Genomic DNA, 58,535 nt, shown 5'->3' with positions numbered 1-58,535 from the left:
ATTTTTTTTTTTTTTTTTTTTTTTTTTTTTTGAGACGGGGTCTTGCTCTGTCGCCCGAGCTGGAGTGCAGTGACTAGATCTCAGCTCACTGCAAGCTCCGCCTCCCGGGTTTACGCCATTCTCCTGCCTCAGCCTCTGGAATAGCTGGGACTACAGGCGCCCGCCACCTCGCCCGGCTAGTTTTTTGTATTTTTAGTAGAGACGGGGTTTCACCGTGTTAGCCAGGATGGTCTCGATCTCCTGACCTCGTGATCCGCCCGTCTCGGCCTCCCAAAGTGCTGGGATTACAGGCTTGAGCCACCGCGCCCGGCAGAATTTTTTTTTTAAAAAAACCTTTGTTTCTGTCTGTCTGTCTCTCTCTTTCTCTGCACATAAATAACCCCTAAGTTTTCACACAGAAGACATCCATTCTTTCAGCATTGGTATGGTTGAAGCTAGCCTCAGAGCTATAAACTCTGAAGATGTCTCAAATGACTCCTTAATGGAATAAAGTGTTTCTCATGTTAAAAGTATGCAAATGGAACTTAATCAAGTGAAGGAAGACTCTGTAATTCAGTAAATAAAGCTGAGAATATTACTGTGGTCACCCTGAACTCATTTGCATACAAGCTTATCTTGTTTTTAAAGCAGAAGGAAAAAAAAGAGGAGGAAGAAAAAAACATCCCAGCGTTCACCACACGTTCTCAAAATAAAAATCTCATAAGGCGAAACCGTTAACAAAGCAAAAACTGCTTAGTATGGATGAATCCAAAATATATTGAAATTATTTTCTAAAATGCAGACAGCAAGCATAGAACCTGCCTCAGGTCCTCTTATGGAGAAAATTGCACAATCAAACTTTTTGTCATTCATGTCTGTTGTGTTAGGTCAGGGCTGATTCTTTTTTTATTTTTATTTTTTATTTTTTTTGAGACAGACTCTCGCTCTGTCGCCCAGGCTGGAGTGCAGTGGCGCCTTCTCGGCTCACTGCAAGTTCCGCCTCCCATGTTCACGCCATTCTCCTGCCTCAGTCTCCTGAGTAGCTGGGACTACAGTCGTCCGCCACCATGCCTGGCTAGTTTTTTGTATTTTTAGTAAAGACAGGGTTTCCCTGTGTTAGCCAGGATGGTCTCCATCTCCTGACCTCGTGATCCGCCCACCTCAGCCTCCCAAAGTGTTGCGATTACAGGCGTGAGCCACCGTGCCGGGCCTAAAGATTTATTTTATAAGTATCTTTAGGTGTTGCCATTTTATTTGGTTAGGCTGTCTAGTTCTGGGGATGTTGTCGAGGCTTTTCTGAGATTTTACTCAAGGGCAAAATAGAGCAGGTGTCCTATGATTAGTTACTGTGCCCTTCACCCCACCACTGCCCTAACCCCGAAAAAAAAGATTCTAAAATAAAATATAAGAGAAGGGCTGGGCGTGGTGGCTCACGCCTATAATCCCAGCACTTTGGGAGGCTGAGACGGGCGGATCACTAGGTCAGCAGATTGAGACCATCCTGGCTAACACGGTGAAACCCTGTCTCTACTAAAAGTACAAATAATTGGCCGGGCGCGGTGGCTCACGCCTGTAATCCCAGCACTTTGGGAGGCCGAGGCTGGCGGATCACAAGCTCAGTAGATGGAGACCACGGTGAAACCCCGTCTCTACTAAAAATACAAAAAATTAGCCGGGCGTGGTGGCGGGCGCCTGTAGTCCCAGCTACTCAGGAGGCTGAGGCAGGAGAATGGCGGGAACCCGGGAGGCGGAGCTTGCAGTGAGCCGAGATCCGGCCACTGCACTCCAGCCTGGGCGACAGAGCGAGACTCCGTCTCAAAAAAAAAAAATACAAAAAATTAGCCGGGCGAGGTGGCGGGGGCCTGTAGTCCCAGCTACTCGGGAGGCTGAGGCAGGAGAACGGTGTGAACCCGGGAGGTGGAGGTTGCAGTGAGCCGAGATCGTGCCACTGCACTCCAGCCTGGGCGACAGAGCGAGACTCTGTCTCCAAAAAAAAAAAAAAAAAAAAAAATTGACATATGTATCTTTTATGAAGTTAAAACGTAATTCTGATATCAAAAGGTACACAGAGAAGTCAGTCTTTCTCCCACCCACTGTGGTTCCCCTGACTGTCGAGTCCTCTTCCCCTTGCAGGGTCATTCCTAGGACCAGAGTAAAGATTATTTATTTATTTATTTATTTATTTATTTATTTATTTATTTATTTACATGTGAGACAGAGTTTCGCTCTTGTTGCCCAGGCTGGAGTGCATTAACGTGATCTCGGCTTACTGCAACCTCTGCCTCGGAGGTTCAAGCGATTCTCCTGCCTCAGCCTCCTTAGTAGCTGGAATTATAGGCACCAGCCACCACATTCGGCTAAGTTTTTTTGGTAGTTGTAATAGAGACCCTGTTTCACGATTTGGCCAGGCTGGTCTTGAACTCCTGACCTCAAGTGATCCCCCTGCCTTGGCCTCCCAAAGTGCTGGGATCACAGGCATGAGCCACCGCGTCCAGCCCGTAGTTACTTATTTTTATTTGTATAAAAATGCAAAGATGGCCGGGCGCGGTGGCTCAAGCCTGTAATCCTAGCACTTTGCATGCCGAGGAGGGTGAATCACCTGAGGTTAGGAGTTCGAGACCAGCTTGACCAATATGGTGAAACTACGTCTCTACTAAAAATACAAAATTTAGCTGGACTTGATGGTGCGCTCCTGTGGTCCCACCTACTTGGGAGGCTGAGGCAGGAGAATTGCTTGAACCCAGGAAGCAGATGTTGCAGTAAGCCAAGATTGCACCACTGCACTCCAACCCGGGCGACAGAGGGAGATGCCGCCAAAAAAAAAAAACAAAAAAAGAAAATAGTGAAGATTAGCTGGGCGTGGTGGCATAAAAAAAATTTTAAAAAAGCTTTACATTATTATTATTATTAAAATTATTATCAACCATTAGAGACAGAGTTTTGCTCTGTTGCCCCAGGCTGGAGTGCAGCAGCATGATCATGGCTCACTGCAGCCTCTAACTCTTGGTCTCAAGTGATCCTCCCAACTCAGTCTCCCAGGTAGCTGGGACCACAGGCACATGCCACCATGCCCTGATAATGTTTTGTAGTTTTAGTAGAGACATGGTTCTGCCATGTTACCCAGTCTGGTCATCCTTCAGCCTTGGCCTCCCAGTATGCTGGGATTCCAGGTGTGAGCCATTATGCCTGGTCTTACATTATTTTTGACACCTAAAAGAAATGATCATTGTAAAGTATCAGATAAAGAGTAGGGGTCAATTAAGTACTATGCCATTTTAATTTTTTTATTAATACATAAGAGTTGTATATATTTTGAAGATACATATGGCCATTTTTTTCTTTTTTATCATCCAGACCAAAATGTCACATATGGCCATTTTTTTTTAAAGCTTCAAGAAGGCAGCAAAATTGGAACAGTGGTTATTTCTGCATGTTATGTGTTGGGTTTATGGGTGCAATTTTCAAATTTTCTTTTTCTTTTTTTTTGAGACAGAGTCTCGCTCTGTCGCCCAGGCTGGAGTGCAGTGGTGGGATTTCGGCTCACGGCGAGCTCCGTGCCCTGGGTTCACACCATTCTCCTGCCTCAGCCTCCCAAGTAGCTGGGTCTACAGGTGCCCGCCACCACGCCCAGCTAATTTTTTGTTTTTAGTAGAGATGGGGTTTCACCGTGTTAGCCAGGATGGTCTTGATTTCCTGATCTCATGATCCACCCGCCTCAGCCTCCCAAAGTGCTGGGATACAGGCGTGAGACACCGCGCCTGGCCAATTTTCAAATTTTCTATAATGATATGTAGGGCTTTCTTTTTCTTTCTTTCTTTCTTTCTTTTTTTTTTTTTTTTTTTTTGCGACAGGGTGTTGCTTTGCTGCCCAAGCTGGAGTGCAGTGGCACAGTCATGGCTCATTGCAGCCTCGAAATCCTGGCCTCGAGCAATCCTCCTTCCTCAGTCTTCCAAAGAGCTGGGATTACAGATGTCAGCCACCACACCCAGCCAAGTAAGGCTTTCTAATCATAAAAATAAAAAAGTATTCTTTAAGAATTATACATTGCCGCCCGGTGTGGTGGCTGATGCCTATAATCCCAGCATTTTGGGAGGCTGAGGCAGGCAGATCACCTGAGGTCAGGAGTTCGAGACCAGCCTGGCCAACATGGTGAAACCCCCGTCTCTACTAAAAGTACGAAAATTATCTGGGCTTGGTGGCAGGTACCTATAATCCCAGCTACTCTGGAGGCTGAGGCAGGGGAATTGCTTGACTCTAGGAGGCAGAGGTTGCAGGGAGCTGAGTGAGATCACACCATTGCACTCCAGCTTGGGCAACAGGGCAAGACTCAGTCTCAAAAAAAAAAAAAAAAAAAAAATTAGGTGGGCCTGTTGGCTCACGCCTGTAATCCCAGCACTTTAGGAGGCCCAGGGCAGGCAGATCACGAGGTCAGGAGTTCAAGACCAGCCTGGCCAAGATGGTAAAACCCCATCTCTACTAAAAATACAAAAATTATCCAGGCGTGGTAGTGGGCACCTGTAATCCCAGCCACTCGGGAAGCTGAGGCAGAAAATTGCTTGAACCCAGGAGGTGGAGATTGCAATGAGCTGAGATTGTGCCACTGCACTCCAGCCTGGGTGACAGAGTGAGACTCCATCTCAAAAAAAAAAAAAAAAAAAAAAAAAAAAGAATTATACATTGCATATTAGAGCGTGTCCGCTAATCTTTCCTAAGTGACCTTGTAAAATGTGAGGACTCTTGTATTTGAAATATGGCAGATACACAGACCTAATAGCAATTTTCTTCGAGTTTAGTGAAAAGTTAACCTGAATCATTCTGATTCATTTATGGTGGCTTCTACTATATGCTATTTACATTTGCTCAACACACATGTATAGTTGAACCATAGATATCATCTGAGCACCTATCCTCACATTTGGAAGACGGTGCTTTTTGTTTTGTTTGCTTTTTCTTTCTTTTTTTTTTTTTTCAATTTTTTTGGTTTTTCTATTTTTTTTTGATGAAGATAGTCCTTTTTAACACTGCGAGGGACGTTCTGTATGAGATCAATAAATACTAATTAAATTTGAAGATTGAAGATAGGATTAGCTTTTCAAAGGGTTGATCTTGGGACTTACAATAAGTCTGAGAATGGATTATAGATACTCCACCCTAATAATGCTATAAATACCTCTGATGGTGGTTTCTAGGCTTGATCAGCTTAATGATTCATTTTACTTGCAGTGATCTTTTTCAGTTGTGTGCCTGTGTGTGCTTTTAAAAGGACAAAAATAAGTTTGGAGAAAAAAAATTTTAATTGCTTTCAAATGTTCCAATAAATTCAAACCCATATACTCTTGCTCAAGAATTTCCTTGCTAGGTTATTACATACTTTGCCAAATCTCTCTAGCTCTCTCCTATTTTCTTAATCTTAGGAACTATGGAAGATTTTAAGTGTTGCTGGCTGGTCAGAAAATGTAAATGTTTTCAAGCAACTTAATTAAATGTCATAAGAGAGAGTTTTTAAAAATCAGATATCCACTCATAAAAACAGCTAAAAGTTTAAGAATCAGCAAAAACCATCTTACGTCCCCGAAGAGAAAGAGTATATGTATTTTTCACATTCTTATTTAAATAACCATCTGTTATCTGCAAATGTAGTTCCTACTGAGAACATCCAATAAATGGCCGGTCTGTGACTAAGGAAATACTCCAACTAACGATTCACTGATAGGCAAAGAAATATCAACAAGGCCAGGAGGCCTCATTGGTCGCTATCTAACAGACCCGGTAACCTAACAGCAGCAGTACCAGCTAGATGGCAAAGGAGCAGTGGTTGTGCCCAAACCATTACAAGTTTGCTAGGATTATTTCAGTCCATCTAGCAACTCACTCCAGGTGGGCAGCGTTTAGGCTGGATTCTATGCAAACAGAACACAATAGGATACACTGGCAATGAGGGGTGCCCTTGTGTTATAGATAACAGAAGCTTTGAATTCTTATACCCTAAAATTGTAGTGTTTCTGTAATGGATCTACAGTGCTTTGCTGCATACCTTGAAAACCAAGACAGACATAAAATCTTTAAAAGCTTAGAAAAGCAAAAAGGAAAAAAGGCTATAATTTTTTCTTTTTTTTGAGTCTTGCTCTGTCACCCAGGCTGGAGTGCAAGGTGATCCTCCCGCCTCTGCCTCCCAAAGTGCTGGGATTACAGATGTGAGCCACCTCGCGGCTACATTTCTTTAAAACCTCTGAAGTTAAAAGTAAATAACTGTTACAATGGTTACATCCAATATTTACAAGTAGAACGTGTTTCCTGAGAATTTGCCCTCTCATTTCAGGTTGCAGTAGTGCTGCCACCATGTTTTCACACGTGATCAAATATATCCTATTAGAAAACCATGTAATCTTGTTTGGAAATCTTCCTCAGGCTTTGGCACCCTGTAGGAGTTCTGCCAGAGAACTTTAATCCAAATCATAAATTTAAGTCATAGGTACTAAAAAAGAAACTCTGGTCCAGGACTTTGAATCTTTTGACTTTTAATAATCAAGAAAGCTGTATTTTCTTTCGTTTAAAAAATAGAGATGACTGGTGGTGGTGGGGGCTGGCAGGGGTTGGGGTGGGGGGGATGTGTGGCTCACGCCTGTAATCCCAGCAATTTGGGAGTTTTAGGTGGGCCGATCACTTGAGGTCAGGAGTTCGAGAACAGCCTGGCCAACATGGCGAAACCTCATATCTATTAAAAATACAAAAATTAGTCGAGCGTGGTGGTGCATACCTGTAGTCCCAGCTACCTGGGAGGCTGACACATGAAAATTGCTTGAACCTGGGACAGGGAGGTTGCAGTGAGCCGAGATCATGCCACTGCACTGCAGCCTGGGTAACAGAGTGAGATTCTGTCTTTAAAAAAAAGAAAAGAAAGATTAAAAATAGAGACAGGGGGTCTCACTATGTTGCTCAGGCTGGTCTCAAACACCTGGGCTCAAGTGATCCTCCCACCTTGGCCTCCCAAAGTGAAAGCTGTCCTTTCAAGTTGATCAGGTGTTCACCTACTCTGCCTCCAGCTGTGATTTCAGTATATATGGGCATCCATAAAGTCTGGAAACAAAGAAACTATGTCATTACAAACATCCTTAATTTGTAAAAATTAGAATACATATAATAGAATAGAGTATAATAGAATAAAGTAGGATAGGCCGGGCGCGGTGGCTCAAGCCTGTAATCCCAGCACTTTGGGAGGCCGAGACAGGCGGATCACGAGGTCAGGAGATCGAGACCATCCTGGCTAAAACGGTGAAACCCCGTCTCTACTAAAAAAACACAAAAAAAACTAGCCGGGCGTGGTGGCGGGCGCCTGTAGTCCCAGCTACTCGGGAGGCTGAGGCAGGAGAATGGCGTAAACCCGGGAGGCGGAGCTTGCAGTGAGCTGAGATCCGGCCACTGCACTCCAGCCCGGGCAACAGAGCGAGACTCCAGTCTCAAAAAAAAAAAAAAAAAAAAAAAAAAAAGAATAAAGTAGGATAAAACAAAACAGAGTAAAATGAAATAAATAACACTATGTCTCTAGACTTTATGAAAATCTTTTACATGAACTTGAGGATGTACTGAGCCAGTGGAGTGGCTGGATGAAATGGGAACTCCTACGAAGATTAATTCAAGATGGATTAGAGACTTAAATGTTAGACCTAATACCATAAAAACCCTAGAAGAAAATCTAGGTAGTACCATTCAGGACATAGGCATGGGCAAGGACTTCATGTCTAAAACACCAAAAGCAACGGCAGCAAAAGCCAAAATTGACAAATGGGATCTCATTAAACTAAAGAGCTTCTGCACAGCAAAAGAAACTACCATCAGAGTGAACAGGCAACCTACAGAATGGGAGAAAATTTTTGCAATCTACTCATCTGACAAAGGGCTCATTTCCAGAATCTACAAAGAACTCAAACAAATATACAAGAAAAAAACAAACAACCCCATCCAAAAGTGGGGAAAGGATATGAACAGACATTTCTCAAAAGAAGACATTCATACAGCCAACAGACACATGAAAAAATGCTCATCATCACTCGCCATCAGAGAAATGCAAATCAAAACCACAATGAGATACCATCTCACACCAGTTAGAATGGCAATCATTAAAAAATCAGGAAACAACAGGTGTTGGAGAGGATGTGGAGAAATAGGAACACTTTTACACTGTTGGTGGGATTGTAAACTAGTTCAACCATTATGGAAAACAGTATGGCAATTCCTCAAAGATCTAGAACTAGATGTACTATATGACCCAGCCATCCCACTACTGGGTATATACCCAAAGGATTATAAATTATTCTACTACAAAGACACATGCACACGTATGTTTATTGCGGCACTATTCACAATAGCAAAGACTTGGAATCAACCCAAATGTCCATCAGTGACAGACTGGATTAAGAAAATGTGGCACATATACACCATGGAATACTATGCAGCCATAAAAAAGGATGAGTTTGCGTCCTTTGTAGGGACATGGATGCAGCTGGAAACCATCATTCTTAGCAAACTATCACAAGAAGAGAAAACCAAACACCGCATGTTCTCACTCATAGGTGGGAACTGAACAATGAGCTCACTTGGACTCAGGAAGGGGAACATCACACAATGGGGCCTATCATGGGGAGGGGGGAGGGATTGCATTGGGGAGTTATACCTGATATAAATGATGAATTGATGGGTGCTGACGAGTTGATGGGTGCAGCACACCAACATGGCACATGTATACATATGTAACAAACCTGCACGTTATGCACATGTACCCTAGAACTTAAAGTATAATAAAAAAAAAAAAAAAAAAAGAAATGGGAACTCCACTGCAGGAAGTGGTGCTTTTCTGATGCTGCTAATTAAGGAATGTGGAACCCTTCTTTCTGAGTCAGCTTGGCAGTATGTAGAATTCTGTCCCACTCAGTGCTTACATGATTATTGCATGAAACTTTAGAAATAAACCAGAGTGTCTTGCCACTTAACACTTAAGAGGCAAGAGGTGGTGTGTGTGTGTGTGTTTTTAAATGGTTCCTAATCTTTAAAATGGTTAGTTGCAGCTGGCCTCTTTATCAGTTGATCATATTTACAGCAGTCTCAGATGGCATAGCGCCCTCCCAAAAGATTTGGACCATTTAGGAGCTCACATTTTAAGGTACACAGGCTTATCATAGCATTCTGAGGATTCACTAGAATTACACGGCAAGAAAAACTTTTCTGTGGGACTGTTTACTATTCTTATTTTTAATTTATTTTTGGTAAAATAAATGTTAATTTATTTCAAAGATAATACCAGTATATTATGAAAAATAGAGAAAAATAGAAAGTAGAAAAAGGGTAATACATACTCCATTATTGAAAAACAACCATCAAAAAATATTTAAATGTAACCCGTCATAAGATTAAGGGTAAAAAAAGAAAAAAGGAAACAATTTTAATAAAAATTTTGAAATGTATGCAAAAGTAGAGAGAACAATAAAAACAGTGTAATGAGTAACCCCCATACCTGATGCCCAGTTCTAGTTTTAAGATGTTAACCGCATTTGGTTCAATTCTCATGTTTTTTTATTTGCTAAAGTATTATAAATTCTCATATATCATGTCATTCTTTTTTTTTTTTTTTTTTTTTTTTTTTGAGGCGGAGTCTTGCTCTGTCGCTCGGACTGGAGTGCAGTGGCCGGATTTCAGCTCACTGCAAGCTCTGCCTCCCGGGTTTATGCCATTCTCCTGCCTCAGCCTCCGGAGTAGCTGGGACTACAGGCGCCCGCCACCTCGCCCGGCTAGTTTTTGTATTTTTGGTAGAGACGGGGTTTCACCGTGTTAGCCAGGATGGTCTCGATCTCCTGACCTCGTGATCCGCCCGTCTCGGCCTCCCAAAGTGCTGGGATTACAGGCTTGAGCCACCGCGCCCGGCCCATGTCATTCTTATATATGCTTCGGTATACATCTTTATATATATGTATACATATTCTGTAATAATCCATGCCATTATCGCAGCTAATGAAATTTTTTTTTGTCTTCATATAATAGTCAGTCTGTACTAACATTTTTCTGATAAAATCAATTTTAGTATTTTTATGTATATTATATTCTTTTTTCATTACCAATAGAAAAAATTAGAGTTCATTAAAAATACAACTTTGCATCTCGGTTTCTTCATTTGCTATTATAAATATTTCCCAATGGCCTATTTTTCAAAACGTTCTAATTTTAAAATGACTGTGTGTAATCGTGTGGGGATACATAACTTGGGTGACTAACCGCTCCTTTATTTGTGTGCCTCCACACATATATGGAGAGTGAACATGTATTGCTCTCTCCCTCGTAGTAAATCTTGTTACCACGAAGATCTTTGTTCCTAACACCTTTTCCTACATTAGGGCTGTTTCCTTAGGATTGATTCCAGGAGTGTTATTGCTGCATCCAAATGTATGAACATTTGTAAGGCCCTTGACTTGTCTCATTGAGTTGTTTACAAAAGGGCTGTACCAATTTACACTTCCACTTACAAAGGATGAGAGAGCCTCTATTAAAATGTTTAAAGGCCGGGTTTTTCAGAGCTCTTATAAATCATTGGCTCTAAGAGGCTGACTTAGGTTTGTCATATGGTCATAGTCATCTCAAAATAAAATAAATACGCATTTTCTATAGCTATAAAAACATGGCATGCGCAGACTGCCAAACAACCACAAAGTAACTTTGATTAAAGGAGGAAACTGGTCTACTCGTTGAAAATGTGGTAATGAGATAGTTTCCACCCAGCCGGGAAGCGCGGCCCCGAGGGGGAGGGGAGCCTGCATTTCTTCCTGCCTCTACCCATCCTGAAGAAGGTAGAAAGGAACAGGTCAGCGTTCTCTTCGTTTACTTTGTAATTTTTTTTAAAGCTGAATATTTAATTTGTTTCCATATGCCTGAGTTGATGATGCCAAAATACGGTTGAAAACTAGCAGAAAACTTCTCGTGGCAGGGGTTTCCTGTAAACAAACCCCATAGTACTGGGTAAGAGAGGATTAGGGCAGAGCCATTTTAGCTGCAACTCCAAATTCTATTTTGTTTCCTTGGGGACATGCTGTTTTTATTTGTGGGCTTCAAATAAAACTGCTGCAGAAACTGTTTATTTCTGTTCAGAGCATTCTTATTTTCTTTAAGGAATATATCATATCAGTTACAAATCTTTGTAGAAAATTCAGCTGTATTGGTTTGGAGAAGTTTATGTGTCAGTTTTGTGTTTTTTTTGAGTCAAGAAAAAAGGAAAAACTCACTACTGTTATGTTTATATGAGGGCAAAAAAAAAAAAAAAAGAGAGAAGGAAGTTGATAATACTTAGCATGACGGTCTTTAAAATTCAGCATCTGAATTTTTAATTCCTCCCTCCTCTCCTTTTTTAAGAAACAGTACAGGAAAGATGGTCTTATTATCCTTGTTCGCATTTCACTGTTTTCACCCCACTCAACCAGGACGAAGTCTTTCCTCAAAGCAAGTGGGAACAAAACATAATCTCTTAAAATATTTTTAAGAGAACATGCTGACTTGGTCTTTGTTAAAAAAAAAAAAATCAACAAAATGTGCTAACCACAATAAAAAAAAAAGTTGTTAAAGGAGTCAAAGGGATTAGCCCTCATTGAAGGGCCTTATGAGAACAGGCAGCCTTCCGGGGCGAATCCTGGCTAACGTCATTTTGGCGGACGTTTATTGCGTGATCGCCATGTACCAGGCACCGTTTTAAGGCTTCATGGTGATGAGGGCATTTAACCCTCGGGACCGCCCATTCTGCAGGTGAGGCTGGGAAGAAGGTGAGGCCAAGGCCCTGGTCTCCCAGCGGCTGAGGGCGGCGCAGGATTTGAATCCCGGCGGTCTCTGGAGTCTGGGTTCTGAGAAAACCCGCTGTGTGAGTGCTGGGGGACCGCGTTAAGCCCTCCGCTAGAAGCGGTGAAGCAGCTTTGGGCCAACTCAGTTCCGAGCGCCAGTGTAGACGCGTGGCTTCAGGTTGTCCAGTAAGCCGGTCGGGGTGTGGCTCTGATCCTAATCTCATCTCCGGTCTTCCCCAGTCTCAGGGCCCCGTGGGAGGGTGTGGTTGAGGAGGACACACCTACCTGGAGCTCGTCGGTTTCACCTCCCTCTCTGCGGTGGGGTCGTCCGCACCTTCCCTCTGTTTCTTCCTAGGCCTGGCTCGACCTCCACTTTGGAGAAGATGCCCCAGGAACACTGAAGGGCAGGTCGTCTTCCACCTTCTATGAGGATTGCCCAACTTAAGGTATACTCTTCAAAGAATTCCACTTGCTTTGTCTACACTGGGCGATCTAGCTGATGATTGAGCGACTCAAGTTCTGGAGGAGACGGATCCGGGTTCAGACCTGATCTCTCCCTTCCCTACTCTGAACACCCTCCGGTATAAGAGCCCTGGCAGGTCCCTACGCGGGTGAAGGACGCGTCTGTGGGTGTCCGCCCCGGTGTGCAGAGCAGGCATGTTCTGCGGCCGCGGGCGATGGTCGTGATCATAATAGCGTGACTTAATTGAGCGCAGTGTGCCACCCCCCACTTCGCCCACCCTGCGCCCGTTACCACGAGTGAGGTCTTGCTTATTCCTCCCAAATTAACTTGTCAGCGAGTACTATTTTTAAATTTTTATTTTTATATTTTAATTAACTAATTAATGCATTTACTGAGACGGAGTCTTGCTCTGTCGCCCAGGCTGGAGTGCAGTGGCGCCATCTCAGTTCACTGCAACCTCCACTTCCTGGGTTCACGCCATTCTGCTACCTCAGCCTCCTGAGTAGCTGGGATTACAGGCGCAGGCCACGAGGCCAGGCTGTATTTTTAGTAGAGACAGGGTTTCTCCTGACCTCAGGTGATCCACCCTGTCTGCCTTGGCCTTCCAAAGTGCTGGGATTACAGGCGTGAGCCACTGCACCCGGCTATTTTATTTTATTTTATTTATTTTTTTTTGAGGCGGAGTCTCGCTCTGTCGCCCGGGCTGGAGTGCAGTGGCCGGATCTCAGCTCACTGCAAGCTCCACCTCCCGGGTTTACGCCATTCTCCTGCCTCAGCCTCCAGAGTAGCTGGGACTACAGGCGTCCGCCACCTCGCCCGGCTAGTTTTTGTATTTTTAGTAGAGACAGGGTTTCACCGTGTTAGCCAGGATAGTCTCGATCTTCTGACCTCGTGATCCGCCCGTCTCGGCCTCCCAAAGTGCTGGGATTACAGGCTTGAGCCACTGCGCCCGGCCGGCTATTTTATTTTATTTTATTTTTTTAAGATGGAGTCTCAAATATAAAAAAATAATTTTTGTATTTTTAGTAGAGACAGGGTTTCACCATGTTGGCCAGGCTGGTCTCAAACTCCTGACCTCAAGTGATCCGCTCACCTTGGCCTCCCAAAGTGCTGGGATTACAGGTGTGAGCCATCGCACCTGGCCTATTAGTTTTTGTTTTTATTTTGTAAATAAATTGAGATAGGGGTCTCACTATGTTGCCAGGGTTGGTCTTGAACTCCTGTACTCAAGCAGTCCTCCTGCCTCGGGCTCCCAAAGTGCTAGGATTACAGGCTTCAGCCACCATGCCTGGCTAAATTTTGTGTTTTTTGTAGAGATGGCGAAGGGGGTGTCTCGCTATGCTGCCCAGGTTGGTCTTGAACTCCTGAGCTCAAGCTACCTGCCCACCTCAGCCTCCCAAAGTGCTGGAATTACAAACGGGACCCACCGCACCCGGCCATTAGGGTGTGCTATTATCCCCATCTGTAAAATGGGGAAAATGGAGTCAAAGAGAGTTCAGAGGAAGCCCCAAAGCGGCACATCTGGGAAATCGAGTTTTGGTTTGAACCCAGAGAGCCATTTTCAAGAGCTCAGCCCTGCCCTGCTGTGGGGGTCACCGCTCCTAGGTGCTACTTTCTACTCTGGGAGACTTGGATTCCAACTCTGCGGGGGGATCTCGAAATGGAGTATGGTGTGCTTGCCCCAGAGTCAATGCCCAATCAGTGATCGTTATTATTATTCTGTTTTCCTAAGGCCAAGGTCAACCACTTAGGACAGAAAAGAATGGTATGAGTCAGCATGGCTTTTGGCACTGGATCTGGGCTAGAACCCCACTTTGTTCTAGTTGTAGATCTTCAAGTAAGAGAATTAAGTCAGAAAGTTAACCTCAGGCCCCAGTTTCCTCATCTGCAAATGGATTTAAGCATGAAAGTTATCAGGAGAACTAAGTAACACCATAATATAAATCAGCTTTGGAGCTGAGAGTGGCACATAGGGGGGCGGCAATAAATTGTTTTGTTTTTTCCCTTTTATTATTATTACTATTTTGAGGCAGAGCCTCTGTTGCCCAGGCTGGAGTGAAGTGGCTCAATCTCTGCCTACTGCAACTTCCGCCTCCGGGGTTCAAGCGATTCTTCTGCCTCAGTCTCCCAAGTAGCTGGGATTACAGACGTGTACCACCATGCCCGGCTAATTTTTATATTTTTAGTAGAGACAGGGTTTCACCATGTTGGCCAGGCTAGTCTGGAATTCCTGACCTCATGTGATCCTCCTGCCTTGGCCTCCCAAAGTGCTGGCCTCCCACCGAGCCTGGCCTGTTTTTCCCCTTCTTATCCCTCTTCTTCTCCTCCCCATTCTTCTTATTTTATTTATTTTTTCGAGAGTGTCGGCCAGGCTGGAGTGCAGTGGCCCAACACTGCTCGCTGCAGCCTCGACCTCTTGGGCTCAAATTATCTTCCTGTCTCAGCCTCCTGAGTAGCACGTGCCACCAAGCCCGGCTAATTTTTATGTTATGTTATGTTATGTTATTTTAGACAGAGTTTCAGTCGTTTTGCCCAGGCTGGAGTGCAGTGGCGTGATCTCGGCTCACTGCAACCTCTGCCTTCCGGGTTCAAGTGATTCTCCTGCCTCAGCCTCCCAAAGTGCTGGGATTACAAGCATGAGTCAGCCACTGCGCTCAGCCCTCTTCTTACTATTATTATTATTATTACTTTTATGGTTGTAAAAGTAACCTGAAATAGAGATACATTTAAATATCTGAGTGATTTTGGCAAAGGAGAGAGACCCTGCACCCTGTGTTACTGTTTTAGGAGCGCTCTTGACTGTGTCAAACCCGTTTAATACGCCACTTACTAACTGAGCCAGGTCATTTTGCTCAGATTATTCAGAGCTCTCAGGCCCATTCAGAATGAAATCCAAAATCTTTACCATGGCCAGAAAGATCCGTGCAATCAAAATGCACCATCCCCATCCTAATTTCCTGGCTTGTCTCCACACCAACCACAATGCCATGCTGGCCTCCTTGCTGTTCTTTGAAACACTGGGCGCACTTTGCTTCAAGGACTTCGCTTGCCTGTCCCTGAGCCTGGAATGCTCTTCCCCTAGAACCTGTGGCTCCCACTGTCACCCCCTTCAGATCTTTATTTAGATATGTCTATGATGAAGCCTTTCAGGGCCAATCTATTTAACATTTCCCTCACCATCCCTCCACTCTGTAGCCCCTTTGCCCCTTGTATTTCTCTCCATAGTACTTATTATAATATCTAACACACTGTAATATCAAATATTAACTCCATGAGGATAGCCATTTTGATCTGTTTGGTTTCCTGTGGCATCTCCAGCACCTAGAACAATGCCTGGTACATAGTAGGTGCTTACTATGTACATGTCACATGAGAGAGTAAAAAAAAATGAGTGTATTAAAGAATGCAGGAGCCGAGCGAGGTGTGTCATGCCTGTAATCCTAGCACTTTGGGAGGCTGAGGCGGGTGGATAGGCTGAGGTCAGCCTGGCCAACATAGTGAAACCCCATCTCTACTAAAAATACAAAAAATCAGCTGGGTGTGGTGGCAGGCGCCTGTAATCCTAGCTACTAGGGAGGCTAAGGCAGGAGAATCACTTGAACCCGGGAGGCAGACATTGCAGTGAGCTGAGATCGCAACATTGCACTCCAGCCTGGGCAACAAGAGCGAAACGCCGTCTCAAAAAAAAAAAAAAAAAAAAAAATCCAGGGAGGACAGGCGCAGTGGCTCACACCTGTAATCAATTCCAGCACTTTGGGAGGCCAAGGCGGGCAGATCACTTGAGGTCAGGAGTTGGAGACCAACACGGTGAAACCTCGTCTCTACTAAACATTTAAAAATCAGCCAGGGGTGGTGCATGCTTGTAATCCCAGCTACTCAGGAGGCTCAAGCAGGAGAATCGCTTGAACTCCAAAGGTTTCAGTGAGCTGAGATCACGCCACTGCACTCCAGCCTGGGTGACAGAGTGAGACTTTGTCTCAAAAAAAAAAGAGAAAAGAAAATCCAAGGAGCACAGAACAGCTAAGTACTGGGACAGCTAAATATTGATTGGAGCACTTACTGTGTGTTGACCATTCCACAACATGGAGGAAACCGGTCTTCCCTTGGAAAAACCTCCATCCACCCTATAAGAGAAGTAACATACCCAGGGCTAGGCATAATGCAGACAGTGTCATAAAGGAGGCATTGAACAAAGGAGAGAGTAACTGAAGGAGGTGGCATTTGGAGTGACCTTGAAGCTGATTAGGGTGGTTACAGGTTGATGTTTATATATATGGCATATATGTTGGGGGATTGGGTGGCAGGGGAGGGGTGTAGGCAGTTGGAATAGAGCAAAGAGAGGAGTAAGTATAGAATGGTTTATCAAATGTTTATCCAAAAGCAGGATATGGAACTAGTAAACATTTTATTCCTAATTTTTTGTTCTGCACAGTAATTAACACAGTGTTTTTTTTGTTTATTTTTTTCTTTGAGAGGGAGTCTCTCTCTGTTGTCCAGTGGCGTGATCTTGGCTCACTGCAACCTCCATCTGCCGGGTTCAAGTGATTATCATGCCTCAGCCTCCCAAGTCGCTGGGATTACAGACGTACGCCACTACGCCCAGCTAATTTTTGTTTTTGTTTTTTTTTTTTTTTTGAGGCGGAGTCTTGCTCTGTCGCCCGGACTGGAGTGCAGTGGCCGGATCTCAGCTCACTGCAAGCTCCGCCTCCCGGGTTTATGCCATTCTCCTGCCTCAGCCTCCCGAGTAGCTGAGACTACAGGTGCCCGCCACCTCGCCCAGCTAGTTTTTGTATTTTTAGTAGAGACGGGGTTTCACCGTGTTAGCCAGGATGGTCTCGATCTCCTGACCTCGTGATCCGCCCATCTCGGCCTCCCAAAGTGCTGGGATTACAGGCTTGAGCCACCGTGCCCGGCCAATTTTTGTATTTTTATTAGAAACGGGGTTTCACCATGTTGGCCAGGCTGGTCTTGTTTTTTTTTTTTTTTTTTTGAGACTGGAGTCTCGCTCTGTTGCCCGGGCTGGAGTGCAGTGGCCGGATCTCAGCTCACTGCAAGCTCCGCCTCCAGGGTTTACGCCATTCTCCTGCCTCAGCCTGCCGAGTAGCTGGGACTACAGGCGCCCACCACCACGCCCGGCTAGTTTTTGTATTTTTTTAGTAGAGACGGGGTTTCACCGTTTTAGCCAGGATGGTCTCGATCTCCTGACCTCGTGATCCACCCGTCTCGGCCTCCCAAAGTGCTGGGATTACAGGCTTGAGCCACCGCGCCCGGCCGGCCAGGCTGGTCTTAAACGTCTGACCTCAGGTGATCAAACCACCGCCACCTCCCAAAGTGCTGAGATTACAGGCGTGAGTCACTGCACCTGGCCTGTTGTCTATATTATATATACATATTTTTCTGAGACGGGAGTCTTGCTCTGTCACCCAGGCTAGAGTGCAGTGACACGATCTTGGCTCACCGCAACTTCTGCCTCCCGGGTTCAAGCGATTCTCCTGCCTCAGTCTCCTCAGTAGCTGGGATTACAGGTGCCTGCCACCGCGCCCAGCTAATTTTTTTTGTATTTTTAGAGGAGACGGGGTTCACCATGTTGGCGATGGCTGGTCTTGAACTCCTGACCTCGTGATCCGCCCACCTTGGCCTCCCAAAGTGCTGGGATTACCGGCATGAGCCACCGCACCCGGCCTGTTGTCTATATTCTAAAATTTGGATATGGAATATTTTATGTGGCCATTTTCTTTTGATGAACATGTAGGTTGATTCTAGCCTTTCACTATTGTAAACGGTGCTGCATCCTTGTGTATGCTTTCTGCACAAGTGATATTTCTCTAGGATAGATACTGTAATTATATGCTTGCCTATTTTTTTTTGTGCTTTAATTTATTTAATGTCTATGTTTCCTGTTAAAATATAAGCTCCATGAGGGAAGGAATCCAATTTGTTTTGTGCCTCACTCTTGAATTACCATCTAGCCAAGTGCTTGGGAGAAAGGAGTGGTCAATAAATCTATATTGAGTGAATCAGGCTGAAAGATTGGCTGGGACCGTGGTGTGGTTTTTCCATCCCAAGAGAGGGAGCTTGACTTATTTTGGAAAAGTAAAATTTTTTTTGGAGAATTTCACACAAAGCAGTAGCAGGATGGTTATTAGTGGAATTTAGGAAAAAGCATTCTGGACTAGAAAGAAGGCAGGTACAGGAGAAGCGATTATGAGATTATTACACAGGCCAGAAGGAAACAAAGAAATATGAGTGGTGAGAATAGAAAGGAAAGGGTACATTTCAGAGAGATTAGAAGGATAGGATTTGTGAGATTTACTAACTAGCTATGAGGTGTGAAATAAAGAGGGCAGAGAAGGAAAGTTGATATCTAGCATAGAACATTTTAATTTTACAAACATTTATTCTCTCCCAGCTCCATGGAAAAAGCACTCGCTAATTGCTGTTGGCATATTAATTTGTATTACCTTTTCTTCCCCACTTTTTTTTTTTTTTGAGACAGGGTCTGTGGCCCACGCTGGAGTACAGTGATAACATCTCGGCTCACTGTAGTCGTGACCTCCCCGGGATCAAGAGATCCTTCCACCTCAGCCTCCTGAGTAGCTGGGACCACGGGTGCCAGCCACCATGCCCAGCTAATTTTTCATAGAGACAGGGTTTCGCCATATTGCCCAGGCTGATCTTGAACTCTCGGGTTCAGGCGAACGCCTTGGCCTCCCAAAGTGCTGGGATTATAGGCATGAGCCACTGTGCCCGGCTTCCTTTTCAAAAGAGATTTCAGCTGGGCATGGTGGCTTACGCATGTAATCCCTGCGCTTTGGGAGGCCGAGGCAGGTGGATCACCTGAGGTTAGGAGTTCCAGACCAGCCTGGCCAACATAGCGAAACCGTTTCTACTGAAAATACAAAAAGATTAGCCGGGCGTATTGGCGGGTGCGGTAATCCCAGCTACTCAGGAGGCTGAGGCAGAATTGCTTGAACCCGGGAGGTGGAGGCTGTAGTGAGCCAAGATTGCGCCATTGCACTCCAGCCTAGGCAATACGAGCAAAACTCTGTCTCAAAAAAAAAAAAAAAAAAAAAAAAAAAGATTTATAGTCTGTTACAGTGTGGTGAGGAAGAGGGTCCTGCACACAGGTATACCAAGAACTCAAGGGAGTGACACAGGTGGGAGGAAACTAGCCCTCAGGCAACCAAGTGAAACACTGTATTGCTGTTCCAGAATGTGGGGAGGGGAGGACAGTGGGTGAGGATGCTTCAGCCTTGCCCCAGAGCCACACATGACTGATTGGTAAACATCCTGGAAATAGGGGGTCGAGAAATATGCATCAGTGTCAATTTTTAGAATTGAGGAAATTTAGGTTGGTGTTAAAGGGGGAGTCTGACCTTGGGTTCCGTTGGTGCATTGGCTTCACTGTAGTCGGGAAAGTAGGGAAACAAATTATTAGCTGTGTGACCTCAAGCAGGTTACTTAATGATCCTGAGCCTTAGTTTTCACTTTTCTCTTTTTTTTTTTTTTTTTGAGATAGGGTGTCACTCTCTCGCCCAGGCTGCAGTGCAGTGGCGTGATCTCAGCTCACTGCACCTCCACCTCCCTTCGTATTTTTTTAGTAGAGACAGGGTTTCACCATGTTGGTCAGGCTGGTCTGAACTGCTGACCTCGTGATCCACCCACCTTAGCCTCCCAAAGTGCTGGGATTACAGGTGTGAGCCACCGCAGCCAGCAGGACTCCAACTTCTTACAGTTTGTCATGTCCTCTTTGTTAAACCAGGATGGGGTCTTTAGGAGATACTAGTATCTCTTGGGAAAGAAATACTTAGTTGACGTTCCATGGTTCCTTTGGTTTTATTTCCGTTTCATTTAGTGGCTTCCCAGTGCTCTTGGAATAAAACCCAGAGTCTTAGCATGGTCCACCAGATCTTGCCAGCCGTATTCTCAGGACTTTTGTTTTGTTTTGTTGTTTTTTGTTTCATCGTTGTTTTTTGAGACAGGATCTTACTCTGTTGCCCAGGCTAAAGTACAGTGGCACAATCTTGGCTTATTGCAGCCTCTGTCTCCCTAGCTCAAGTGATCCTCCTGCCTCATTCTCCTGAGTAGCTGGGAGTATAGGCACACAACGGCTAATTTTTAATTTTTTTGTAGATATGGGAGTCTCGCTATGTTGCCCAGGCTGGTCTCAAACACCTGGACTCAAGCACTATTCCCATCTCGCACTCCCAAAGTGCTAGAATTACGAATTACAGACGTGAGCCATCTCACAAGCCATCTCGCCCAGCCGGGGACTTTGTTTTTATTCTAAGATGCATGAGGGCTGTGTTATCGGGAATTTTGTTTTTATTCTAAGACGCATGAGGGCCATGACATAACCAGACGGCGGCTTTTGAAAAGGTCAGTTGCGGCCACTTAGAATGGGACAGCCTACATTTCTGCCCTGTAAACACAGGGACCTTGCATACAGAGACAAATCAGCAGCTGGAAATGTGTTTTGGGAGTTGAGGGGAGAGTTCCGGGTGGGAAATATATACATTTAGGAGCTTTCCAAATATTGATGGCATGTTGAACCTTCGGACTGGATAAAATCACATGAATAAGAAAGTGTTGCTAGCATTGGGGATGTCAGCATCTGGAAGTCAAGGAGAAGAGTCTAAAAAGCAGGAGCCACGGGGTCTGGGAGGGAGCAGCCAGAGAGGACTAATGGAGATCAGGAGAGCACGGGGATCCAGCTGCAAGGCAGGAAAGAGCTCTATCAGGTGTTGCAGATGTGGCAAATACCAGGGAACAGAGAACTGGTCACTGATATCCTGCTGCAAACGAGAGTCAAATCTCCGGTCTTCACATGGGGCTGCCTTGATTTCTTGCTCCTCTGTCCCTACCCTGTCTTCATTCCATGGCCCCCAGACACGCTGGCTGCCCTCCAGTTCTTTCTCCAAGCTTGGCTGTCTTCCTCTCTGGTCTTTCTCCCCTTCTGTTCCCTCTGAGTGAATGGAACCCTCCTCTCCATCCTGGTATGATTTGCCACCTGACTTCCTGGAGGGTCTCTGCTCCTCAGGGAGCCTCAATTTAAAACAGCAGGCTTTCCCCCTCTCCTATGACCCAGTCCCAGTAGGTTGCAAATATAACTACCGGTGTGTTGTCTGCTTCCCTCCAGAAGATAAGCCCCAAGGGACAAGGAGTTCATTTGTTTTGCTTACTGCTCTATCTCCCATGCCTAGAACAGTGCCGGGGCCCCCAAAACTCTAGGCTCACAAGCTCTGTAGTGTGTCTCATTTCATTCTCCAGAGTCTTGAAGAAATGTGACTATTACTTATATAAGTAACACAATTATTTTAATTGTCTTGTTCATCATCTTCATCATTTCCCTTTTATAGATAAGGAAACTGAAACCCAAGAGAGATTAAATAATATTCTAGGGCTATGCAGCTCTCCAGAGGTAGCATCTGAGTATCTGAGCCCAAGTTATTGGAGAGAAAATGTTCATAACCAGGACACTATGTCAGAGCCTCCCCCTCTCCTCCCCCTCCCAGAGAACTAGGGAGTTTAAACCACTCTCAGAAAGAACAGAAGCCAAATTCCTGAAGAGAGTGAGAAAGGGGGTGCTAGGCTAGGGGAACCCCAGGGCTGAAGGCTCTAGGTCAGAGAGAAGGCTGGAGTTTAGATGCCTAAGTGAAGGGCTTGCCAGGACTTGAGGCTGGAGTTAGGCAGGGGCCAGATCTGCAGGGCTGGTGGGGCAAGCTGTGGAGTTTTTCTTCCCGCAAGGCAATAGGAAGCCATTAAGGGGTAGTGCACTTATTTGATATGCATGGTAAAACACTTGGGTCTTTCTGGGTAAAAATCTTGGATTATACGTAGAGAAAGCATTAAGGGAAACCTAGAAAGGAGGAAATTTGGAGAAACCTGTACATACAGTACTGTGTGTGTCTGGAGGAGAACATGTGATGGAACTGACACCCTTTTTTCCCTTGCATTTGGGCCCCCATGCTCTCCTGAGGTCCCTTAGACCTCACCGCCTGCTCCTGGTCAGTCCCTTTGCTGTCTCTTCTCCTTGACTTCCAGGCGCCGAACCACCCGAGGGCCCAATACTAGCACGTCTTTTGGGCAATTTTATCCAGTCTGATGACTCAACATGCCATCCGTATTTGGAAAGCTCCTAAATGTGCATAATTCTCACCAGGAACTTGCCCTTCCCAACACATTTCCAACAGCAGACTCCATGTTCACGTGCATGGCACCTGCCAGTGGTACCTTGGTGTAGGCTTTTGTTAAAGATAAATGGACACAATTGAGACATATGAGGGTTTGCTGACAGATGCAAGGTCTGTGTAGGGTGGAGTAGGGTGGAGATTAAATATCCTGATTAGATTTTAAGATTTTGGCTGGAGATTATAATGAGGATTGAATTTCAATTAATGTTAGTTACCTTCTTCCCCTCCGTCCCTCATTCCAAAGCTACCTGTTTGGAATATCTGATGAATGCAGAAAACTTTAAAGAGGTGTTCCCAGTGTTGTGTTTTGTGTGCAATTTTTAAGGGAGTTTACATTAACATTTTGAGTGAAGGTAATTTCAGAAAAGCGTCCAGAATATTAGGAGTCATGAGTTGTGTTTGCAGTGGGGGAGGGCACTCATCGAACGCACCAATGGGACAAATCCAGTTAAAAAATGCTGTCAACCTTATCAAGATTGACTAATCCAATCAAGTTGGGAGGGTACTAAAACCTTTATTTAAATTGAGTCTTATTCTTGACCCCTCCCTTTTTGGTGTGCTTATAAAAACCAGCAATCACATCTCTTCCAGTATTGTTCAGAGCCAGGTAGACTGAAGTCCTGTCCTAGCGAGTTATCAGGTTCCAGACCCTGCCTTCTCTTCTGAAAGGTAAGTTCTGCTATATATATATATATATATTTTAAATTGTATATTATTGTGATACTTTATAGAGGAGTGACTTGCATGGGATCAAGAAACTTAACAGAAAAGAGAGCAATGTGTTGCTCCTTCGAGCTGTTTGTTATTCCTACTTACTTTAGTGCATTCAGTCTTGTTCAAAGGGCTGTCCCTGTTTCCTTCTCAAATGTCCTTTGTAGTTTGCAGATGCTGGCAGGTTTGCCTAACTTTTTCATGTTCTTTTCCTGCTAACTCCTCGCTGCAGTTTTTCAGGTTTTCCTGCTCTGAACACTGAATTCTTTTACGTCCCGTATCTGTGTTGGCTCTGTTTCAGCTCCAGGGATTTACACATAGTTTCCAAATAGTTTTTCTATAATAATTCCACAGTAAAATAAAGACTTGTGAAATAAGAAGATCGTACCTCATTCTGTTCTTCTAATTAAGGCTGAGTCTCAACAGATGATTCCAGTAAGTGTTAAATACAGCAAATCAGAAGTTTTGTTTTTTTTTCTTTTTTTTGTTTTGTTTTGTTATGTTACTAGCTCTGAGCATGCTGTGACTGGCAGGATCTGGATAGAAAATCAGATGTTGACTAAACGAAGAGGCCTTATATCACTAGAATTAAATCAGAGATAATGGTGTGATTTTATAAGCGCATACTAGGAAATACGTCTTAAGGAGGGCCTGTTTGGATAATTGTGAAAAATGAAGTGTAGTTGATGTTTGCTGCATTAAAACAAGGTGAAGTGGAGCTTTTCTGCCCTTTCTCCAAGTAACATATGCAGAGCTTTTCTTTGGGTTCCATTCTTTATTTTGTTGCTAGCATCTAGTAGCACCTGACTCCTTTAGAGATGGCCTAGGCAGGGAGTGATGGCGAAGCTGGATTTCTTGTGGGTGGAGCTAAGCGTAGGAAGACCAACGTTCGATTTTCAATTTTCACTTCGTGCAATATGAATTCCTGGATTTTATTACAAAACCAAATGTTTCCAGTGTTCTCCTGTTACTTTTGGAGTTTCTGTATTTTGTTTGAACTATACATGCTTTCCAAATAAATGTGAAGTATGAGTCTCACATTCTAAGGGAAGAATGTGTCTCAGGGAAGCCCTCCCGGGCGAATTCAGATCCCTCTATGTCCTTCGGGAAACACAGTATGTATTTGCAACCCAGCAGGCAGTCACTGGCAGAATTTTGCAACGATTTCCCAGTTTTGTTGGCAAGACTCCAGGAGAAGGTTCTTTGTAATTCTTTGCTCAAACATAAGGAGGATCACATATAAATAAAACTCTTAGAAGATAGATGAGTGAATATAATCATCTTTCAATTTTAAAAGCTACAACATAATAAGGCACTTTTTTGTTTTTGAGGGAGGCTGCGAAACAGTAACAAATCATGATGCTATAATGTGAACAAAGTGGTAGCTTTGGAGGGCACAGGGGGAAAAAAGCACAACCGTTTTTGCTCAGAAAATACTTAAGTAGCAACAAGGTCTGAGAGCCAGGAATCTCCTTGTTCTTACTGAAACGATTATTTGTCAAAATATTTGATTGTTTCCCTATTCCCCCTGAAAAGTTTGGACTTTTCCTTATGCTCGATTTTGACACTAGAATTTTTAACTATCAGTGCTATTGTGTTTACGGCATTCAAGATCTCAGAGTTCAAAGGTTATCCATTAACATGTAGAATGAGGCTACACTTAAGGCTCAACCTGGTTCCACTTGTTCAGTTTCTTTGTTGTGTAGCAAGGCTGATAGTCATTTGTTTTCATAAAGTTAAATGAAGTTTCTTGTTTATGAAGAGTGTTTTTGGACTGTGTTTTAGAATGTGACAGTAAGATTAAAAAATATATTTTAAAGAAAGGTATTCATCTTTTGTGAGAAAAGGAATCCTAATACTAAAAGTGACCAATATCAGTGGACTTGAGTGAAAAAAAAATCACCCAATTTAGGTTTTTAGTGCTGGCCTAAGAATCTACTGGCACTGCTAATTAATTAAGTGTGAGTAAGTAATTGATTCACTTCCTTTTTAAAAAAGACTAACCAGACCATATGTGGAGTTAGTAGTTATATGTAAAATGACAGCAAAACATGACACTTGGCAAATTCTTCCCCTTTGCTGAGCTAGCTGTCTTCTCAAATTCCTTTTCCTATTTTTTAAGATTGCATTGCTCATTAGCTCCGGATCATTTCTGTACTGCGTTCTTTCTTTTGATTTAGGAAATACATATTTTAAATGCTTTTCTTGATGTGTTTTAAAGTTTTTTCATTTTGGATATGCCGAAGGCCAGTAAAATAAATATTTGGCTATTTTGTTGGTAGCGACTCGCATAGATCCATTTCACATTTGCATTAGTATCCATTTTGAGGCAGAAAAATTGGGGGTGTGATTGTTGTGTCTATGGTTCCTCGAGGCTTACTTAAAATGGGGAAATATCACAGGCTTTGGGAATCAGAACCTATTTTTGTCCTTTTTTTTAGCAAGAAAAAAAAAAACAGTTGGGAAACGCTTTAAATGGGCGTAGAGAGGAGGGGGAAAGGGTAGCGGTTTTTTTTTTTTTTTGTCCCCACTTTTTTTGTCCCCGGTTTCCTCCAAATGGATTTCTATCAAAACCAAGTAGATTCTTGGAACCTAGACTAAGTTTAGAAATCTCAAGTTAGAATAGCGCAAGCCCGGCCCTTTCAGGGGAAAAAAAAAAATCAGAACAATTAAATAGCTTTCTGAAGATACTCATTTAAAAACTGTTTATCTTCTCGACCTTCCTCACGCTTGAAGAAAATCTGAGGTGTTTTTCGCGCACAGCTGCCTTCTAACCCGCGCGCAACTGCGTTAAGGTTTTTGTTTGTAATTGGGGGTGACCCAGGCATTCGGGCCCCGGGCCCCTCCCCTCGCCCGGGCACACCTTGCAGAGGAGGGGGCGACGGGGACGGGGGACGGGGCCCGGGTCTGCGCCTGCGCACACCCTCGCCGTCCCCCTCCCCGAGTACCTGTCGCGGCTACGGCCGCGGCGCGCGCCCGCCACGTTAAGCCGGATGGCGGGAGGAGGGGTGCGGGGCGGAGGAGGCGGGGAGGGTGGCACGGCGCGCGCTCGCCGCTCGCTTCCCGGAGGCGGAGTCGCGGCGGGGGGCGGAGCGGGGGCGCGCCTATGCTGGTCACGTGGTAGCTGGGGCGGGGCCGGGGCGGAGCGGGGCGGGGCCGGGCGGCCGGTGAAGGCAGGGGGCGGGGCGTCTCCGAGCGGCGGGGCCGAGGGAGGGCGCAACAGCTGCTCCCTGAACACTTTCTGACCCAACAGTCCCCCAGCGCCGGACGCGCCGCGCCCCGGCGGCTCTAGGGACCCCCCGTGCCTGCACTGTCCCCGCGCGGACGAGTAGGGGGCGCCCGCGCCTTTGCCCCCGTGCGCACCCCCGCCCCGCTCACCTTAGCCCCGCGCCCGAGGTGAGCCCGGCCCCCAAATCCTCCGGGCGGGGGTGGGGGTGGGGGACGCTTTTTTTTGTTGGGGGGGGTCTTGGAAGCGCGAAGCTACGAGGCGCCCCGGCGGATGGCTGCACCCCTCGACCGGGTCTCCCCGTGTCTTTTGGGGGGCCGGGTGCGGGCGGGGAATCCGGGAGGTGTCCGCACAAAAGGCCGAGAGAAACTCCGCGACGCCTTCCTCCCTCCCTCCGCTCTCCCCGCCCCCTCCCCCCCGCGCCCGCTCCTCCTCATTCAAACCCGGCCGGCCCGAGTGGTGTCAGCTCAGTCCCGGCCGCCGCCGCGCGAGGAAATGGCCGAGGAGCCGGAGCCGCAGGTAAAGGGGGCGCGCCCCCCGCCCGCGCCACCCGGGGCGCCCGCCCGGTCCTGCGGAGGCTCCCGCGCCGCCCCCGAGGCGCCCGGCTCGTTGTCTTGTCCCCCCTAGGATGACCCCAGTTCCCCGCCTCAGCTTTCTATCCGCTCCTCTAGGGCGCCCCCTCCCCAGTCGGCTCCAGCGTTTCCGCCCGCGGGAAGGTGCGGGCGATTCCGGACTACATCCGCTCTTGCCCGTCACACTCAACGCCGCACGATTCAGAAGGGCTTGGGGTGCGGTGTCCCCAGAATCTCCGCCGGGAGCAGGGGTCCGGGGGCTGCGGGGGTCGGCGGTAGGGGGTTGTTCCGAAAAGTTGGGTCGCCCCTCGGGGCGGGTCTCCCAATTTGCCCACTCGGCCCTTGGGGCGCGGGCGCAGAGGGGTCTTCGGCGTGGGCCCCCCGCAATGCCCGGGAGGGGCCGGGGCAAGTTGGAAACGGCCAAAACAATGCGTCCTGACGGGCATCCCCCGCAAACAATGGCCGGGACGGTCCACACGTCTTCAGGCCGGGCTGAGGGCGCGTCTAAGGGACCGCGGGAGGGGCTGGGCCTCGCCGCGGACCCCGACGTGCGCCCCGGTGATTCCCTCGGGTGCCCAAAAATCTGTCCCCGGGAGTCCCGGGCGCCTGCTCATCCCTGAGCAGGGATGTACGGGTTGCGTTTCCTGGATGTGTGCGATAAGGTGGCTTTTTTTTTCTCCTGTAATTTTAAAGATTTTTATTTAAGTCTTAATGTTGTATAAAACACTTAATGTCTTTACAACTCAATTGTAGTGGAACACCCAAAGCCAGCTGGAAGCAGAACTGGGAACTCTGAAGGGCAGGAAGGATTGAAATGCTAGCCCAAAAGTGCTGCTGCTTTTTTTTTTTTTTTAAAGGGAAGTTTCTGCCAGGAGGTGCCGAGTGGTGAAACCGCTCAGTTTCAGATGCACAGCCCTCTTGTCTCTCGATTTGGCCCCGACTGCGAGCGGGACGGAATGGTGGAGGGGCGGAGGGCGCTGCTGGGGGCTCAGGAGGCTGGATTTGGGGCCGCCTGGGCGGTCCCGCCCGAGGGGCTAGACCCGGCACGCGGGGCGCGTAGCCGGAACCTGGATCCCTGGAATTTGGGAAGACGTTTAGGGCCCCGGTTGGAGCCCACATTTTGGGATTCTGGGTAGGGCCACCGAAGACGGGAAGGCGCATTCTTGGGCGGGTGGGGTGGGGGTGGGGTGAGCAGGCGGGGAGTTTTCCGCCAGGTTTAGTTACGAGAGCTAAAAGGCCCCTTCTGGGACCCTGGCATCCGGGCCACCCTGGGAGCCCCTTTTCTCTTTTTCTATTCTCCCCACGGCACCCCCCCCCCGCCCCAGAAAAGGATAGTCATTTCTGGTTTAAGGTTTTGGTGTATTGTTCCACTTCGAAATTCTTTGAGCCTCAGTTTATCTTCCTGAATCAGCTTCTGGGGCTTGAAGCGTTGAACATTCCTAGACACGGAGGAAGTAAATGGCGGTTGCGGTGGTCCATTGGCCAGTTTGGGGGTCCTGTATTATTGGCCACCGTATGTCCTACAGCGTAGCTAGGTTTCTTAGTTTTCTAGATCGTTTGGAAGCATTAAGCTGTATGTTTTAAGAAGCCTAGGTCTGATTTAGTTCAGGTTGATTCAATTATGTCTTCATCGCTTTTGAGTTGGTTGAATGACTTGACATGAGATTAAGCTCAACAAAAGAAAAGGCGAGGTAGCAACAGCTGCCATCCAGGCCTGGCCACTAGGTAGGGGTCTTAGGAGGCCTTTTACCTTCTCTTTTGTATATGTCAAGAAGGACATTTACAATATTCTTATTTTACTGTACTTCTTTCCCCTGAAATGGATGTTCTTTCTTGACTGGTATCAAACGACTTAAAATGCTAAGTTTTCTGATACTTAGACATTGAGTAATAGATGTAGTTTCTAAAAGCCTTTATGTGTCTGCAGTGACAAGTGTAGAGGAATAACCTCATTTCTTTTTGTCTGAAAATATAACAGGCAAGCCACTAGTTTGTGCTTGCTTAGTTAATGTGTGCTAAGAACTTTTAAGGTGTGTCCTTAATGGTAGATAACTTTTTTCCTTCTGAGAAGTCATATTTATTTTAGATACTGTTTTGTTCAGTGTTCCAGAGACTAATAGTGTTTCGATTTGTTTTGTTTCCTGACCCTGATGTTGCTGCCATTTTTAATCAGTTATATAAGGATTAAATTCAAGAGGCAGTGACTTATTTAAAATTCAGTTGTCAGTGGTTACAAGGCAGATTTATAATTTAATTGTTAGAATAGGATTAATAATCTGTTTGTTTGGAATTTTAATTATTTGGCTTGATGAGGAAAGCTAGTCCTTTAGATAGAATTGTGTCTTTATTTGCCTACAGAAGGAGGAAGTAGAGGACAAGATATGACTTTTATTGGTGAAGGACACACACTTTTTTCTTTAGTGTCCCACTTATTTTAATCCTTTTGTCTTCACAACACTTTCCTAACGCTTTGCAGTTTGACCTTTGCTGTTTTTTAATAACTTGTGAGATCGAAGTTTAGCAGTTCTGTTGGGTTCCTATTCCCTTTCACTTCTTACTCAGAAAAAGGAACTAATACACCACTTAGAAAAAATTTGTAGAAAACTTCTCTCCCCTTTACCCTGAGGGATCTATTTTGGTAATAGGTCAAAATTGTTTTCCAGGTAGTAGGGGAGGAAGGAGGAGCAGTGAAGGTTTTGACTTTGACTGCCTTTACTTTTAAGGTGGGGGTAAATTTGCATTTTCTTTGTAAGCCTCCATTTTTGGCAGGAAAACTTCAGGGAGGAGTAGGAGCTCCTAATCCCCTTCCAGTGGACTTGTTTTGGAGGAAATCTGAAAATAAGACTTAATCATCAAGTCACTTATAAACTGATGAAATAATTAAGGAATATAATGGCCTGGCAATGACTAAGTCCTTCTATCTCCTCATTGCAGATACATGCTAATCACTTTTTTCTCTCTCAACAACATTTATTATGAAATGGCATGTTTTCGCCACAGCAGGGTAGCCATTTCCCAACCCTGGAGCACTCCTAATTCTGAGATGCCTGATTAGAGCCTCGGGGGTCCCAGAAGATGTGCTGTTTTCCCACTTTATAAAATTACATTCTTTTCTCACAGTTGTCACAAACATGATATTGGTTGGTAAGAACTTTGGAGTAGTTTTAATGACTCTTGACTGCCTCAAAGATGGCACTTTAAAAAAGGAGCTACTTTTATCTGACGCTGTTTGAAAGTAAATGATTGGACCCTTTTTATGTTTTATATGAAGCTTTGTTTCCATTTGCTTAAAAAAAATTCAAAGTGTCCCATCTCCTGTATGCCCATATAGCCTGTATGTTGTAGATTTTGAGGTTGCTGGGTATGATTTGTTTTAAATGGTCCATTCCTAATTTCCCATTTCAGTTTGATCCCTGAGCAGAATGTTTAATGAATGAATTGGGAAGGTGAAGCTGAAGGACTGAGCAATGGCTGTTTTCAAGCCTTAGAATTAGAAAGTAGGAATGAAAAACATGAGACAGTTGCATAAACTGAGTATTGCACTGATAAAATAAATGTAATAAGATTTTAAATCCAGTTACTACAATTGAAATATACAGAATAGTTTTTAGATTACTGGGATATTAAAAAATAAAAACCTGAAAGGTATTTACAGAAGAGCTACCAAAATGGAATTAAAGGAATCTCAATCTTGTTAAATATTCTAAAGAGTGAAGAGTTTGGTTACAGCATGTAAATTAAACTTGAGACAATGGCGGGGTAGGGGGGGTCTTGATCCGCACACCTCATCTCCAGATTTTGGCGGCGAGGGGTGTTAACTAGTTTAAATGCACATGGAAGAAAAAATGTATTATACAAAGACAGCAGGAAATTTCTTAAATTCGGGTGAAGGAAGCCTGATAATTGAGTATCACTTAATGGCCTCATTTTAGAGGCAGTATAAAAACTTTTCTGAAATGCTCATGTTTTTGGAGTAAGGTGAACTGGGTTATTTTTCCCCAACCAGTAATAACAGACAAATTTGCAGTGGTATCTGGGGCAAAGGTTTTTGAATTTCAACCACGAGGGCAGATAGAAATCTGACTTTAAGGAAGTAGAAGAACAGGGACGATTCTTTCCTAAAATCTGCAGCTCACGATGACATGCTCAATTCTTGTACACATCTATCTTCCAGATAAATAGGGGGGAAGCCCCTGCTAGCCAGCTGCCGCCACATATTACCCTTTTATATTTAACGTTGGAATGCTTTCCATTTGAACATTTGTTGACTGACTGTTCTGAACATCTCCATGACTTCCTGCCCAGGGTATCAGCATAACTGAGTTACTGGAAATTTGGGGACAGTTTGGTAATTTTATGATAAAGTTGAGAAATAAAATTACTAAACCTGAAAAGACGGCTGAAGAGGTTGTATGAGAGAGTTAGTTGGATTCCTGACTTAGCCTTTGTTCTTGCTAAGCTTTACAAAACTTGTTCCTGACCTCCACATGCCTGTGCTGCCTATGGAAAAGCTCCCCTAGACTCCGAAGCTGGGTTTTTAACGGATTCGTGTAGTGTTTCTGGATTGGTGTTCCATTATTTTCGGGTGTGTCTGGAAACCTTTGAGATTTAAAATACAGTTAAATGGACTGGAAATGTAGACTCCAGCCATTTCTTGACTCAACCTTAGGAATAATACTTCTACCTGTGTCAAATAAGGATAACATAAAGCATCTTAGTTATACTGAAGAATTGTTTTTCTTTCTTTTGTAATCAATATTTTTTTTCAGTTTATAAATCTGCTGAACAGTGATTGTATTATTAATTGAAAGGAGACTTTCCCCCTTGATTTTGAAAGCAAACAGGTGACTGGAAAGAGCCAGATACACAACTTTAGTAGGTAGTCAACAAAAGATAGGATGGGAATATTTAAATCTTTGAGAAGAAAGATGTTATGCCTTAAAAGGCCTTGCCTAAGCTTGCATTTAACTAGGTTACTTGAATTGTGTTTAATTCAGAGCGCTCACTGGAAAAAGTGGTATGGTGTAGTGTTCTAGTAATGGGCATAGTTTTGTGTGTGTGTGTGTGTGTGTATATATACATGTGTAATACACACACGTTCAGTGTTTTCGTTGCAGAGAGTTAGTGCAGGTAAAGATAGAACAGTTTATTAATATGCTGAAATATTTTTGGTGCAGTTAGGCCTGTCAAATTTTTACAGATGCAAGGTTGTACTGGTTGAGTAGTAGTAATAGGAGAAATGGATAGCGATGCTTAATCTTGCTTAATTAAAGTTTTTAAAAATTCACTTTCCTTATAACTCTTTTTTTTCAGATCAAATGGATAGCGATGCTTAATCTTGCTTAATTAAAGTTTTTAAAAATTCACTTATAACTCTTTTTTTTCAGATCAGGATGTTTTTAAAAACTACTTTGGAGATGACAGTACCTGTTAGTATTGAAACTAAAGCTAGTATGTTATACTTTAAGTTCTTATTAAGATCCCTTAACTGACCTTAACTGATTTTATGATGAATCAGGCAGTTTCTAGTTAATGACACTCAAATATGCTATATGATTATATTTTTATAGTACTTTGATCTCTAATTCTAGTTATAATTGGTAATTTATGAACAATTTCAGCAAAATGAAGTTCTTTCCTTTACAAGCTTCCCAAGTTTGAAGAGTTTAGGTTGTAACCTTAAATATAAACTTTGAATATTCCAATCTTTTTCTTTCGCTTAACTTGGAAGCATCTTTCCACAGCTATATTAGGAAAGTTGGGTTGACCATTTAGCCTCATGGGTGTGACCCCTAGTAATTTCCTTGAAACAGTGTTGAAGAATTTAGAGCATTAAAAATAAAAAATAAAAAAACCTGTAGCTTTTTGATTGTTAGTAGATGGCTCTGCAGAGTTTTCTTCACTTGTCAGATTAAGAAAAAATACTGTGTGTAAAATACAAGGAAAAACTTTCAGAAAAAGTGTAAACTTCTAGCCAGGTCTTGAAGATAATTTTGTAGTTTTCATGGTACAAATGCATTGGCCAGAGAATAGATATTTAAGTTGAATTTTTAAATAACTCCTTATTTGGACGCTTCAGTAACTCGGGGAAAAAGTAGCTTTATTAGCAGTATGACAAATTGTGTATAAATCTAATTTTTCTGTGTTTTTGAGGACTTTGAATACCTTACTGCTTCATATTATGGTAGATATATATTTCATATCAACAATGTAAGATAATCTGTTAGGCTGAAACAAAGAGGCTGTGCTGTTTTTAAAAGTTAACAGTTCGAGTACATCTGGATGTAAAGAAAAATATTCCCAAGTTACAGTAATTGTCAGCAAAGTGGCTGTTGTACTTAATTAGTTGTACTTAAGCACAGATTACTGTGCTTTTTATTAAGCAATGTATAATGTGTAGTATTTGCTAATTTCAAGATCTACAGGTAGTGGTAGAATACGTAGTAGCTTTAGTCACAAATCAGTGTGTAATTAGTGACCTGAAGAACATCACATTTCTAGTCCAGTCTCTTCTAGCAATATGGTTCCTACTGGATTTCAAAGATGATGCTCTGGCAAATTGTAAAAGTGTCTACTTAAATAATCCCAATATAAATTAAACCCTAGTATTCTCTCAAAATATGGCTATACTGCATAGCCACTTGCCTTAGGTGTTACGGGGGTATTTGAGTTAAGGTTAAGTTCTGTCGTTTACCCGAGTAAAGATTTTAAAATGTTTTTAAACATTGGAAAACATTTTTTTGAAGTACTTTTCAGTAAGCTTAGTGTGTTCATAATGCTCACTTCCTTGCAAAGTAGAAGCATTTAGATTATAGTGTTGGATTATAATATCCTCCTTTTCCCTCCAGTTCTTTGTGGAGAAAGACAATTGGCTCTATCAGCAGTGCCATCAGTTTACGGCTGCCTTCTGTGTGCCGGAGTGTGGAGAGCTGGAGGCTTCTGGGAAGGCTAGTGTTTGTGCACACACCCTATTCAATTGGAATGGTGATTTGCTGTTAGTGGATTAGAATTTCTATTTTGCTGTATTCCGTTATTAACGTCTTTATTGTTACAACCACTTCACCGATTACTGATTAGCAAATTGGTTTTAATCGATGTAAACCTGGTTTAAAATTATTCATTGTTTTAGAGTTTAAGGAAGTGTTCTGTCTAGTATGTTAACAGTGTTTCTAAGTCAAGAGCTGAAGGCATTTGCTGTCAGAGATAGCCCTCGGATGCCCAGCATTTTTGTTTTGGAGGGTCATAAGTTGGAGTGAGTATAAATTCAAATGGTGCAGTTTTTTTTTGCTTGTGCTGATCAACTTTATGGTGTGTTTAATGCAATTTTTTTTATTACACTCTTGAAATTGCACTCTTGAAGTTGCAGAATGGCAATTAGATGGCAGCCACTGATAGCCATGTAGAAGTTTTGATGAATATGCAAGTTAATTTTAATTTCTGATCAGTTACGGTTAGTGACTGTGGCCAAACATGTGCGTACTGATTCTACATGTATGCTAATTCCATGACGTTTATTCACCAGCTGTGTGTTGAGTGCTTGACCCTGTGTCCGGCACCTTGTTCCAGGCATTGGGGGCAGCAGTGGACAAGACAACAGAGTCTTGGTCCTGAGGTGTTACTTTTCGAAAAAGACAGTTACAAGCAAACAAACAGGATGGTTTTAGATTTGGACAGAAGTTTTCAGAGGAAGTCATTCCTGAACTGTTACAATGCTTTGGGGGTAGGGTGTGCTGGGCAGTCAGGGATGGCACCTTTGGGGTGCCTAAGGATTCCTGTGACCCTGGGAGCTTAGGACAGTTAGGCCCAATTGATTATCAGAGTCTGTCTCAGAAGCTTCCCTGGAGAAAGAATTGCTGCTGTTTTGCCAGGAGGGTTTCCTTCCCCATCTGACCACACAGGAAGACGCCTTGGCCTAGAATGCCTGCCCTCATCTCCAGGTCTCCCAGGCTGTTAACCCTCCCAGGCAAAGTGGAAGCTTCCTCTCTTCTAAGATGGTTTCCCACTGAACCTCCTTCATTGTCCTTCACTGCAGTGCAATAATCCTACAAGGTCTTGGGTGGAGAGTGATGGTAACTTCAGATAATTGAGAATTGGAAGCAAAACATCCTTCTAGTAGTAAATGTTTTCAGTAAGTTATGCTGTTTCCCTGAGTGGGAAATAATAAAGTTACACTCCATGTTTCTTTTCTTTCTTTCTTTTTTTTTGGGGGGGGGAGACAAAGTCTCACTCTGTTGCCCAGGCTGGAATGCAGTGGTGCGATCTTGGCTCACTGTAACCTTACCTCCTGGGTTCAAGTGATTCCCAAGTAGCTGGGATTACAGGTGTGTATCACCATGCCCAGCTAATTTTTGTATTTTTAGCAGATAAGGAGTTTCACCATGTTGGCCAGGCTGGTCTCCAACTCCTGGCCTCAAGTGATCACCCACCTCGGCCTCCCAAAGCATTGGGATTACAGGCGTGAACCACTGTGCCCGGCCTCACATCTTATTTCTGATCCCAAGACTGAGTGTAGAGCTGGTGTCTGTTTTTGGAAAGGATGTCAATAGAGAAGTGGAGTTCCCCAAAATTACAGTTTCACATATTAGTCAAGTTTCTAAAATACAGTAATAATGTTGAGAGCTGACATAGGGACTAACTTAGATTTTTTTTTCCCCCAAATTCTCACCTAACTTTGATTTTGCTAAATAAGGACATTAAAAAAAAAAAAAAAAAAAAAAAAAAAAACTCCACTACTGCCTTTTGCCACTATTTGATTTTTTGAAAAATAAGCGTATTTTAGCATCTAAAAGTAGGAATGACCTCAAATAAATGAGTCTTTGTTCTTGGCCAGGGAAACGTTGTCAGAGTTTGATAACTGTTTTTCTAGGGTATGTGCTGTTACTCAGTTAAAATACTGCCTGGGATGCTGGCATTCACTAAATACTTGTTGAATAAGCAAATGAAACTTAAACTTCTATGTGTAGAAACCTAGGTTGTTAGACTCATTTCCAAATATCACTTCACATTCTGATGAGCAGAGTAATTGAATATTCTTTTCAGTGTGTAGATCTATCCCCAGAATCACAGAATATTGGAACTGTAAAGGCCATCCTATAGTTTAACCAACTGCATTAAATACATAATAGAAGGATGTGGTATGTGGCAGTGACAGCTTGAAGGATGTGACTAGAACTCGGGTCTCTGGAGTGTTCTGTGATATCACACCAAGCTGGTCACCAGCCCATGTGTTGCTCCTCCATCATGATTGCAACAAAGAAAAGACTTCAGGACATTCTTTCTTTTACCCTAATCCTTGATCTGCAGTCTTATTTAGAAAAGCTTAATGTTAAAGATCCAGTTTATTCAAAACTTAAGATAACAAGGAGTATGAGAATTTATTTCTGAGTGTAAAGGAGGAGATGTTTCCTTGCCTTCTCTGAGCCTACAGGCCCTCCTTACTCTTTAAGGAAGTAGAGAGAGGGAGGAAAATAAAGGATGTTTTTGTTTTTTATGGTTATTTTGCTGGGAGTAGTTTGCATGCCTTTTGATTTTCTTGGGTGGAATTAACTGACTTAAGTTTTAAGTAGTTGGGACTATTTAAAAACAATGCCTATCCAATGTTTGCCAGAAAGGCAGAGGGTATTGGCGTTAGAAGTTAATTCTTCTCCAAGAGTGAAAAATTAGCTTCTAAACCAGAAGCAGCAGAGCTAAATAAAGTAATTTTCCACCTGGCCAGTGCATGATGTGAAAGGTAGATCAAAAAACAAGAGGACCCATTTTCTGATGAAAGACTAAGCCCTGTTGAAACAGCCCTGTTTGAGGATTTTATTTTAAATCTATACATTCACAAAGGAGCTTTGTGTATGTCTTTCCTTATTTGTTGTTTGGACTAGGAAGCCCCACCCAGTGCTTGTTGAAGGCAGAAAGTTGTTGAAAGCAAGCTGTGATTTGAACAGTGGATTGAGGTTTGGAATATACAGTGAACCAGAATATATCAGGGTTCCCCTGCCCAAGATGAGTGACCATTCTGAGGTGTTTCATATTTCTTGAATGGGGATTTTAGGAAAAGTTTCTGTATTTCTGTGCTCATTTTGTTGATCTCTGTGCAATCTCCGAGGGTGTGTTTGGGCACTTAGATTTCTTGGATGCAGATTTGCTTGTATACAAAACATTGTAAATTGTTTTATATACACTGGATTTAAAATTTTTTAGTTTACTAAATTTTTTCATCTTAATTTTCACAGTTCTTACAGTCTTTAGATTTAGGAAGGCTGTTGATGGCATCCACATGTGCATCTTTAGTGACATTTAAAATGTGTTCAGCTGAATTTAACCATTTCTGACCTAAAACTTGACATTTTAGATTTAAGTCAGTAAAGCACTGATTTAAACTGGATTTTAACTGGATGAAATTCTGATTTAATAAGTGTACTGACTGGATAAAATGCCAATGATTTAATTAACAAGCATGTTTAACAGGATGCTGTGTATATATTAGTTAAAAGTGAAGCAATTGAATTAGGTATCTTCTCTGCTGCATGGAGAAGACCGTATGACTCACCCACACCAGCCTTCTCTTTGCTCTGAGTGTAGCTAACCGTTTCTGTTTTTTTTCCTCTAGGGTTTGGAAATCCCTTGTCTCCAGGTTGCTGGGATTGACTTCTTGCTCAATTGAAACACTCATTCAATGGAGACAAAGAGAACTAATGCTTTGTGCTGATTCATATTTGAATCAAAGCATTCGGGAGTCTGTATGCCTTGTTTGTGGAAAGAACCAGTGATACCACCACTGAGCTTCCTAAAAGTTCCGAAGAAGTTAGAGGACTATACACTTTTCTTCTGAACTTTTCTAATAAATATTTGTTCTGGTTTTTGAAGCCCAGGGCTGTTAGAGGGGTGAGTGACAAGTCTTACAAGTGGCCTTATTCCAACTCCAGAAATTCCCCAAGGGAACTTTGAGATTATATGCAATCGAAAGTGACAGGAAACATGCCAACTCAATCCCTCTTGATGTACATGGATGGGCCAGAAGTGATTGGCAGCTCTCTTGGCAGTCAGATGGAGATGGAGGACGCCATGTCAATGAAAGGGACCGCTGTTGTTCCATTCCGAGCTACGCAAGAAAAAAATGTCATCCAAATAGAGGGGTATATGCCCTTGGATTGCATGTTCTGCAGCCAGACCTTCACACATTCAGAAGACCTTAATAAACATGTCTTAATGCAACACCGGCCTACCCTTTGTGAACCAGCAGTTCTTCGGGTTGAAGCGGAGTATCTTAGTCCGCTTGATAAAAGTCAAGTACGAACAGAACCTCCCAAGGAAAAGAATTGCAAGGAAAATGAAGACTTTAGCTGTGAGGTATGCGGGCAGACATTCAGAGTCGCTTTTGATGTTGAGATCCACATGCGGACACACAAAGATTCTTTCACTTACGGGTGTAACATGTGCGGAAGAAGATTCAAGGAGCCTTGGTTTCTTAAAAATCACATGCGGACACATAATGGCAAATCGGGGGCCAGGAGCAAACTGCAGCAAGGCTTGGAGAGTCCGGCAACGATCAACGAGGTCGTCCAGGTGCACGCGGCTGAGAGCATCCCCTCTCCTTACAAAATCTGCATGGTTTGTGGCTTCCTATTTACAAATAAAGAAAATCTAATTGAGCACAGCAAGGTGCACACCAAAAAAACCGCTCTCGGTACCAGCAGCGCGCAGACAGACTCGCCACAAGAGGGAACGCCGTCCTCCAGGGAAGACTTCCTGCGGTTGTTCAACTTGAGACCAAAATCTCACACTGAAACGGGGAAGAAGCTTGTCAAATGCATACCTCAGCTCGATCCGTTCACCACCTTCCAGGCTTGGCAGCTGGCTACCAAAGGAAAAGTTGCAATTTGCCAAGAAGAAGTGAAGGAATCGGGACAAGAAGGGAGCACCGACAACGATGATTCGAGTTCCGAGAAGGAGGTTGGAGAAAATAAGGGCAGTTGTACAGGCCTCTCGCAAGAGAAAGAGAAGTGCCGACCCTCCAACGGCGACGCGCCCTCCGTGGACGCGGATCCCAAGTTACCCAGCAGCAAGGAGAAGCCCACGCACTGCTCCGAGTGCGGCAAAGCTTTCAGAACCTACCACCAGCTGGTCTTGCACTCGAGGGTCCACAAGAAGGACCGGAGGGCTGGCGCGGAGTCGCCCACCATGTCTGTGGACGGGAGGCAGCCGGGGACATGCTCTCCTGACCTCGCCACCCCTCTGGATGAAAATGGAGCCGTGGATCGAGGGGAAGGTGGTTCTGAAGATGGATCTGAGGATGGGCTTCCCGAAGGAATCCAGCTGGGTAAGCTGCCCTGTCTCCCTCCCGTGCTGTTCCGCCTGTGTCTGTCTGTCTGTCTGTCTCCCCCTCCCTCTCTTCCCATCTCTAGACAACGCTGGCCAGGAGTGGAGTTTGGAGAGGCAGAGTCAAATCCAGGCTCTTTTTGGTATCACTCTGTGTAAGCCATTTAACTTCTCAGGGCCTTAATTTTCTCATTTCTGTAATAACAGGGTTGAGTTAAAAGGTCTCCTTGTTCTGAAAATCTTGTGTGTGTTTTTTTTTTTTCAAACGTTGAACATTTTACTTAAAAAACACTTTTTTTTGTTTGTTTGTTTGTTTTTTTTTTTAATGTGCATTCAATCCAAATGCACTGCTTCTTAACTGGGATGATTTTGCTCCCAGTCAGTATCTGGCAATGTGTGGAGGCATTTTGGTTGTTATACTGTGTGTGGGGGTGTGTGCATGCACGTGTGCGTGTGCGCCTAGTGGCATCCAGTGTGCAGAGGCCAGGGACGCTGCTCAGTGTGGTACAATGCACAGGACAGCCCCATCATCAAAGAATTATCTGGTCTCAAGTATCAATAGTTTCAACATTGAGAGACCCTAGCCTTGACGTAAGGTAAAACCTTATCTGGAGTGAATTTCCAGTGGTCATAAAAGGTACTGGGAGTGATGATCAACTAGAGCCAGGAATATTATTTGGGCAGCCATTTGGTGCTGTCCGAAACCCTATCCTTTCTGTCTGGCAAGCTGGTATCCATTAATAGGTACCTCAGGAACCCAAATGATTTGTCATAAAATACAAGGAATGTGGGCACACCAAGACACTTTTAAGAAAGCTCATCTGGTCAGCACAGTTTTCAGTGTACTAATGGCATTTATAGAAACAGAAGGCGATCACTGAAGGCATGCTCACATAATATTCCTGAATCCTGGTGGGCGTTATCTAGGGCAAAGGATTCCACCTGTGTTTGGAGTTGTGCCCATCCTCATTGTAGCCAGAGCTTCTCCTATCAGAGTTTAATATTTTGTTTGAATAGAGGATCCTGCTGCTTAAAACAGTTGAAAAAGACCCCTGATGGGCAGACCGTAATTGACAAGTGAATGATGAGAACATGAATTGGTCTTGGGGAAGCCTTTATTAAAGTGGTCCTCAGTTCAAACAAGTGCCTCCTCCTCTCAGTGTAACTTGGCTGTGTGTGTGAATTCTTTGGAGAACTGTGTGTATGAGACCCACGGTGAATTTGCCCACACAGTTGATCGGACTCGAGTCCTTCACCTGCTCTTCAGGTGGTGCCAGTTCCTTTTCTGATCATGTGATTGACATGAGAACTGTAGTCGGTATATCAAATCTTTAGAATGTTTTTGAGTTTCCTGGGACACAGGAAACCTAGCACTTAGCATACTACAAATCTGATGTCTTACTGACATCATAAAAAGAGGCTTTAAACACAGACTCCAGTTAGCGAAGTGGTTTCTGCTAGTGCGGGTACTGTGGTAGGGGCCTTGTGAGATGCCCCAGTGTCCTGAAAGAAATGAAAAGGCCGGTTACTGGTAGGTGGTGTGGAAAACACGGGCTAGATCATCAGGCAGGACCGAATGCCTGGCTGTGGGTGGAAGCACCACAGCTTGGCACTGAGTTCTCGTTCTACCACTGCATTGTTTTGTGACCAATTATGAGTTGCTTAACCTTTCTTTGCCACTATTTCCCTGTTTGCAAAATGGTTCATTGACCCTTGTCTTCCACCTCCCAAGGACAATTTGAACGGCCTATTTGTAAAAAGATCATAGTCCTTTAAAAAATATAACTGTAAAGTCAGAGGTGATGCTTGAAAGAGCAGGAACCAGGTAGATGTGGAAATGTCACGTCCTTTGTTCTAAAGAAAAGGCATTTCATAGCTTTTTGGATGTGACGCAACATACCATAAATCCTGACACATAGTTGGGAGTTGGAAATTGCAACAACAGCCAGTTATAAACCCAGCTAGTTTGGGTATGATTGTAAGAAAACAAAGCTGGCCATTCTGTGTTTGGGGAATTGATTTTCCTAAACTTATATTATCTTAGTAGTCTAAATTTATCATATTATACTATCAACCTGGCTTTTTTAAGATTTAAGAAGATGAGGTAAAATTTTTTTTAAGTCTTTCTTTAGATTATAGATCAAGGGTGTCTCTGTCTTACAGGTGGATAGTCATATGATCTACAGTAAGGGGACATTTATTTAAAAGTTAAACATTCACGTGTGTTGGGGGTGGTATTTTAACGGCAGCACCTCTTAGTCTTTTGGAGGGCTGGTGTGTGTTTGAAGTTCTGTCCTCCTTCGAGTGGACTTCACTGATGCACGTGAGACATACTGTCCTATTGTCCTGCAGAGACTGAAGCCAAACACTGTGTCATTTAGGGACGCGTTTTCATTTGTCAGATCTGTTTCTCCCACAGGAGTGTTTGTGGACAATACAGCCTGCTTTCCAAAACTTTGCTAAATTTTGACAAACTTTCCTAGGTGCTTGCCCCATGCCAAACTCTATTTTCTGTTAAAGATTAAGTTATGCCTGCTGCCCTCTAGTGGTCACTTGTTTAATCTTAACCGTAAACGGCTTATTTTTCCCATGGTGGTTGGTGGTTTGTAATGGGCTCATTTTTCCAAATGATTCTGAAGAAGATCATTTTTCCCGCCAGTATGTATGTCCACCTTCGGTTTGCCAGATCCTGCCTGCTCACAGAGATACTGAGAACCGGAAGCTGCCCGGGCAATTCAGTCGGTTAAATGATCTTTCTTGTGATTAAGGCAAACAAAGAACTGAATCTTTAATAGTGTACTCTGCTGTACCCAGAAAAAAACAAAACAAAACCACGTTACAACACTCTGAAACTTCAGACAGCCTCAAAACAGCATTTGGTGTGTGTCTAGCCGTTTTGTTCTAACCCGGTGTTATATAAAAGAATTTTTTCATGCTTTCCAAAAATGTTTGTCAATATTTAAGTTAGCATGCGTTATTCACGTACTTCAGCTACCTTCTTATATAAATATTTGTTTTTCCTTTAAGATAAAAATGATGATGGAGGAAAAATAAAGCATCTTACATCTTCAAGAGAGTGTAGTTATTGTGGAAAGTTTTTCCGTTCAAATTATTACCTCAATATTCATCTCAGAACGCATACAGGTAAAGAACTTTTATATTTTTAACCATGCAGTAGTTAAAAATTATGTAGTTATCTATCTGATTTTTTGGTGGTGGTGTTCAGATACTCTAACAGGTCCTTGGACTAGCTTATGTAGCATGTTGATTACAGCGGTTATTATTATTCTTTTAGTGCCATTGTAACTTGAGCCATTGTTCTTATTTGAAGTTCATTTCTTTTTTGTCTTTTGAGATGGAGTCTTGCCCTGTCACGTAGGCTGAAGTGCAGTGGTGCAATCTCGGCTCACTGCAGCTTCCGCCTCCCTGGTTCAAGCAGTACTTCTGTCTCAGTCTCCCCAGTAGCTGGGATTACAGGCGCCTGGCAACACATCCGGCTAATTTCTGTATTTTTAGTAGAGATGGGGTTTCACCATGCTGGCCAGGCTGGTTTCGAACTCCTGACCTCAAGTGATCCACCCACCTTGGCCTCCCACTGGAATTACAGGCGTGAGCCACCATGCCTGGAAAAAGTTCATTTGTTTAGTTTATGACTGCTGTATCCTGACTTTCATCTTATTAAAACTACAATATTTTAAAATGCTGCATCTTATGTCTTTATGATTGAGAATGAAATGAGAATCTATTTCGTAGTCTTGAGATTGTGAAAGGAGCTATGACATCATGGTGTAGGAGGCTGCGTAGATTTGAAATGTCATCTCTTCCACTTACTATCTGTGCACCCTTGGGCAAGTTATTTAACCTTTTTGTGCTTGTAGTTTTCTTCACTGTAAAAGTGGAATAATACCTATTTCCCTAGGGCTATTAGGAAGATTAAAGGAGTTAGAAGTGTTGCTGTTAATTCTTCTACTGAAGATAGGTATTCGCAATTTCAAATATTCATTACAGTAAGGGTGATAAAGAACTGATGAGAAATGCTGTGTGATAGCAGATAGAGAAAGCAAATGGAGGAAAGAAGCCTGTTTTCTCAGTAAATAGCCCTTTGCTCTATTTCAGTGCTTTTCGTACACTTCTATAATAAAGTGCCATTTCTTGCCTTAGGTGAAAAACCATACAAATGTGAATTTTGTGAATATGCTGCAGCCCAGAAGACATCTCTGAGGTATCACTTGGAGAGACATCACAAGGAGAAACAAACCGATGTTGCTGCTGAAGTCAAGAACGATGGTAAAAATCAGGACACTGAAGATGCACTATTAACCGCGGACAGTGCGCAAACCAAAAATTTGAAAAGATTTTTTGATGGTGCCAAAGATGTTACAGGCAGTCCACCTGCAAAGCAGCTTAAGGAGATGCCTTCTGTTTTTCAGAATGTTCTGGGCAGCGCTGAGCTCTCACCAGCACACAAAGATACTCAGGATTTCCATAAAAATGCAGCTGATGACAGTGCTGATAAAGTGAATAAAAACCCTACCCCTGCTTACCTGGACCTGTTAAAAAAGAGATCAGCAGTTGAAACTCAGGCAAATAACCTCATCTACAGAACCACGGCGGATGTTTCTCCTCCTCCGGACGGCAGTACCACCCATATCCTTGAAGTTAACCCCAAAGAGAAGCAAACGGAGACCGCAGCTGACTGCAGATACAGGCCCAGTGTGGATTGTCATGAAAAACCTTTAAATTTATCCCTGGGGGCTCTTCACAATTGCCCGGCAATTTCTTTGAGCAAAAGTTTAATTCCAAGTATCACCTGTCCATTTTGTACCTTCAAGACATTTTATCCAGAAGTTTTAATGATGCACCAGAGACTGGAGCATAAATACAATCCTGATGTTCATAAAAACTGTCGAAACAAGCCCTCGCTTAGAAGTCGACGTACCGGGTGCCCGCCAGCGTTGCTGGGAAAAGATGTGCCTCCCCTCTCTAGTTTCTGTAAACCCAAGCCGAAGTCTGCTTTCCCAGCGCAGTCCAAATCCCTGCCATCTGCGAAGGGGAAGCAGAGCCCTCCTGGGCCAGGCAAGGCCCCTCTGACTTCAGGGATAGACTCTAGCACTTTAGCCCCAAGTAACCTGAAGTCCCACAGACCACAGCAGAATGTGGGGGTCCAAGGGGCCGCCACCAGGCAACAGCAGTCTGAGATGTTTCCTAAAACCAGTGTTTCCCCTGCACCGGATAAGACAAAAAGACCTGAGACAAAATTGAAACCTCTCCCAGTAGCTCCTTCTCAGCCCACCCTCGGCAGCAGTAACATCAATGGTTCCATCGACTACCCTCCCAAGAACGACAGCCCGTGGGCACCTCCAGGAAGAGACTATTTCTGTAATCGGAGTGCCAGCACCACTGCAGCAGAATTTGGTGAACCCCTTCCAAAAAGACTGAAGTCCACCGTGGTTGCCCTTGATGTTGACCAGCCTGGGGCCAATTACAGAAGAGGCTATGACCTTCCCAAGTACCACGTGGTCAGAGGCATCACCTCACTGTTACCGCAGGACTGCGTGTATCCCTCGCCAGCGCTGCCTCCCAAACCGAGGTTCCTGAGCTCCAGTGAGGTCGAGTCTCCAAATGTGCTGACGGTTCAGAAGCCCTACGGTGGCTCCGGGCCGCTTTACACTTGTGTGCCTGCTAGTAGTCCAGCGTCCAGCTCGACGTTAGAAGGTATTGCATGAGGGGTAGCGTGTTTAAATGGCACTGACGCCTATGGTGACTAACAGCTAATCCATGCATTCTCCGTGGAGATGGTACCACTCCCAGGGGTCGAGGGTGGGCAGCGCAGAGTTCTTGGGGGTCACGGGAGAAGCATTCTTAGATACGGCAGTGGTTTGCGGTCCTCCAAAGCTTACTTAACTCTGTGGGTTGAACTCTCACCCCGAATATTATTTTTAATTGTTTAGTCTTATTTTATTTTTAGAGAAAGGGTCTTGCTCCGTCATCCAGGTTGGAGTGCAGTGGTGTAATCATAGCTTACTGTACTCTGGAATTCTTGGGTTCAAGAGATCCTCCTGCCTCAGCTTCCCAAGTCGCTGAGACTGTATGTGCTGCTACCATGCACAGCTGATTGTTAAATTTTTTTGTAGAGATGGAGTTGCCCGGGCTGGTCTTGAACTCCTGGCCGCAGGTGATCCTCCTGTGTTGGCCTTCCAAGTATCTGAGACTACAGATGCACTCCACCACGCTTGGCTAACTGAAATTTACTTTTTTGTGAGACAGGGATTTGCTTTGTTGCCCAGGCTGGTCTGAAACCCCTGGCCTCGAGTGATCCTCCTGCCTCGGCCTCCCAGAATGCCAGGATTACAGGCATGAGCCACCATACCCAGCCTTGAGTAATTTTTCTTATTCATTTTATTTTTCTGTTGTGGGAGTGATCATGATGGAAACAGCGGGTGAGAACACTGGTCTATCTAGTCCATTCTTGTCTTGCTGTTGAAATTCCAGATGCAGCCAATTTAGGCCCCAGCTTGCCTCACTTCATCGCAGCCCTTTTTCTTCCTTTGCACATTTATGGCCTGCTCAGTAGTCACTGCCAATCCACCCGGAGTTGTGGGGTTTTTTTTGTTTTGTTCTGTTTTCTTGAGATGAGTTTCGCTCTTGTTGCCAAGGCTGGAGTGCAATGGCGTGATCTTGGCTCACTGCAACCTCCTCCTCCTGGGTTCAAGCGATTCTCCAGCCTCAGCCTCCTGAATAGCTGGGGTTATAGGTACGTGCCACCACGCCCGGCTAATTCTTATATTTTTAGTAGAGACAAGAGTTTCAGCATGTGGGCCAGGCTGGTCTTGAACTCCTGACCTCAGGCGATGCGCCGGCCTTGGCCTTCCAAAGTACTGGGATTACAGGTGTGAGTCACCACGCCCAGCCTGGGGGTTCTTCCTCGGGTGTTTTACCACTCCCTGCTGGCCTGTACACTTCTTAAGAGCAGAAACCACGTTTTACATGTACACTGCAAGTCACATGCTTCCCACACAGGGCAGAATCGGGGGGCGCCCAGTAAGGGGTCTTGTGAACCGTTAAATGGTCTTGTGAACCGTTATACTGTTAAATGTCGTCAGCCCTCCTTATCTTTGGGTTGTGCCTCAGTGGATTCAGCCAGCTGTGGGACTGAAATATTTGAGGGGAAAATGGGATGGTTGCATCTGTACTGAACATCTGTGGATTTCCTTTTCTTGTCCATATTACCTAGATAATACAGTGTAACAACTATTTCCATAGCATTTACTTCATATTAGGTTTTATAAATAATGAAGGAGATGATTTTTTTGTGTGTTTTGAGATGGAGTCTCGCTCTGTTGCCCAGGCTGGAGTGCAGTGGCGTGATCTCAGTTCATCGCAGCCTCCACCTCCTGGGTTCAAGCAGTTCTCCTGCCTCAGCCTCCCGAGTAGTTTGGATACAGGCACCCGCCACCATGCCAGGCTGATTTTTGTATTTTTAGTAGAGACGGCATTTCGCCATGTTGGTCAGGCTGGGCTCAAACTCCTGACCTGAGGTGATCCACCCGTCTCACCTTCACAAAGTGCTGGGATTACAGGTATGAGCCACCATGCCCGGCAATGTAGAGATGATTTAAAGTATATGGGAGGGGCTGGATGTGGTGGCTCACGTCTGTAATCCCAACGCTTTGGGAGGCTGAGGTGGGCAGCTCGATTGAGGCCAGGAATTTGACCAGCCCGGCCAACATTGGCGAAAACCCGCCTCTACTAAAAATACAAAAACTGGCTGGGTGTGGTGGCGGGCACCTGTAATCTGAGCTGTTTGGGAGGCTTAGGCATGAGAGTTGTTTGGAACCAGGGATGCAGAGGTTGCAGTGAGTAAGTCTAGATTGTGCCACTGCACTCCAGCGTGGGCTAAAGAGCGAGACTGTCTCAAAAAAAAAAAAAAAAAAAGTATATGCGAGGATGTGCATAGGTTACACTCCAAAAACTACAAATTAATAGTACTACAAGGCCGGGCATGGTGGCTCACGCCTGAAATCCCAGGACTTTGGGAAGCAGCCTGACCAACATGGAGAGACCTCATCTCTGCTAACAATACAAAATTAGATGGATGTGGTGGCACATGCCTGTAATCCCAGCTACTCGGGAGGCTGAGGCAGGAGAATCACTTGAAACCCAGGAGGCGGAGGTTGCGGTGAGCTGAGATTGCGCCATTGCACTCCAGCCTGGGGGACAGAGTGAGACTCCATCTCAAAAAAAAAAAAAAAAAAAAAAAATTGTACTATAAATACTATGAATACTGCAAATATGACACTTTTATATTCGGGACCTGAGCATCCATGGATTTTGGTATCTGTTGGCAGTGGGGCAGGGGCGGGGGGGTGGTCCTGGAGCCAGTGCCCTTCGGATACTTAGAGACAACTGTATAAATTGAAAACCAGCCTTATTTCCCCCGTAGGTACATTGTTGACCTCATAGATGACTGGGGTTTTCCCCATGGAAACGTGTCCTGGTGACGTCACTACGTACAGGTGTCTGGCACATACCTGTGTGTGTAAAAAAGTAGCTCAGTGTCCCAGGGACATCTTCCCCTTGGCAAACTTGATCAAACCACAGCGGCTTCCGTTACCAGACAGAGGCTGTACTGGTTTGTGCTCCCCAAGGAGACAGAATTGGTGTTTTACACATTTCAGTGTGTGTTAGTTTCGAACTGAGGCTTCTGTGTGGTGACAACACTCTATCAAGATTTGCTTGATGCTGATTGGTTCGGTAGAGATAGCAAATTAAAAAACAGTTGCTTTCACACACTTCAGTAGATTTTATAAAAATTGTGATGAAATAGTAATTTGTACTGCCTTTTGGTTAAAAAGGTTCGTTTTCCCCCCCGTGGTGCTTAAAATGGACGGGAATCAAAACTTTGTCCTAAAGCGGGAAAAGGCTCTGTGTGTTGCAAGTCAGATCCTCCTTATTTTTCTCCCCCCCGCCCCCTCTTTGAGACAGGGTCACACTGTTGCCCAGGTTGGAGTGCAGTGGTGCAATCATGGCTCCCTGCAGCCTTGACCTCCGGGGCTCAGGCAGTCCTTCCGTCCTTCCGTCTCGGCCTCCTGAGTAGCTGGGACTAAAGGTGCATGCCACCATACCAAGCTCCTTTTTTATTTTTAGTCGAGAAGCGGTCTCAGCATGTTGCCCAGGCTGACAAATCCCCTTTTAAATGATTAAAAAAAAGAAGCAACACTTTTACATAGTTTGGTTCATGAGGCATATAGGTTTCAAGTATTTTGTGATACCATTTTTTTCTGGCTTTTTAATTCTTTCTAGTGACAGACAATTTTAGTTTTAATGACATCAACCACATTTGTGCTAACAAGTGTCATAAACACAATTCAGCTGTAACTGAAAACGTGCATGCCACTATGTGACTTATGTGTTGTGATTACATTATCAGCGTCAGGAATTTTGAAAATTGACTTTCTAACAACCTATACACATCTTACCTAATTGTTTGACCTTAACTCTAAATTTTTTTTTTTTTTTTTTCCCAATCAGGAAAAAGGCCTGTGTCATATCAACACTTATCTAACAGCATGGTACAAAAGAGAAACTATGAGAATTTTGTTGGGAATGCACATTATCGACCAAATGACAAAAAAACTTGATTCATTAATTTGGGGGAAAAAAGGTGAGCATATGTTTCAATTAAAAACACTGAATTGGCTGAGCGCGGTGGCCATTTGGGAGGTCAGGGCAGGCAGATCATCTGAGGTCAAGCATTTGAGACCAGCTTGGCCAACATGGTGAAACCCCTGTCTGTACTAAAAACACAGAAATTAGCCGGGCGTGGTGGCGGGTACCTGTAGTCCCAGCTACTCAGAAGGCTGAGGCAGGAGAACCACTTGAACAACCCAGGAGGCGGAGGTTGCAGATTGCAGATTGCGCCACTGCAGCCTATCCTGGGTGACAGAGCAAGACTCTGTCTTAAAAAAAAGAGGGGGGTGGGGATTGAGTTTACTTGATTGGAAATAAGCAGTTAACTTGTCTAATATAGTGTAACAAAATTGTTTCTAAGTTTGATTTTGATTTTTTTAGGTGTTTAAAATTAGAGTCCTCAGGATCTTTGGATATTAGTGAAAATAATAGGAAAAACAGTCATGGTGAATGGAATTTACTGAGCATTTACTTTGTGCTAGGCATTGAATGAAGTGTTTTATAATCAAGATTTCATTTAGTTCTGTTGCAGCAAAGGGCTTAGGTAAGGGATGAGCAAAGTAGCTTTTCACCCATCGTCATCAGTAAAGTTTTATTGGAACATGACCATGCCCATCTGTTAACATACGGTCTGTAGCTGCCTTCTTGCTGCAGCAGCAAAGTCGGGCAGCTGTGACAGACCATGTGGCCTGCAAAGCTGAAACTATTTACCGTCTGGCCCTTTACAGAAAAAGTTGGTGACCTAGCATTAGGAGGTATTGTGCATGCTTTTCAGATGAGACCAAGGTGTGGATTATGCAGTTTGCTCAAAGCCTCCCTCTTGTCTGTGAGAGGGAGGAGCCTGGTTTTTGTCCTAGGTCTGCAAAGATCCAGGTTCTGTGCCCAGTGTTCTAGGTTAAGAGCTTGTTCAAAGTCTTGGCAAGTCCTTATCTGTTGGAGGAGAACTGGGACAGGAGCAAGTATGTGAGCATGCAGGTCACATGTTTATGGTCTGATTGTAGTGCACTCCCGTCCCATAAGGCTCAAGTAGTAGTATCAGAATTACATGTGTTGGTTTTGTTAGTTTATATTTAGTTAATTAGCTTGGGCAGAAGGTGTGATGTCTGTGTACAGGTTATACTATGACTCATTCAACAATAAGATTAAATGGAAAGCTTGGGGCTCACGCGCAGATAGTTACTTCTCAGATAACTCTTGTCCCATAAAACCATCCCTGTATATTCATTGAGCAGCCTCTTTACCGAGTGCCTACTGGCTGCTAGGATGCAAAGATGAAAAGATGCTCGTGGTCCAGGATGGCTCACTGGAGCCTCAAACTCCTGGGCCCAAGCAGTCTTCCCACCGCAGCCTCCTGAGTAGCTGGGATTTTCCTGTGCATGGCAATTGCCTTTTACTCAATTCTGATTCTTGGTTAAGTCATCTCAGTTCTAATTACTAAAAGTAGCTCCAAAGTTTGCAGCATTATCTAGTTATTCTCCTAATACTTTCATGGCAAAAGTTGAACTAAATAGAACCCAGGGTCGGGCGCAGTGGTTCATGCCTGTATCCCAGCACTTTGGGAGGCCGAGGTGGGCGGATCACTTGAAGTCAGGTGTTCAAGACCAGCCTGGCCAACATGGTGAAACCTCTCTCTACTAAAAATACAAAAAAATTAGCCGGGTGTGGTGGCGCATGCCTGTAGTCCCAGCTGCTTTGGAGGCTGAGGCAGGAGAATTGCTTGAACCTGGGAGGTGGAGGTTGCAGTGAGCCAAGATTGTGCCGCTGCACTCCAGCCTGGGTGACAGAGGGAGACTCCATCTCAAAAACAGCAAACAGAACCCATTGCATTTCTATGTCAATTTGGTTCTATTTATTATATTTGTTTAAAGAAATAATTTTCTAAACTGTATTCATTTTTGATCTTAATAATTTAAAAAATGTTTTTTTTCCTTAGGTCTTGGTGGATGTCAGTGCTTACTCTCCATGAAATTAAATTTTACTTCATCCTTTGAGAAGCGAATGGTGAAAGCTACTGAAATAAGCTGTGATTGTACTGTACATAAAACATATAAGGAATCGGCAAGGAACACTACAGTTTTGTAAAGTTGTTCTGTTAACTTTTGTACCAAATAGCAATAAAAACTAGTTGGAACAGTTGGAACCTACATACATGGGGACTGGAAATCTCTATTTTGTCCCTGAATAATATTTTTTTTAGAATCGACCAAATAAGAAGTGGAATTTTTGCATACTTGAGCGCTGCTGAAAAGAAATCATTTGGGTGGGTTGGGGTGGGATGGGGGAAAAGTATATAATGCTTGCACCTCAGGTAAAAATCTGTAAATATCTTAAGTTGTAAACCTGCTTGTTTAAATACTGTGTGTATTCCTTTTCTCTAATACAGCTCATCACTTGGAGCAGTTTCTGCTATTGTGCTCTTTCATTTAAAATGTATTTTTTTTTTAAACTGTCAATGATTTTGTATTATGTTGAATCCTCCGAAATCTATTGTTGTCTTAAAATTGTTAATGGAAGTATTGACCCTCTATGATACACGTGCTGCAGATATTGAGTCAGCCATTTGGAAGTTGGCAGCATTTTATTGCAACTTTCAGCATCTCAGCTGGGGAAGACACCTTCTTCCTCGCCTCTCCAGATTGTCCTGGAACCTCCAGAATCCTTGACTGAGGGGCTTGGGATGGCTTGTAGGATTTTTAAGAGTGTGTCTGCAGAGAAGCATTTTCCCTGTAGGGCAGCCACACATTGTGTAAACATAAGAAACTGTATGTGCAGTTATTTATATTTGTTTCTATCAAATTAATCACTTTCGTTGGAAGATTCAGTTGGGGGGGGCTGCCTAAATTAGTATATAAAAACAAAAATGGTAAATTATACCTGTGAATTGCAGATATTGGGGAACAGTTTTAAGGGAAATTCTTGGGGAAACATTTTAGGTTTGTATTTGGTAGTCTTAATGTATCTGGCATTTGGGTGAACTGTGGACATACTAGAGTTGATTATAGACACATTGATTCTGAATAAGGAACTGCTGGCCGAGCCTCCTGGGAGTCTAGAAAGAGAAAATCTGTTTCTAGACCTCAGTTATCTTCCCATTTTTGGTTGTTATGAGGCAGTAGCATTTTTCTCAGTGCACATGCAATTTGGGTTTTAGAGAAGATGGCCACCAGCTGGCTTCCTAGATATTTTAAACTTTTGTTCTTTAATGTGCTGTCCATGATTATTAGTACATGGGCGTAGTGACCACAAAATATTTTATTAAGAAACTTTTTCAAAAATAAATTTGCACTGTTCATTTTTCTGGCCTCGCTGTTCTCCATAGAGCAAGGGTAAAGTCCTTGAAGATTTTTTTTTCTTTTTAAATTATGCAACGTAAGATGTCCTCCTTGATAGAAGTCTTAGCTCCTGTGTGACAAGGGAGAAGTAATTTGAGATCAGTCTGCTGGCATTGCAATGAAGTGCTTTGTATCAGGAAAGTGTACACTATTGACCTTTTTTCCTGTTCACAAGCTGAGCCATATGTACATAATCTAGATTTTGTTTTCATAGTTTTGCACTTTTATAGCCTATTTTTGAAGATTAACACATTTGCAAGATGATTGACTCAATCTTTGCCTAATCCAATGAGTGTTACAGAGAGCTTGCTGTGACTAGAACCATAAATCTTAAAAGGGGGTATGTGATAATAGAGGGCTGGAATTTAAACCTGTATTTAAAAAAAAGAAATCACCAAATCTATTTGAAAACAAGTCAATTTGTGTTATGCTGGAATTTTGGGGGCTTTCAGATTTCTCTCTCTAACCACATTTCTGAATGTATGAAAATACCAATTATTTTCCTACAGCCCTTTGTACTTCAAAATATGTTTTTGTGTCCATCAGTATTAACTATTGGTATACTACTGGTTTTATATGTTTTTTTTTTCTTTGAGACAACAGTACATATAATAGAGGTACAATTCGTTGGATTTTGTTTATGTATTTATTTCATTCCAGTTTGATTTATTTTAATTGTTGATACTTAAGTTGTCAAACAGTAGACATTACTTGTTTTATTTATGATATATTTCAGCTTAAAGTTATGTTATTATATGTGGAAGTGTAAATATAGATTTGGTGTTTTGCAATCTTGAGTTTTAGTGTTTATTGTGTTTCTGGTTTCTCATTTTGTTTTATTTCACTTTTTAGTTTTCTTTCTTTCTTTCTTTTTTTTGAGATGTGCTCTCGCTTTTTCACCCAGGCTGGAGTGCAGTGGTGCAATCACGGCTCACTGCAGCCTTGAACCCCTGGGCTCCAACTGATCCTGCAGCTCTCAGCCTCCCGAGTATCAAGCCATCATACCTGGCTTGTAAACACAATCTTAAGGCAGCACGTGACTCAGCCTGTAATCCCAGCACTTCGGAAGGCCAAGGCAGGTGGATCACTTGAAACCAAGAGTTTGAGACCAACCTGGCCAACATGGTGAAACCCCATCTCTACTAAAAAATACAAAAATTAGCTGGGTATGGTGGTAAACACCTGTGGTCCTAGTTACTCAAGAGGCTAAAGCATGAGAAATCGCTTGAATCTGAGAGGCAAAGGTTGCAGTGAGCTGAAATTGCGCCAGTGCACTCCAGCCTGGGCGACAAGAGCGAGACTCCATCTCAAAAACAAAAACACACTTTTTTTTTGGAGATAGGATCTTTGTTGCCCAGGCTGAAATGCACTGGCACGATCTTGCCTTGCTGCCACCTCTGCCTCCTGGATTCAAGAGATCCTGCCTCAGCTTCCAAAGTAGCTGGGATTACAGCCATGCGCCACCACACCCCACTAATTTTTGTATTTTTAGTAGAGACGGGTTTTGCCATGTTGGTCAGGCTGGCCTTGAACTTCTGATCTCAAGTGATCCGCCCACTTTGGCCTCCCAAAGTGCTGGGATTACAGGCGTGAGCCACTGCGCCTGCCCAAGCTCACAAGCCTTTATACACTTGATATGTTGAGAGCATGTGGTCATCATTCTGATGCCTCGAGTCTCTTGGTTTTGATTAGTGGGAGTTCCAAGTTGGCCCAGTGTTTGCAGGACAGCAGTCTGAAGGCTGCTTAACTTTTTGTTATCTGTAGTCCCAGCACTTCGGGAGGCTGAGGTGGGCCGATCAGCTGAGGTCATGTGTTTCAGACCAGCCTGGCCAACATGGTGAAACCCCATCTCTACTAAAATACAAAAATTAACCGGGTGTGGTGGCTGGTGCCTGTAATCCCAGCTACTGGGGAGGCTGAGACAGGACAGTTGCTTGAACCCAGGAGGCAGAGATTGCAGTGGGCCGAGATTGCACCACTGCACTCCAGCCTGAGCGACAGAGCGAGACTCAGTCTCTAAAAACAGACAAAAAAAAAAAAAAAAAAACCCAAAACAACCGAAGATGTTCCAAATCCCACCTGTACTGACCCACACCTGGGAACTGTCGTTTATCCGAGGATCCCGGGTTCCTTTTATGGGAAGCGGTAATCGGCGATTTGGGCGCAAGGGGTGCTTAGTCCTACCTGGGTGGTTGTGCTCCTGGCCTTTTTAATGTAGGGAAAAAAAATATCAAAAAGGAAACTTCCCTCAGTGAATTATACTGCCATTTTGTTTTAGAGTTTTCTTTGTTTTTTGATTTTCTGAAAAGCTGGGTTACCTGGCTTTAACCTGTATATAACAAACAGTGTCAGTGTTATTACTCATATCACTGCCCAGTGAACTTTTCAGATTTCTTTTTTTTTTTTTTTTTTGAGACAGTCTCACTGTGTCTCCCAGGCTGGAGTGCAGTGACAAGCTCCACCTTCCAGGTTCACACCATTCTCCTGCCTCAGCCTCCTGAGTAATTGGAACTACAGGCGCCCGCCACCACACCTGGATAATTTTTTGTATTTTTAGTAGAGATGAGGTTTCACCCTGTCAGCCAGGATCGTCTCGATCTCTTGAACTTGTGATCCACCTGCCTTGGCCTCCCAAAGTGCTGAAATTACAGGCGTGAGCTACCGTGCCCGGCCTCAGATTTCTTTTTATAGTTCTGTTTGCCTATAGTTTTCAAGTTGTCCCTGACTGGCAAAATCGTTGAGAAATTGTTGGAAATGCAAATTACTAGGTTTGCCCTAGACATGCTCCATCAGGAACTCCGCAAGTGGGGCTCAGCAATCAAGCCCTCCAGTGTACACTGGTCTCTACTGGGCAGATTCCACCCAAGGAATACCGAGTGGGCATCACCGAGCCTGTTGAAACTGTGTGTGGCTATGCCAACCCCTTCACACGCAGAATCATCGTTTTCCATCTTTAGACACTGCTGTACTCTTTTTCATGTTTTGTTATGCAAAATTTACATAGTTTCAAAGTCAAAATTAGAAAACCAGGTATATTCAGAGAGGTCTAGCTTTTCATCCTTTCACCCTGTTCTTTTGCAACTATTTTTTTTTTTTTGAGACGGAGCCTTGGTCTGTCGCCCAGGCTGGAGTGCAGTGGCGCAATCTCGGCTCACTGCAAGCTCCGCCTCCCGGGTTCACGCCATTCTCCTGCCTCAGCCTCCTGAGTAGCTGGCACCACAGGTGCCCGCCACCACGCCCGGCTAAGTTTTTGTATTTTTACTAGAGACGGGGTTTCACTGTGTTCGCCAGGATGGTCTCCGTCTCTTGACCTCATGATCCGCCCGCCTCGGCCTCCCAGAGTGCTGGGATTACAGGCGTGAGCCACTGCGCCCAGCCTAAAGTAACCATTTTTTAAAATTATCATTTTTTTTTTTTTCTGTGAACGAGTCTTGCTCTGTAGCCGAGGCTGGAGTGCAGTGGCACGATCTCGGCTTACTGCAACTTCCCCCTCCCGGGTTCAAGCAATTCTCTCGCCTCAGCCTCCGGAGTAGCTGGGATTGTAGGCACATGCCACCAAGCCCGGCTAAGTTTTGTATTTTTAGTAGAGACAGCGTTTCACCATATTGGTCAGGCTGGTCTTGAACTCCTGAGCTTAGGTGATCCACCTGCCTCAGCCTCCCAAAGTGCTAGGATTACAGGCGTGAGCCACTGCGCCCAGCCTAAAAATTAGTTTTTGATTTATCTTTCCATTATTTCTTTTTGAAAATACAGGCATATTTGCAGGTCTATTTATATCTCCCTTTCTTATATAAAAAAGAGTTTACAGTCCACACTAGCACAGGCTGATTTTAGCACTGTTTCATTGTTTTCCTGGAGAATGAAACAGCACACACAGAGTCAGGAAAAGTCAAGTTTTCCTGAAAGAAAAGATTGTTTTCTGCTGAACATCAAATGACTCGAAGAAATCTACTTTGGAGAGGTTGAAGTTGGTGGACTTTTCTCTACCTGCTTTTATTTCTCAGTACATCCTTATTGAGCTTTCACTAAGTACCAGGCACTCAAGGCTAGTACTGGTTGGGTGCCAGGGACATGTGTCTTGTGAACCAGGTAGCGTTTCCTACCCTCCTGGAGCTGTCTTTGTGGGGTTGCTGGGGGTGGAAGATATATTGAAAACAGGTCATCATGGCTGGGCGCAGTGGCTCATGCCTGTAATCCCAGCACTTTGGGAGACCCAGGCAGGTGGATCACTTGAGGTCAGGAGTTCCAAACCAGCCTGGCCAACATGGCAAAACCCTGTCTCTACTAAAACTACAAAAATTAGTCGGGTGTTGTTGGTGGGTGCCTGTAATCCCAGCTACTTGGGAGGCTGAGATACAAGAATTGCTTGAACCTGGTGGGAGGAGGTTGCAGAGTGCCACTGCATTCCAGCCTGGGTGACACAGCAAGACTCTCATAAAAAAAAAAAAAAGAAAGAAAAGAAAAGTGGGAGGGGAGGGGGTGGGGAGGGGAGGGGAGTTCAACAGACTGCTGTAGTGGCTGGGGAGGAAATCAGCAGGAGACTAAGAATAATTAGGAGAAGCCACCAGAGCTGGGTGGTCAGGACAGGTCCTAACAGTCCTAGAGAATGAAAGGTGGTGGCCATGTAATTAATGCTTTAGTAAAGGATCTTGGCTGGGCACGGTGACTCACGCCTGTAATCCCAGCACTTTGGGAGCCTGAGGCGAGCGGATCACGAGGTCAGGAGATCGAGACCACGGTGAAACCCCGTCTCTACTAAAAATACAAAAAAATTAGCTGGGCATGGTGGCGGGCGCCTGTAGTCCCAGCTACTCGGGAGGCTGAGGCAGGAGAACAGCGTGAACCCAGGAGGCAGAGCTTGCAGCGAGCCGAGATCGTGCCACTGCACTCCAGCCTGGGCGACAGAGCGAGACTCCATCTCCAAAAAGAAAAAAAGAAATCTTTTTGTTTTTCCTTTCATTATTTGTTTTTGTTGTTGTTTGTTTTTGAGACGGAGTCCCGCTCTGTTGCCCAGGCTGGAGTACAGTGTTGCTATCTCGGCCCACTGCAGCCTCCACTTCCCGGGTTCAAGCAATTGTCCTTTTTTTTTTTTTTTTTGAGACAGTGTCTCACTCTGTCACCTAGGCTGGGGAGGTCATGGCTCACTGCAGCCTCGACCTCCTGGGCTCAAGTGATCCTCCTGCCTCGGCCTCCCAAAGTGCTGAGATTACAGGTGCGAGCCACTGCGCCCAGCCTAGGGCACCCTTTAAGAAAGCACGGGGCTTGACTCAGGTCAGAAAGAGCTGCATGGATTTGAAGACCTGAATGGAGACCAGCGTGACTACAGAGCAGAGGTCTTAGCCTTGGTATTATTAACATTTTGGGACCAGATAATTCTTTGTGTTGGGTGCAGGGAGCTGTCCTGGGCATCACAGGATGTTTAGTCACATCTCTGGCCTCTACCCAGTAGATGCCAGTAGCAGCCCCTCCCCAGTGGTGACAACTAAAGATGTCATCAGGCAACCCAGTGTCCTTGGGTGTGCAAAATGTCCCTGCTGAAGGACTGACCTGGATAAGTTTGGAGAAATTTGGAGAATGCCACATTCAAGCTCGGTAGGGATTTGGGCTTTTTGTTTTGTTTTTTGGGGGGTTGGTTTAAGTACAGTGGCAGCCTTTGAATGTATCTGGGCAGACGGTGGGATCAGATTTCTGTTTTAGGATTACTCTGGATACCGTAGAGAAATCTGGAGGGCCAGAGTGGAGCTAAATATCCTAATTCCTTAGTACTTAATTACCGAAGATAAACAGAAACCAGAAAAATCATGGATATTGCTTTTGTGCATTCAAGCCATTTTTTTTTTTTTTTTTTTTTTTTTTTTTTTGAGACAGAGTCTCGCTCTGCCCCCAGGCTGGAGTACAGTGGCCGGATCTCAGCTCACTGCAAGCTCTGCCTCCTGGGTTCACGCCATTCTCCTGCCTCAGCCCCCTGAGTAGCTGGGACTACAGGCGCCTGCCACGTCGCCCGGCTAATTTTTTTGTATTTTTAGTAGAGACGGGGTTTCACCCTGTTAGCCAGGATGGTTTCGATCTCCTGACCTCGTGATTCGCCCGTCTCGGCCTCCCAAAGTGCTGGGATTACAGGCTTGAGCCACCGCGCCCGGCCATCAAGCCATTTTTTTCTACACAGTTTCTCCTATAACTTAAATTCAAAATGGGTGGGGTGTGGTGGCTCAAGCCTGTAATCCCAGCACTTTGGGAGGCTGAGGTGGGC

The 58,535-nt window shown here is 44.2% G+C and overlaps 1 protein-coding gene across 7 annotated transcripts; it reads left to right on the top strand.

Annotated features, from left to right (window-relative positions):
- The first annotated feature begins 10,665 nt into the window (after window positions 1-10,665).
- ZNF217 (zinc finger protein 217) lies at window positions 10,666-53,076 on the top strand. 7 transcript variants are annotated; one of them, XM_023184118.1, is made up of 8 exons: window positions 10,666-10,825; window positions 12,145-12,235; window positions 23,037-23,114; window positions 37,555-39,264; window positions 42,291-42,407; window positions 43,425-44,978; window positions 48,795-48,927; window positions 50,887-53,076. In XM_023184118.1, exons 4-7 carry the CDS (start codon window positions 37,899-37,901, stop codon window positions 48,902-48,904), a joined length of 3,147 nt encoding a protein of 1,048 aa, XP_023039886.1. In that variant the 5' UTR covers window positions 10,666-10,825; window positions 12,145-12,235; window positions 23,037-23,114; window positions 37,555-37,898; the 3' UTR covers window positions 48,905-48,927; window positions 50,887-53,076. The 7 variants fall into 7 exon arrangements, with proteins under 7 accessions (XP_023039886.1, XP_023039890.1, XP_023039888.1 ...); XM_023184122.3 differs by lacking the exon at window positions 10,666-10,825 and adding an exon at window positions 11,098-11,757; XM_023184120.3 differs by lacking the exon at window positions 10,666-10,825 and adding an exon at window positions 11,098-11,975.
- Window positions 53,077-58,535: the final 5,459 nt, after the last annotated feature.

Source organism: Piliocolobus tephrosceles, chromosome 20 (genome assembly GCF_002776525.5).
Source record: "Piliocolobus tephrosceles isolate RC106 chromosome 20, ASM277652v3, whole genome shotgun sequence".
In the NCBI taxonomy this organism is placed as follows: domain Eukaryota; kingdom Metazoa; phylum Chordata; class Mammalia; order Primates; family Cercopithecidae; genus Piliocolobus; species Piliocolobus tephrosceles.
Note: the sequence above shows the minus strand (reverse complement) of the source record. Positions and strands in the feature narration are given on the sequence as shown.

What these genes read in the sequence shown, in the direction of transcription:
- ZNF217 (XM_023184118.1), top strand. Translation starts at nt 37,899, where the DNA reads ATGCAATCGAAAGTGACAGGAAACATGCCAACTCAATCCCTCTTGATG. An exon ending in TCATCTCAGAACGCATACAG is followed by an intron (nt 42,408 to 43,424) that starts GTAAAGAACTTT and finishes TTCTTGCCTTAG; the next exon opens with GTGAAAAACCATACAAATGT. An exon ending in GTCCAGCTCGACGTTAGAAG is followed by an intron (nt 44,979 to 48,794) that starts GTATTGCATGAG and finishes TTTCCCAATCAG; the next exon opens with GAAAAAGGCCTGTGTCATAT.